The 72,089-nt window shown below is 34.7% G+C and overlaps 1 protein-coding gene across 1 annotated transcript; it reads left to right on the top strand.

Moving 5' to 3' along the window:
- The first annotated feature begins 13,280 nt into the window (after positions 1-13,280).
- On the top strand, positions 13,281-52,442 carry LOC118198653 (uncharacterized). Its single transcript, XM_035370390.2, has 8 exons — positions 13,281-13,299; positions 17,006-17,131; positions 21,649-21,853; positions 22,123-22,221; positions 31,702-31,781; positions 37,074-37,205; positions 47,483-47,588; positions 52,159-52,442. The coding sequence occupies exons 1-8, from the start codon at positions 13,297-13,299 to the stop codon at positions 52,251-52,253; spliced, it is 846 nt and encodes a 281-aa protein (XP_035226281.2). The 5' UTR covers positions 13,281-13,296; the 3' UTR covers positions 52,254-52,442.
- The last annotated feature ends 19,647 nt before the right edge of the window (positions 52,443-72,089 follow it).

Raw genomic sequence — 72,089 nt, 5'->3', positions numbered from 1 at the left:
CCACGTTTCGCCCTGCTTAAGAGAGTTATTGTCTTGCACATTGACATTCATGTTTTGTTGGGTCAGAATCTGACCAATTCCTACAATCCCATCAATTTCCTTTGAAGATTTAATATTTTTTAATCGCCGTTTACTGAACAGTTTGGCTACCATAACCTGAAACAATTTTTCAACTTCTGGATCAACTATTTTTTTACCACTATCAATAAGATTTTTTTGGATTTGCAAATAGGTAGATATAGCATCTAATTCCTCTTCTGAACCACTTTCAATAAGATTTTCAATAACATTTTTATCATTAATTAAGTTTAAGGTCTGAATGTACTCTAAATTTGGATTCATTGCAACAGTCCAAAAAAACCTACCGTCCCTAACGGAAAGGCAAGTCCATCATGAAAACACATGCAAAAATCAAAACGAAACTCAAAAACTACTTACGCGCACAATCGATCAGGAACACTTCACCAAGCGACAAGCTCGCAGTAACTGCGCAAAGATAAGCGGAACTTTGGAACTTTGCGGTTATACTGGCTTTCAGCAGGAAATTAAAATCCTGCTCTTGCCATTTCCTGATGTGATCCCATGTGGGGCCTGACAGAGTAGAAACCTGAAAGAAATCTTCTCTCGTGGAGGTAGAAGTGTGCTGGAGAGAGAGAAAGAGAAAAAGAAGCGCTTTGCTCCTGTACTGCTACATCTTGGATGGAATCCGCCAAGCAGGGGCCGGAGATAGAAACTTCGGATGACCTGTGTAGGATAGTCCGAATACTAACTGTTCATTCGTCGGAGCCAGTCACGTGGGAGGTCACCCTCCCAGAAACTGACCCCGATTGATGCTGCTTGAAAACCAGAAAACTGGAACTTAGAATTCTGAACTCAAGAGAACTCGACTATTTTCAAGTCGGAGTGGAGGGTCTTATTCCGAACATAGTAAGAAGCTTTTATGATGATTCTTAGCACCTTATTTTGAAGCACTTGGAGTTTGCTAATTTCACTTGCTTTGCAGTTTGCCCAGGCTGGGGAAGCATACGTGAGATTGGGTCGGATTACAGTTTCATAAATCCTCTTTTTCAGTCTGAGGGTGAGGTTTTCATTCTTTAGGAGAGGGAAAAGCCTGAAAATGATCCCGTGGGCTTTTCCGCTTACTCTAAGCATATGATCCTTCCAATTGTAGTTCTTGTTAAGGGTAACTCCCAGGTAATTAGCTTTATCAACTATAGGGATGATTTTGCCAAAAAGTTTAACCTCAGTTCTGACCCGTTTTCTCTGTCTGCGATTTCGAATGAGTAGAATCTTGGACTTTTCTGGGTGAATGGACGTTTTCCAGCGACTGCACCACCCCTCAATAGCAGGGATTTTGGCCTGAATTCTCGACAAGGCATACTCTGGGTTTAGAGACTTGGTGGCTATCGCTGTATCATCAGCGTAGCTGGCTGCGAGAACATTTGTATCCTCGGAAAAGCATGGGAAATTGTTGGTATAGATGATGTAAAAAAGCGGGCCTAAAATTGACCCTTGAGGAATACCTGCGTAAATATTTTTGACACATGAAGTTGCATTTCCAACTCTAACGGTGCAAGTTCTATTTTCAAGGAAGGACTTGATAATGAGTATCAGATTTCTGGGGAAACCGAGATGAATTAGCTTATAGATTAACCCTGGATGCCAGACGCGGTCAAAAGAAGATAAGCGGTTACAGAGGTCATATATATATATAACTTTACTACAGATCATGGTTTAACAAATTATAAACAAGACACAATAAATAACCAATCAAAAATAACATAAAGAATGGGATTAAGTTTCAGAATAACTCGGACCTGTCTGAAAGCTAATGAATGTATCGGACGTGACAGAAAGCTATACTCCCTTTTAACCAGTAAGAATGCGATTACAAATATCTCAACAACCTCGAGCAGCGCAAGTATTACGTTTGTGTTAAATTTGTTTTGTACTTCTAGAATTCTACAATTCATATTAATTGCTTGATTCATTACTACTATTATGCTCATTTTATCATTCTGAGTTTGTAGTAGCCAAGACGAAAATTCATCTTACTGGACTAGCTGCAATCTGGAGTTTAACCTTATGATGTAACTAGTTGTCAGTATTTTGGTGAAAAAATTACCGAATTTGCGATAGGTGAATGGCGGGAGTAGCTGAAATTATATACTCAAAACACAAGTTTTATTTCAAACGCCTCTTAAAAAATTTCCTATGATGTTTAGTGGTGATCCTGTAGCTCATTTAAATAAATTACTTCTGTTCCAAAAATATTCTTTTCTTTAACATTTACTTCAAATGCACTGTATGTTTGATTAAGGACAAATATATTGACGGGATACTGCAGAGAAGAGAACTTATTTATATAAAAAGAATTTTAACAAACTTATTTGAATAAGGAACTTAATTAAATAAATTTATTAACGAATAAACAAGAGGAAAGCAAATGATAACGAGTTTCTTTTTTCGAAAACAAATTCAAACCACCAGCGGCCGAGCGGTAAAGTCTCTTAACACTGGTATTTCGTTCCGTTCGAATTCCGCCAACGGGCTGGATGCACGGGCACTTTTGTGGTTTTTCCCATACGTAACGTGTATAGGAGCGAGCCTCCTTTAGAAAGTCCTCCACGAAGGCATCCTTCCCCTTTGGCGGATAGCCGTTGACGCTTTGCCGTAATGACATAAACCAAAGCAAATCTTACCTTGAAAACAAATTCTAACATTTATTTTTTATTCTGAATTTTTTTTTACTTTTGCCATTTAAGCAAAAAGAAAATTGCGACTCGAAGAGTTTGTCGGATCTAGTTTCAGTACTGCAAACTTTCATATATGCAAACGATATCGCCCCCCCCCTCCTTTCCAGTGATAGCGTTGTATCTCATAGTCTTTCATATATGCAGGAAATCTCACTCTTCGACCGGTTCTTGGCATTTTTAGCACTGTCTTTGGAAGGATCATTGTTATTAGGACGTAGTCGTAAAAATTTGGAGTTAACAGCTTTACATGTCTGGATATTTGTTGTTATTTCATCCTTGAGTCTGAAACATGGTTTCAGTCTATCTACCGATATTAAATTTTGCTTGAAACTATCATATGAAAAAATTTCTAAAAACGTTGTTTAACTAAATATGGTTCAAGATAGGTTGGATGAGGAGAAGATGAAATTTCGTTATTAAAGATGAATACATATGAACAGTTTGCTAAGTCCTTGTGTACGAAACTTCCCCCCCCCCCCGCGGCTGTTTATTGGATTTGGCTTTGGAGTTTGGATGTGGTTTTGCACTTTTTGTATAAAATCTAAAAGCTTAACAAAGGGGGATTTACTGAAAATTTCTCAAGGCCAACAGAACTTGTGTGTCATACACAAGTTCAGCAGAAGAACAACACACATCTTCTTTATTGGGAGAATCTAATGCCAAGAACTAAAGGTAGAACATCAGTCAAAGAATCTGACGTTTGAAGGTGGGATTTCAATTTCAGGCTGTTTTTCAACATTCGATGTTGGCATTTGATTAAACCATTAGCTTGTGGGTGATAAGCTGTGGTAGTGTTATCAGGTTCAGTGTTTCTCCTTACTTGCTTGGGGAACATTCCAGAACCTGACTCGGAACAGGGAGCTTACTAAAGCTATGTCCAATAAATGTGGGAAGTAGACAAGATACACAGGAAGGGTATACGAAACCCTTTATTTTTCACTCTTTACAATAATTTCCGTACTTCGGAATACAGTGACCAACTACTTGTGGTCTGAACGTAAGAATATAAAAATATTAGCTAAACTCTAACTTAACTTTGGAATAATAAACAAGGGCCTACGTGGAAGATTGGCCGTATATTAACAGGAAGCCGTATGTAGTACAGAGAACTGTTAACACTACAATACGTTTAAAATTATCAAGAGGATTAAACCTCTGGCCTGGAAGGCAACCAGCAACCGAGTGAAAACTGCTAAGGCAAGCGGCCTGCTTCGACTAACTCCTTCCTCTCTCTCGCTTGAAAGCCACAACTTAAGTACTTGGCGTTCGCAAGACAAATTTGCATAAATAAGTTAAAGCTTTTAATTCTGGCCGGAAGTAGAAAATAAGAAGTGATAATAATGATTTAAAATAAAATAAACGTTAGTAAAACTTAAGATCCTTACATACTTCCCGCCAGAGTTAATTAGTTTGAAACTGAGGTCTAAAACGACCTTGTTGAAAACTTTTAGCTCTAGAATCTAACGCGAGGCCAATCTTTTACAAACATTTCTCACTAGAAACTAGAAATTTAAAAAAAAAATTCGTTTTTTACATTATCAACTTCATGGACAATTACTTTTCATCTGTACTGCATCTAAACAGGAGCTTTTAGTTCAAATCTGGTTCCTTCCAGAGATCTGCAAGGAAAACTAGTTTAATGAAATGCTACACAATTAAATGGCAAGTAACATGCATACTTATATTTCTCTTAACATTCTTATTTCATTCATGACTTTATTTAATTCTCTCCCCGTGCTCTCTGACATGTGTTGTAAAAGAAAACACCAAACACGAATGTGTTAATGTATACGTGTTCAACAGTGCCGCCTACAATCAAAACACTAACGTGTTAAAATTGAACATAACAAGACCTCGTAACACACCCTATCTTCAACTCTAAACCCTGAGGTACTATTCTGAAAGTGGCTAACTCTGAAGTGTAGCGTCAGAGAGCCTAACTACATTCATTCAACCTTTAACACATGTTCTCAATACTTTTCTCTCTTTTTTTTTTTTTTTTTTTTTTTTTAATCACACGAATAAGTTTAAAATTTTTGGCATTACTTTCACTTTTACCTTATCACAGTATTTCTTAACATTTAAAAAACAGTTCACATTGTATATAAGAACATATTAACATGCCGTTAATTTTACGCATATTAAAACATACATTAGTAGTACATTGTTAACTTCTATTCTTTTCCAAGCAAGTGCCAATTCTTTTACATTGAAATACTACATTTCAAAAGTCTTTCAGACCAAAACTTCTTTCTTGCCAGAACATTTTAAATAAAATTTATACAATAACTTTTACAATATTTAAGTATTTACACATTCCTATTATACACCAACTTTAGTTTTACTCACGAGTAATTGAAAAACATAATACCAAAATAGGTAACAACTCATTTCTCCCCTTTTTCGTGATAAAGGTAGACCTCAAATGAGGTAAAACGTCTTGAAATCTGCCACTTGCAGTAAGAATGAAAGATTAACTTAAGTTTGCAAAGTAACATAAAATTTTACTTATCTTTGTGATATTCGGACATTCTTTTCTCAGCCCAGTCCTGGAAGGTAGCGAAGATTCTAGTTTGATTTATCCTCCTTCTTGTGCGGGCTCGCCCTTCAGTGCCTTCCTCTAGAAGCTTTCTTTTCCCTCCAGTTAGGTCACCCTTGAATACCTTCTTTTTCGCCTCTGCCTGTGGTCCTGGCCGTTTGATGGCCGCTGGTCTTGGCGAAACCGGCACACTTCTCTCTCGTTCCTGCTTGGACCTCGTTGCTGGCCGTTCAAATTTTCCTTGTATCTTTTCCTCCGCCGCTGGTGGCCCTTCCGCAGTTCGGCGACATTTGCTGCGGAGAGTCCTGTCCGATGAGTAGATCTTCCGTTTGGGAGCCGGGTTATAGTTGCCGTTATTTCTCCTGGCTCTCTTTGCATTCGTCGTACTTCTCCCTTCTTCATTTTGGGGGTGGTCGTGAGCTCTCTTTTCTGGACAGTGGAACGGCTTCTTTTTCTTGTTACCTTCAATTTTCCAACGGGGAAACTTTCTTTTCAATTGCTCCTGCCTCCTAATGGCTTGCCCTTGTACTTGTCGTTGTTCCACCTCTGGAGCTTGTGCCTGCCGTGCCGGATCCTGCAAAAGGTCTTTGAATATTTGCATTTTATTACGATCATAGTATGGTTTTATTTGATCAATGTTTGCGGAGCATGTTTCACCATTCCTGGCTTTAGCACCACTACAGCCTGAGTTATTTTTTCTATGACATATGGTCCTTCAAATCGTGGAAAAAATTTGGCGGTTTTATCTTGTGGTGCTGAAGAAAGTGAATGCTTAATTTTTAATACTTCATCCCCTACTTTATAAGTTACTCCCCGTCGTTTCAAATCGTAATAGAGTTTTTGTTTTCTTTGTGCTACTTCAGTGTTCTTTTTTGCTTCTTTAATTAATTTTTCTATATCACCCAATTTAAATTCTGGGGCTCTTTGTTGAACATAAAATAATTTATCTAACGGCGTTATAATCTTTCTGCCTAAAAATAACTCAGCAGGAGTTTTGCCCGTTGTATCATGTTTTGCGGTCCTAAGGGCGAAAGCAAATTCATTGACATAGTTATCCCAGCTTTTATGAAAATTTTTAATATAACTACGGATAATTTTCACTATATTTCTATTGACCCGTTCCGCTATATTTGATTGCGGCCGATACGGGACCATTTTTAAATGACGTATGCCCAGTTTTTGGCACATGTCTTCAAATATATTACTTACAAATTGAGGACCATTCTCCGATATAACTTTTAGGGGCGCCCCGTATTTTAAAATATATTTATTTAAAATAGAATCAGTAACTAATTTCGCGGAGGCTCGTTTTAAGGGAACAATTTCGGTCCACTTACTAAAATGATCAACCATAACAAGGAGATAGTGACTTTTCTTTAACTGACTTTTTGGGAAAGGGCCCAATAAATCGATGCCAATTATTTCATTTGGAAATTCGGATTTAATACTATTTAGAAACCCGGCCGGGCGGAAATTAATATAATTAACTGCTTGACATGTTGGGCAGGACTGGACATACGCCCTTGTTAACTTTTGCAGTTCAGGAAAATAGACTGCCTCGCGTACGCGTTGGATAGTTTTTCGAATACCAGCATGTGAAGCTAAAGGGCTGTCATGTAATTCCTGCAGGATATTTAATCTAAGACTAGCTGGGATAACAGGTCGAAATTCGTTGTTGGAATTTGTAGTTTTTGTATAAAATAATAGACCATCTATTAGTTCGTAATGGGCCGCCCTATTTCTTATCGCCACAATATCTTGGTGGCTAAAATTTTCAGGATCCTTTAAATACTCATAAATGCTTCCAAACTCAGGATCCTTACCCAGTTCGGTTATTACAGTTTCTCGGGAATTTATTGTACATGCTGTGAGCATTACCACCTTTACAGTATTACCTTCTTCATCTATTTTTATTCTGGATAGGGCATCTGCTACGATATTTTCCTTTCCGGGAGTATGCTTGATTACCAGATTATATTCTTGTAGCTTGAGTGCCCATCTTATTAACCTTGGGGATAAGTTTTTCCCTGAGTACAATCTAGTTACCGCCGCATGATCAGAATACACTGTTATTAGCACCTTTCGAAAATAGACTCGGAACTTTTGCACTGCTAACAATACTGCAAATGCCTCTCTCTCGATCGCGGAATAATTTCTTTGTGTTTGATTTAAAGTTCGACTAAAAAATGGCACGGGCTGCTGATTTTGCGAAAGTACCGCTCCTACCGCATAATCCGAAGCATCCGCTGAAATTTCTAAATTCTCATCCTTTTCAGGAAATTTCAACACAGGGGCTTGCGTTAATGCTTGCTTTAATTTTTCGAAAGCACTATTGGCTTCGGCCGTCCACGAGAATCTTGCCTTTTTCCTTTTTAATTTTAACAATGGTTCAGCAATAGCTGCAAAATCTTTTATAAAGGACCTATAATATGAACAAAGTCCTAGAAAAGAAGAGAGCTTCTTCGCCGTATTTGGCGGCGGATACTTTTGCACAGCGATTATTTTTGATTCGTCTGTCTCGATTCCATTCTGAGATATTTTGTAACCTAAGTATTTTAATTCAGGAGCTGCAAATTTGCACTTTTCGACATTAACTTTTAGACCGGCCTCATTTAATAATGAAAACACCTGTCTTAAATCCTGTACATGTTGGCCCAGAATATCACTAGTAATAATGATATCGTCTAAATAGATAATTGTGGACTTTCCCAGAACAGGCCTTAGCACAATGTCCATACATCGCTGAAATGTTGCCGGTGCCCCTGAAAGGCCAAACGGCATACGCAGGAATGCATGAGTGCCAGACTTGGTTATAAAAGCAGTCTTAGGCACGTCCTCCGGTCTAACCCCTATTTGAAAATAACCAGTCGTTAAGTCTAAAGTCGTCATATATTTGGTAGACGTTATGTTCCTTAGAATTTCTTCAATAATAGGTAACGGATATACCGGATATTTAGTTATGGAGTTTAATTTACGATAGTCAATCGCGAAACGCCACCTTTTTGGATGTGTTAATGGATAGTCATTATTTTTCTTATATAAAACCACCGGGCTAGCATAACTACTTGAGATGGGCGTTATGATCTTTTTACGTAGCATATCGCTAAAGTGCCATTCTATAATTTTTTCTTTATTCTTATCATACCGGTATGCTTTGTGGCGAACTGGCATTGAATCTCCGGTGTGGATACTATGGTTAGTAACTTGAGTAAATCCTGGAATATCACTAAATAACGAAGCAAATTCACTTACCACTTGTCGGATTTTTTGTTGCTCTTCCTTAGGCAGGTGATCAAGGTTTAACATTGGCGGTTCCGATTTTTTATCTCGAACTGGTTTGATCGTCAGCTTAAGGGATGCTTCATTAAAATCCAGCGTTGCTTCTGCCTCTGAAACAAAATCTATCCCTAAGATAATATGTGCTTGCAGATTCTTTACTATGAAAAACATAACCTTTACTTGTTCGTCCTTGATACGGACGTATAGCGGTAATTTACCTATGCACTTGCATCTTTCTCCTTGCGCAGCTAACACTGTCGTATTATCCGCATTATATATGCGGTATTTCCGAAAATACTTCCTAAAAAAATCTTCTGCCACACAGGAACACTGCGCGGCTGTATCCAGGAGTGCGGTGGCTGGGATGTTATTCACCAACACTTCAATCTTCGGAAGAGTCAAATTTTTCACCATTACTGTATTTAACTTGAAGGAAGAGGGGTTTTCTTGGCCTTCGGATTTCCGCACCCTCCCGTCAGCAGAAATCCGTTTTAGTTTAAATCCTTTTTTCTTTCCATGCTTTCCTTCTTTTTCCACTGGCCTTGAGACTTTTTTCCTGGATTGCTATTGAACTGTCGACGTTCGCCGGCTGTTTTTGGATGCTCGGGTTTCCTTGCCCACTGATTCGCTTTGCTTCCATAGCCGTGTGCTTGACTTTGCTGTGGTCTTGGCTCACCAAATTGGTTTTGTTGTTGATATTGGCGTCTTCTTTCAATGTCCGCCGTTCTTCTACTTTCAAACTGGATTGCTAGCTCAAATAACTTTTCCAGTGTAGTCGGATTCCTTAATTCAATAAAGTCTTTGTACTTGGGGAAGTAACCTCGGCAAAATCACTTGAATTATCTCAGGATCCGGACGGTTTCCATACAAGAGTTTGAAGACGTGAATTTTTCTTAAAATAAAGCTTGAGAAATTTTCAATTGGTTTCTGGTATATGCTGAAAAGTTCCGCTTCTAATTTCGCACGATCCTTTACGACAGGGAAGGCTTTTAGTAGGGCAGTCTTGAAATTTTCGTAAGTATAGGTGGGACTTCCTGCTTGACCCAAGAGACTTCTGCCTATACATTTGAACCAATTAAGCGCTTGGCCCCTCAAAGCGCTGGTAGCTAATGTGACTTTTTGGAACTCGTGCACGGGATACATCATGAAGTGGTCCTCCAATTTTTCCAAAAAACTGGTTACCGGTGAGTTTCCATTACATGTTGCTTCTGGTTTCATCGAAGCGCGCATGGTCTGGACGATGTAACCAAATCGTTCCAGGGCGGCAGCTGGCATTTCTGGATTCTGAGCCGCTTCTGCAGGCAGCACAGGTTCTTCTTGAAAATCGGCCATGGTTATTCTTCTTCGTTGGGCACCACTATCAGGTTCAGTGTTTCTCCTTACTTGCTTGGGGAACATTCCAGAACCTGACTCGGAACAAAGAGCTTACTAAAGCTATGTCCAATAAATGTGGGAAGTAGACAAGATACACAAGAAGGGTATACGAAACCCTTTATTTTTCACTCTTTACAATAATTTCCGTACTTCGGAATACAGTGACCAACTACTTGTGGTCTGAACGTAAGAATATAAAAATATTAACTAAACTCTAACTTAACTCTGGAATAGTAAACAAGGGTCTACGTGGAAGATTGGCCGTATATTAATAGGAAGCCTTATGTAGTACAGAGAACTGTTAACACTACAATACGTTTAAAATTATCAAGAGGATTAAACCTCTGGCCTGGAAGGCAACCAGCAACCGAGTGAAAACTGCTAAGGCAAGCGGCCTGCTTCGACTAACTCCTTCCTCTCTCTCGCTTGGCAAAAAGCCACAACTTAAGTACTTGGCGTTCGCCAGACAAATTTGCATAAATAAGTTAAAGCTTTTAATTCTGGCCGGAAGTAGAAAATAAGAAGTGATAGTAAAGATTTAAAATAAAATAAACGTTAGTAAAACTTAAGGTCCTTACAGTGTTAGCTTTGAAATCTAGGTATTTGCTGAAGGATTGGAAGAGTTGGCTTTCAGACCGTCTACCTTGGTAAGATGTCATCTTCTCTGGTGTTGCAAATTTGGAAATCCAAGTGGCGACAAGAACATTTGCAATAGAAGCTGGGGTTTGGTCTTCCAAAAGAATACCTTCGATCCACAGAGTGAATCTATCGATAATAGTAAAGCAGATACCTAAAAACCTTTGCTAGATGGTCAAGGGCCAACAATGTCAATGTTAAGGTGCTTGAAACGTTCATTTGGAACTCTGAATTCAGCTGCTGAGTTACGTGTATGTTTGTGAACTTTGGCTCGTTGGCATGTTAAGCATGCTCTAGTCCACAGATGACAGTCTTTGTTTATGCCAGACCAAATAAATCTTTTTACCACCATCTTCATTGTTGCACGAATTCCAAGATGGGATAAGTTATGTATGGAGAAAATTATCCTTTTGCGAAGTTCTTTATGGATGTATAGCCCGGTTAAAATTAGAGGAGGTACCATAGTAAATTTTCTCATTGCTATGCGTCATAGGCATTTGTACTATTTTGAAGCTGGAATTTAATTTAAGAATGTTGAGGTCTTCATCGGCTTGGCAATTTGCAATAACTGTATAATGAGTTGGAGCTTGAGTAGCGATAATTTCAATTCTCGTGTGTTTCGATTCTTGTGTCTAATACGATGTTTTCTTCTCCAGAAATGTACCGTATGTCTGTAGCTAATTCAGCTATGTAGTTCAATTACTGGACTTGTTTTGGAATGGATTTGTCTGAATTCTGTTGGATTGCAAAGGTCACTTGAGCAAAAAGAAAATCTAAACGCGAAGAGTTTGACAGATAGCGTTTCTATCAAACTCTTCGCGTTGTCGATGTCGCCTAATTTTTTTTTTCTTTTGGTAATAGAAAAATTTTATATTTTTGCGGTTTACAAGATGCTGTATTAATCCATTAGTACATTGCATAAATGCTTCTTGAAATTAGGCATTTGATTAATACATGCATTTAACATTTACATATTCCAATTAATCAAACGACTGTTGCAATTTATTTGTAATACCCTTCTGAGTTTCCTTAGCTTAAAAATGTGGGTTATTTTTCTGTACATTACTTCCCTTTTCGCATTTTACTTTTCCCTTCTCTTTTCATCAATTAGTTTTGCAAACTTTTTCTGATTTAAAGTCTCATTTTCGAAAATCGTGTCTAATCTCTTGTTGTGTAGAACTTTAACTTCTCCCATTCTCTACTATAATATTCTTCCAAAATTTGAATTTACAATTTTGCATTCCTTCTGTTAAAACTTATCGTATGTCTTAATTTTATTAATTTTACGAAAAATGTATTCTCATTTAATGTAAACTTTTGTAATTCTTTCCCAAAATTTAAACTTAAATATGGTCTTTTGGGGAAAAAACTAAAGCTTTTGCTTCGATATAAGTATACTCAAAGCATATTGTTCTTACTAAACTATTTAAGTCGCTGTTTACTGCTTATATGCTGCAGACGATGCAGGGTCGGAACTAGTTTTTTGACGCCCGATGCAATCTTTGTGGCTTTGCCGCTCAATGCATCCCTTAATTAAAATAAATAAATAAATAAATAAATAAAATAAAAAAATAAAAAATAAATAAAAAAAATAAAAAAAAATATGCGGCCTCCGATCTGGCGTTGGCCCTGAGACTATGTGCTTTTACAAAATGTTTCTACTTTTTGAGAGGTTCAGGCATAATTTCCTAATTGAATTATCACATGGTAAGAAAATTTGATTTTATTAAGCTTCAAACTTATACACACAAAACGAAATAGAAGAATATACCAGGCAAAACAAATCTCTGAAAATAAAGAAAGTGGATTTTTTAAACTGAGAAAGAATAATTGCTCGGGAACTTGAATATTTACTGTGTATATTCGGCCCACCAGCGGCCGAGCGGTAAAGTCGCTGAACACTGGTAGTTTGGTCCGAGGTTCGAATCACGCGAACGGGCTGGCTGCATGGGTGTTTTCGTGGTTTTCCCCATGTGTAACGTGTATACGAGCCAGTTTCCCTTAGAAAGTCCTCCACGAAGGCATCCCTCCCCTTAGGCAGATAGCCCTAGTGTGCTTTGCCATAATTAAATACACCAACACCATACTGTGTATATTCTGCTATTTAATCCTATAGGAAGTCGTAGAAAAGGACCATGTAAAATACGTTTTTGCAATAAAACCGAGTACTTTTGGTATTAAAGAGATTTCAAAATCTATTAGATGTTACCGATTTTTAACAAAAATTGAGTATTTACAGACAAAATTAATTTTACGCTATTAATTATTTTTTAATGATAGGTAAACAGCCATATTATAATAACTAAGATTTTATGCAAATTTAATTTTTTATGTTTTCACTGTTTAAGGCATTCCACGAAACAGTTAGCGGCCAGGCAAGTAATTAAAATAATTCACAATAATAATAAAAAGAGAATAATTTCCTCTCCCAGTTTTCTCCATAGCTTTTCAGCATTTATCCTAAGTTATTGACCAGACAGGTTTAAGTTAAATTTAGTTCTGTTTCTTCTGACTTGATACAAACGCTCATTTCAGAAGATTATATAAATTAGTTGGCGAGAAGAAGGTTGACGGGCAGATAGAAAAACAAAAGATTAACAGTATTTGAGATTGATATGACTCTGGAGTCGTCTGTCTGCGTTTATTCCAACTCGTTCGGTTTCCATATAGTTTGAGATTATTGGGATTACTGTTTTTGGTGAAGAAGATCCGATGGTAAGTGAATGCTTTTTAAACGATTAGTCTGCCAAAAGGTGTACAGTCATGTTTTAGGCTTTCACAATTAGGTAATTAGTTGATGAATAAGTTCCATTTAATTTGTTTTAAATATTCTGCAATTATTTTATGTTAACTTTCAAGTTATACTATAAGACGATGTTAAAGAATGGTTATATTTCATTTTTTAACGAGCAAATTGATTTGCGTTTATGATGACATTTAGTAACGGAGCCATACCATGCCAAGTCTGAAGTGTAGCCTCTCAAGTAAAGCTAAGTTGTTTGGGTCGGGTGAGGCTAGTTAAAATTCTTCATTATCCCACAAATATCAATATATCAATAGTTTTTTTATGTGTATTTTAAATGGGGTCTTTTGCTTGATTTCTAGCACCGATCAAATATTAAGGCAAATGCAAAGAGCTAATGAATTTAACTTTGGCATTACATTATCTAAGTTAAGAAATAAATGTTTAGAGAACAAAAAAAAAAAAAAAAAAGAAGCTAATTCTGAAGACTTGAATACGGAAGAACATATAAATATGATATGTGAATATAATGCTTAATATAGAACATATAAATAACACATTGTAATAATATTGTTACTTTTTTGTATTTATTTAGCTATTTTTAGTAGAATTTGTAATTAAAATTGTTTTATATTCCCGAGCAATGCAGCACGAGACTTATTTGAAGAGAAAGCTACGTCGAAAAAATTAAAATACAGGAGCACGCAAATTTAACATTTTAATAAATAGATATTTCGTAATTGTATTCTTTTGATATCCAGAAAAATCCGGAAAATACCAGAATATTCTCTTGCGTGATTAAAACGATTATCAAAGCTGGAGGAAAACATCTCAATTCAGTTGTTAAGAAAACTGTTGTTGTTTACTGTAGAGAATTCGGGGCGAGATCGTATTAGCTTTCTCTACGTTTCTCTGTTTTGAATTGTGTTCTGTAAAACGTTTTAGTAGTTTAAAATATAACTAATGCGAGATATTGAGATATTGTACGAATATCGCTGAAGAAATTTCAGCATTTTGTTTTAATTTCTTGGGATAAGAATAAATTTTATTCACTTAGCATCGAACTTGTGCATTCAGTTCATTACGAGCCCGTACGCATGCAAAAGTATGCTTAATACAAAATATAAATTTCATATAATATTATGCTTAATATAGAATATATAAATAACATGTAATAATGCTTTTAATACAGAATACATAAATAGCATATAATAATATGCTTCATATAGATGAGCGGTTCTCAAACCTTTTTCTAACGCTTCCTATCTAAAAAAAATTGAAAAGCTTAGTACCACTACTACATTTTACAATGATTATTTTTCAGTTTTCAATAATATATATATATATATATATATATATATATATATATATATATATATGATCATATAATTTGATAAAATATTAGATTAAAAATTGGTTACCATTTTAATTATCAAAATTTAAGTTATAATATTTTAATTCTAAAATTTAGTGTGAAATTTGGGCCTATTAAGGAGAGATCAATTTCTTTATCTCAGGTCTTATTTCACTAAAATTTAATCGTAATCTAGGATCCACTTTTAATTTTGTTCTGTATTTCTTTTTAAAATAAAACGTAGAAGAAAATTATTGTTCACACAAATATGTTCTGCAAAAAGGCAATAAAAATTTAATAGGTTTATGTAAAACGCCTTTAAAATCTTTCTTTGGGTTCAGCCCACCTATTTTTTTCTTGTGTACCACCGGTTGAGAGTCGCTGATATTTTATTATATAAATAATATGCTTAATATAAAATATATATAAATAATATATAATTATACGTTTAGTATAGAATATATAAATGATATACAATACTATGCTTAATATAGCAGCTATTTCGTCAAAATTCTATGTCCGTTGCATTAAACTGACGTCAGAGAGGACGTCGTATATAAAAATACTTTATACATTCAAGGTGTATGAATAAAAAAGGGTTACTCATTAAGCACCCTCGCCTAATATGTTTACTATTTTCAGTAAGTGACTTGACTGCCCTGGGAAGATATAAAATATTGTCATTTGAGGAAATTATTTATTACAAACCACATGTGCAAGCGATCCGCTGAAATAGAAGCACAGCTACGTCTTGAATAATTAAGTACTGTTTATTAAACATCGCATAAGTTACCACATCACAATAATTTATGATCACATAATATAATATATTTTTTATTGTATTATTTGATATTCCTATTTTTACCACCTCGATTTAAGAGTATGATTTAACACTCTGCATCTTGAATTCTTAGACGACTAATCCTTAAATTAGTAGGGCAGTGGTACATATTTAGCTTAACATTTTATTAGCATTAAACTAGAATAAACATATGAAAATTTTACTAAGCATTTAAAGGGTATAAAAGTCTTAAAACTTTCATATATTTAAAATTTTTTAATATTTTTTTAGAAACTTTTGAAATTTCAACGGTAAACTATTCGAAATATTGCACTATAATCTGAAACTTTCGGGTTGCAATTTAATACTCTTTTTTCATTACATTGTTCAGAGCTATTTAGAAAATTAATGCACTGGGGGGGGGGGAGTGGCAGTTAGCCAGCTTAACGACTTCGGACTATCGAGAAGCAGGATGATCTTTTCGAGATATTGTTCACTAAGCTCAGTAAGTGCTTTAACATCATCTGTGACTTCGGTCGGAGAAACATTCTCACCACGTAAACATGGTAGTTGTTAACACAGCTAAATGGAAGAATACTAAAAGACTGACACTGCAAAGCAGAAAGGTGAAAGTTACCTTAAATCTGAACATTTGTTACTTAAAATGTATATACAAGCATGTAGGAAATTTTCACATGGAATTAGGACCGAGGTTGCCATCCTGGAAAGCAGAACTGAACACTAGATATTTATACCAATTAATAAAATGATTTTCATCTCATTTTTTAAATAAGTCTCATTTCGTTAGTGTAAATATTTGCCTTATTAATAAAGGTACCAAAAAACGACGACGTACGGTTTTCGTAATCATGTAGAGACTGTTAAATTCTTGGAAAACAAAGCATGAAAAATAAGTTGCGCTCCGTCTGTAATTCGTGCCACAAATCTTGTATCGCTATTAGATTCGCTAATCACATACACTTCATTTACACTACAGTAATAGGCATGAGGAAAATTGATAATTCCTTATATTCTGTCTCATTTAAACAGCGACTGGAGAGAGGTACGAGACTTAGTCGACCAAATCTATGTGAGAACAAGTTATCATCCACCATACTTTAGTTCGTTTGCCAGTATAGAGACTACTAGACATTTTTTGGAGGAAGAAACATGAAAAATCAAGTTTTTCTCCAGCATTCTAACCAGATTTGCTCTAACTGCAGCTGGATATGTTAACCACTTACACCACAAGAGAAAACATGTGGCATGCCATAATTTCAATCAAATTTCGTAACCATGACTTTACGCCTTCATTACATTTCTAAATTCTCTCAATGAGTCCGATAAATAGCAAGAAGAATTAAAAAGGAGATTTAATAATTATTTTTATAACATGAATCATTTTAATCCATAAAAGCGTGGTCAAAATATATAAGTCTCTAGTATACGGTAGTTACCGTCAAACGTTGTATATTAGTTTGAATAGAGAAAGGTGATAAATCATGCAGATATGCTAATTTAGTGTGTCGACCTTTATTTTCAGGATATTATTAACTTCACTCTTTGTTTCTTCATTTTATCGGTTTGGTTCAAGGCTAAAGCTGAAACTATACCCACAGACATCACCTTTACAGATACCATGATGACAGAAACAGCTGAAGTGGTAACAGTAAGTTATTTACTTTTAATCTATCATTTTATTGTCAACTAATAAGCTCTTTAATGTTCATTGGAAATAAATTTAAGAAAGTATCCTATAATTAAATTGAAATTTGTAAGAAATATTATATATAATATTACTATAAATAACGAATAAATACATTGAACGTATGTTTCGTGGCGGTTCTGAAAGCGTTTCTCATAACATAAATGAACACAGGTATTGAAAAGCAGCTACGTGAGACGATCATCTTCACTAAAGACCAAAATAACCTGGGTGGTGGTCATAGAGAAAAAGTTCACTGTATAAACCAAATCTATACTAACACTAACACTACCGGAAACAACTAGCGACCCTGGTATAGTTCGACCGTCTCAAGCGCAATCCTGGTTGGCATTCTGCCAAAAGACATAAACTCGTCCAAAAGGGGTGGTATTACTTGCTGCGACGTGTAAGAAGGTCTTCTCTTCTCCGGAAAGAGCTATGCTGGAGGGAAAGAAAGTCCCCATCCTTCCACCCTATTTTGAGAATAATTCGGTCTGAATGGCGTATGCGTGTTTGCGCTCATGGTCGCGGATGAGGCGGTCGAACTATACTTGGTCAGTGATATGGTATTTAAATATGGTTTGAGAAAAAGCCAAGAACTATCTATAAAACTCAGTCAAGATTTACGCCTGCAGTCAAACGGCAATCTAAACTCCCTCAAATACCTTTTATTTCAGATTCCTATATTGTTAAATAACCCTGTAGTCGCAAAGTAATGCTCCGATTGGTATAAGATTCTTTTCTGAAGGGAAGAAATAGTTAATTTAAAAATTCAAATTTTAAACATGTTAAAGTCTACAATCTTCTGAAGGGGGTACTGAAAGCGCCTGTTGCTTGTTCAGTTCAATCTGGTCTCTTCTGTATGTTCAGTTTCTGTTCCGTTCAGTCTCTGTACAAAGTCCATAAAACGGTAAGAATACAAAAATACAAATATAGGATAATAGAATCATGAACGTCTCATTTCATGAACAATTTATCTAAACATGAAACGCTTCGGATGACGAACGATATCTCGAGTTATAAACGATCAAGTCGACAACATATGATCTTCAATGATGCTGTATAAAACCTATACCACAAAATTAACACTAAGAAACTTCTGGAAGCATCATTTTAACATTTTTCATTGCTTAACAAAGCCTGGCTGAAAGTGAATTCGGACTGGAGGAACTTACGGCCCGATTGTTTTGCAGCCAAGAACTTGAAGCGCTTTGAGATTTAGAACATTTATTTGTCATCTATGATAGTGTGCCTTCAGACAAAAACCATGAGTTAGGAAGTTAACAGTGAAGATGTGGAGAAGTTACTAGAGGATCACAAAACTGAGCTCAGCAAGAAACAGCCGCAACAGTTTCAGAAAGATGATTCAGTAACAAAAGACGATTGTAAGGATCTCTTCAGAAGAAGAAAGGAAAATTATTCTAATTCTTTAATCCTTGAAATTCGCAAGAAATTGAGTAATATGGAAAAGTTTCACGTAATGATATCATCCTGATAAAGCAGTAGCAAGCTACAGCATAAGGATATTCAATGACAATACCATGTATTTCTATTTACAACTTTGTCTCCCCTTCTTAAAATAGTACATCTCGAGCTGCATTATCTCGAAGACTAGGAGAACTGATCTTCATTATCATAATAAGCAAATAGTCTATGTACAGTTTGGCTAGAAAGTCCCTTTTCAGCTTAACTAAATGCGCGTACCAGTGTAAGATGATAAGATATTTAAGATTTGAACATCCAATTTTGACCACTGATATGGAAACAGTACTCCTGATGTGAATTCCAACATGATTGCTTCGTAACTGCCACCTGAATGCCCAGGGAAGAGAATAAAGTTTGTGCATTGACCAATTCATTATCCCGCCTTTCTGTGCTTTGTGAAGAACAATGGTTGATACCAGCGACTTCACTCTGGAGGAGCGCTTAGTGGCAAGTGCGTTGGTCCCACGAACGGAAGCACAACAGCGAGAATATAACACTGATAGATAGGTTTCGTGAACTGTTTAGTTTGGAGTCACGAAGTCATCAAACTTTGATCAATCATGCGGAAGAAGAAAGTTTTTCGCTTGAGAAAATGTTTTGGATGACCCCGCTCTGGCCGTCTATCAACGTGCTGAAGTCAGTGATGCATTCATCTTGCATGTCGACCAGAAAGCGTGTTGTAGAACTTGAAATTAAAAGAAGTACAATGCGAATTCACATGGAAAGGGACTTACGCCTACAAGCATTCCGGCCAATGGCCATCAATGAACTAATGGATGATGACTTAAACCGCCAGCTGAAAGTATGCAGGATCTTGTTAGAGGCTTTCCACACCATTCCTGCTCTGAAGTGCCTTCTTTTCTCTGATAGCTACTCTATTTATCGGAGTTCGCAGGATAAGAACACCTTCATATGGGCAAAGGAAAACACACATTTTTACCAAGAAACTGAAAACAATCCTCCGCACCTCATGCTTTGGGAGAGGATGACTTACGAACAACACATCTTTAGGATTTTCAGGATTCCGTGACCCATGTTACTCTTCTTGAGATGTCAAATGACTGCTTTCTTCCACAGCTGCAGAATGCGGGCATAAACGACACGATTGTTTACCAAAACGATGGAACCCCTGCCCACTTTGCGCTTACTGTTTGTGAACGCCTGAATGAACTATTCCGTAGCCGGTGGATAAGACGTAGGTCCCCAAATTCACCAACTTCTTCCTTGTACTAGTATGTGTAGTATTATTCTTCCTTGAACTCCTTATCCGTCGAGTTGGCCTCGTACCTTATCTTCACCTTCACAGTTGCTACATTATTATTATTTTTTAATCGTGAACTGGAGACTATGCTTACGTGTGCGTATAGATCTTCGAAGTATTGCCCGCTGAAGAAAGTACATTCAGCGGTATAACAAATAAAATTACTCTCAGCTTTGTTTTAACTATTTAGGAATTCTTTAATGTAAGCAATATTTAGTTGTAATATTATTATAAGGGGAACACAGGACAAGACAGGAGCAAGTACAGGAGGCACCATATCATCTCTAAGAGCAAAAATGGTATTGCCCGGTGAAACCTCTCCGTATTTATTGAGAATTAAACAAGGTGATATGCAATCATACAGATGTTATACACTTGGATATTCAGAGCTGCATATTGTTGCATTTGGTGATGGTAATGTTTATAGGTAGGTGAGGTACAATAAAGTTCGTAACAATAAATAGATAGTTGAAGATGTAGTGCTCTGGGTCCCCGTTGCTTCCGCAAATACATCTGTCAGAGGAGGCTTTGTGTCTGTTGTAGAGGTAGAGTGGAAATAGGCCGTGGCCCGAGATGTACCAAGAAAGGAAGTAGGATGAAAAAGTGACATTTTCATCTACTTTAGGGAGGAATTCATATGTTAGTCTTCCTTGTTGTCAGTGATCCCATTGATGTTGCTATTGTGCGGTTGCAAGTTTTTTCATCTTGCATTTCAATGCTGACTTTGGCCACGGGATAGAGTACCTATTTGGTGGATAACTGCGTCTTTAATGGAAACACAGTTCAAACGATTCATCTCATTGCTTTGTTCCCTGGTCGCAGATGCCACCGAAGTAAAAGTTAAGATTGGATTGAATTATTTAATGGTCAAGGTCTGTTTACCTACAAAACTGGATGGATAATTAAGGCAAAATACGCCAGGCCCTTCTAAGAAGAAAGAATTTTTTGTGGACGACGTTTTAAAAGAAACCGGCTTGTATTTACGTTAAAGTTGGGAAACGAAAAAAAAATCTTTCCTTTGCAGGTTGGAATCCTTAATTGGCCGAGTGAACATTACATATTATAGAAACAGTATACAAGAAGTTCATTCAGGCGTCGGAAACTGTGAAAATTCCAAAATAGATATTAACTACAAATTTTTTCAGTGGACAACACTCCTATATTATTGCAAGTGATATATAATTCGAAATTTCAGTTGCAGTTTGTGCTGTTAGATTTAAAAGCCAATTGTCTGGTGCAAGATGGAGATAATTTTTCCCCAAATAGGACAGATTTTTATGACGGATTACTTCGCAACGCATTCTTACGGGAAAGTTGTTGGAGCATTTAAAAGAGACCTTTGCCTGTGTTCAGGAACTTAACAAGGTAATGATTTTCCCCACCGTAAACTGATTTTGAAAAACTGAAAGTGTTCACCATAAGAAACGAAGTAGCTGCCCGCCTGTTTTAAAGCTCGTTAGGAAAATGGACGAAGTCAGGAATAAAAGTTGCAATCAGGAGCAAAGAGTGTGCGAAAAATGTCATTGCAATTAAATTAATGCTTTGCGAATTAATACTCAATCACAAATAATCGCTCTGCCTGGAGAAAATTCATCTCTGTTTTGCACCAAGAATATTCTTTTTAAAGCTAATAAAGTATATAAATCCTAATAATGAAATTACTTTCGGTCGAATAAATGTAGCATTTTATTAATTATGCTGTAGATGACGATTTTTCTTGTTAATTATATTTTAGATCCCTTTATGCGATGCCAATGAGACTTGTCAGCCTGTTACACCAGATTTTGCGGCAGGCGCCTTCAGTGCCTTTAGTGTAATTATAGTGTCTGAATTCGGTGACAAGACTTTTTTCATAGCTGTCGTTTTAGCCCTGTCTCACTCCGTAATCTCGGTGTTTGGTGGAGCAATGCTTGCTTTAATCCTCATGACAGCACTTTCGGGTAAGTAAAAATGATAAAAAAAAAGTTCTTAAATGGCACCTTTTATTTTGTGCAATAGAAATGGCAATTCATGAACAATTTGCTTGCAACAAGTTGTGTGTAACATTTCTGTTTTCGATATTACGCAAAACGAATTTTCTTCTTTAATAAGCTATACAGTTATCAAATGCAATGAATATGATAGTTCTAATAATGACGTAATCAATTAATAAAGTATAAAACTCGGATTAGAATTTTAAATAAATGAGTATATTTTTCTCATTTTGTAGCTGGACTCGGGCTTGTATCTTCTCTGATTCCAGTAATATGGATGCATTATTTATCAGCACTTTTATTCTTTCTTTTTGGGATTAAAATGCTTAGGGAAGGTATGTAGCTGTATTAATTCCATTGAAATTGTTTTAGTTAAAATATCGATAAATTATGAAATACGTTTATTAATCACATATACTTACTGATACCTTGCTAGTTTTCTTCTAGTTTCTTGAAGCATTGAAGCAGCTGTATTAGACTTAAAGGAATTTTATGTGTCTTCCTGTTGTTGTGATTACCTAATTCTGTTATTTAATATAGGCATCTTTTCAGCCTTCATCATTTATATTTTTGATAGTTTTAGTTTAAGAATATAAAAATTACTTTTATTCAAATTTTTATATCTATCAACATTTTCTATACTTTTAGCTGTTTAAATTATAAAAAATGTGTTAAAAATAATCTAAATAAATGTATATGTATTTTCTGAGTTTTGGAAAACAGAAGGAAGAAGTGATCTTTTAACAATGGTGAAAGGGGTTTATAGAGCAAAAAGTTTAAGAACTCCCTGCCCCTGATCTAGAACTTAATAGCCTCCATATTCTGTCACCGATACAATAGCACCGGCTTTATCCATTACCAGTACCTCCTTAAACTGTTTAAGGAAATGTTGCCAGTACCCCTAAATGGGGATGCTGCTCAGGGCGGACAGTTTTGCTTTCCTCGTTTATGCAAACTTGTTAAGTCCCAAACACATTATGTTTCGGCCAAGAGGGACTGGACGTCGAAAGGGACAATTCTCAAAACCCGCATATTTCCAGGAAACCCAAGTAGCTAGGTTAGCATTTTCACTTACTACAAAGACTTGAAAGCCAAACAGTAATAGATTGTCGCTTAGATTGGGATCACGTGATCATTCAGCCGGTAAATCGTTTTCGTAGCTAGGCGGGACTTCGCTTCAAGCGGTACTCTTTTTTTCTAGGAATCCTCCCGTTTAAACCAGTGCTACCAGAAATCTCGGTTCACAGAAAAGTCCCGTCTAGCAGGGACCTTAGCTAGATGTGATAACCTCTTTTACAGTTAACACTGCGAGGGAATTCCCCAGCGACTCGGCACGTTGAAGAACCTCGCGCGTTCATTATGCCAGCAGTCTCAAGTTAAATGCAGGCCGAATACACGATCTGAAAAGAGCTGAGGAGCCATTTGTCTTAGCCCACAAGGGTTATTAATTTCGCTTTGGTATTTTGCGTCGAAAACTTTACAAGTCCGAATCACTTTTCAAATTGTTGTCACCAAATATTATCGCTCTGTATTATATTTCAAGAAATTAAATAGTGAAGAATCTGCATAAATGAATGTATGTCTCTCGCATTGTGATAAAACAATGGTACTTAGAGCCATCCAATTTTGAATAACGTACGTCTCCACCCGAATATGGGCATCTATCTGGAAGCCGAAATTTAGAATTTGTTTTATTACCTATTTCATATTTTTTAAAGCATTTATGAGTTTTTGATTAAGAAACTCAACGATTTCAAAGCGAACAATGGCAACACTGTACGGGGGGGGTGGAAGATAAAAATCTGAAAGGTTTCAGATTTTAAATTACGTCCAAAGAGACGTTTTTTAACATTTTGTCTGTTACCTTTATTTATTAAACCTGTTATGTCTGTTACATTTATTTATTCCTTTGCACTTAAAACCATAAAATTCAGTTCAAGAGCAACATCGCAAAACAGTTTTAAATTGAGCATATCATTTAGAATTCCCAATACGCAGTCTCATGCGCAAAAATTTTTTTTTTCTGTACAACGTTGCCATGGCTCGCTTTGAAATCCTTGAGTCTGTTAATCAAAAATCCATTAAAGATTTACAAAATATGAAATCGATAATAAAACAAGTTTCAAGTTTCAAATTTGGTTTTCCACATGCCCATATTTGCAGGAGGTTTACGTCATTCAAAATTCGATGGCTCTATGTACCGTTGTTTTATCACAATGCGAGAAACATACATTTTATGCAGATTTTTTCATTATTTAATTTCTTCAAATATAATGCAGGAGTCTAACATTTGGTGGCAGCACTTTGAAAAGTGAAACGGACATTTATAGTGAACCAACGCAAAATCGCAAAACGAAAACAATAGTCCTTCAGCGACAAAGCCCCTTTGGACTTAAAAAAAAAAAAAAAAAAAAAAAAAAAAAAACCTCCTTTTTATCTCCAGCGCGCGGAAATGTGCATCGGAAACAGCACTTGTCAATAAAACTTTTCTGTTAATTATGGTATGCTATATTGTTCATTTTGTGTATTTTTTCCTGCCTACGGAGGAGCCGTGGTCTTAAGTTAACTATGGAGAGACGTTGGCCAATATTAATCCAGATAATCGGAACTTTACTTTTTCTTTAAACGATATTTATTATGAAAAATAATATTTTCTACTGCAGGCAATGTGTAAACAGATAGCTTATCATTATAAATAACTTTAAGCAAATAGTCAGTTATTGCATTTGAGTTAGATTTGTATTTTAAGAGAATAAGGCTATATTTAATGATAATTGAACATCCTCATCATTAAAGGTTATGAATATAAGTTAATTTTTTTCTGTATAATGTTACAATGGGGTCTCGTTGGTTGTTAAACTGTTAACGCACTTGGACAAACGCCAGCGAAGTCTTTGAATAAGATAAAAGATGTAGTAAACAAAGTTCTACAAAATCTTTTCGCTCGCTCAACCGAGCACTTGATTATTTGCGTCTTAGATCTTTAGTACTACGCCCCATATCACTATTTCTACACTGCTGGCCACCGTAAATGCAACATCCTGAAGGATGCATGCAAATAACATGAAATTTATAACATGCATTAGCGGAGGTGAGATATGCAAATAATTAGAATTTCAGCGCAGACGCACATCACGCGCGCTTGTGGCGCCACTTCTAAACGCTATTTAAGGCTTGGAGTTTTCGACGATTTCAAGTTCGGAAATTGTGTTTTTCTTGTGGTTTTAGAAAAAACAACAACAACAACAACAACCAAAAAAAAAAAAAAAAAGATCAATTATGCTTCGTTGTAAACAGCGATCATCGTTTGATCAAGTATCCGAGTTCGAAAGAGGAAGGATAGTGGCCTATCGAAAGTGTGGATTACCTTTCAGGGAAATCGGTAGTCGTGTTGGACGAAACCAAACAACTGTAATGCGGATATGTGACCGTTGCATGCAGGAGGGTACGACAGATCGACGTGTTCGATCGCATCCACCTCAGTGCACCACTTCAAGTAATGACAGGAAAATTGTGCGCATGGCAGTGACGGATCGCTCAGTTACATCACGAACCGTAGCACAGCACATTCAGTCTGTAACGCATCATCCAGTGTCTGCGCGTACCATTCGACGCCGTTTACAGCAGAGTGGTCTGTCCGCAAGACATCCATTGCTTCGTCTATCCTTGACGCAGAACCACAGACGTCTCCGCCGCCAATGGTGCAATGAAAGAAGGATGTGGACAGCAGAATGAAATGAAATTGTCTTTACTAACGAGTCACGCTTCTGTCTGCAACACCTCAATGGTCGGATTCGAGTCTGGAGACACCGTGGAGAGAGGATGCTGAACAGTTGCGTTATGCACCGCCACACTGGTCCTGCACCGGGTATTATGGTATGGGGCGGTATTGGATATCACTCTCGCACTCCTCAAATTTGCATTGCCGGTACTTTAAACAGCCAGCACTACATCTCCGAGGTGTTGGAGCCAGTTGTCCTTCCTTACCTTCAGGGCTTGCCCACAGCCTTCAACAGTATAATGCGTGACCATACGTGGTACGCATTGTCCAAGGGTTCTTTGTCAATCACCAAATTGAATTGTTTCCTTGGCCAGCTCGATGGCCGGATCTTTCGCCGATAGAAACATGTGGTCCATGGTTGCTGAACGATTGACCCAGATTACATCCCAAGCTGCCACACCAGATCAACTTTAGCAACGTGTGGAAGCTGCTTGGTCTGCTGTACCCCAAGAACACATCCAAAGTCTCTTCGAATGAATGCCAAGGCGTGTGGCAGCGGTGATCTCCAACAATGGCGGCTACACTAACTACTGATTCTGGAAGGAACCACACTTGACAGAAGTCCATAAATTTAATCATTTGATACTTGGTTAACATGCTATCTACTAAATAAATTTTGCTGTGATATCTCTTGTCTTTCTTGGTGTTGCAAGTTGGGTGTCCAGTCAGTGTATATTTATTTACCCCACTCAGCTCTCTCTCATTCAGTTTACTCCGTCTTCAAGCATAACGAGAAAAGATCTCTTTCGCGAGTGTTTGATTACTAAAATTATGGCATCGGATAGTTCTTTTAAGGCAAGTTCAAGGTTATTAGTTTTCTTAAATGAAACAGTAAATGAGCTAACTATATGAAAAAAGATACTATAATTACCGGACTGTTGGAAAAAAATGACTAATAACTACCGGCATTTTTTATGACCTTTCTGTTTGTCTTTCTGAAAATACAAGTTTAATGTCGAAAGGAAATTTCTAACATTTGGTTGCTTAGTCGAAATTCCCGATTGCTAACCGGACGTGCTTTTCAGTTACATCAAGAAGGCACGTGGTAATGAAAAAGAAAATACCTTACAAGCTGTTCAAAATTTTGTTTGATTAAAAGCATTTTCATTAGCCATTTTATGTATTTTTTTCTCTTTTTTTTTGTCTTCTTTGGAATTCGATGATTCACTGTTAGCTAATCCTGCCCTGATGGAATTTCATTATTTTCGGTCATCTGCCCGCACTGAAAGTATCTAAAATTACAGATATTTATACTTTTTTGATGAGAGAAAAAATACCGGGTATTTATTTTCCCTTGTAACTATAGATTATGAGATTTTGTTTCGGTTTCATAAGAGAACAGAGAGTTAATTATTTAATAATTTCAGGTCGGAATGTTTACCTACATTTTGTAAATTCAAGCTGCGGTTTAACATTGAAGTAAACAGTACTCTCCATTTAAGAAGATTTTTGAACTTAGCAGCAAAATCATTTCATGTCAAGACCTAGAGAGTATTTGTTTGTGATAATTTCGCATAAAACTGAATCTCATGGAACAATTTGTTAAGGGCATAGACAAAAAATGGTTACAAGTTTAAATAGCTGTGTGAAAAATTCTGTTTCCTATAAAATACCAAGCTGATGGAAACTGTCACGTTTGTCCAACCGGACATTAGAATATTAATATTAGATGAAAACCTTCAATCTTATCATGAATGAAGATGAAGAGGAAGATTGGACCATCCCCAAAATAAAACTCTATACTAAGGTTTCAGGATAATAATAAAAATCCGGACTATGCAGCCATAAGTGAAGGTATGCTGCCTAAAAGAAAATACCACAAACAGATCTCTATTAAGCAAAGAATAAAATAGTGCATGTTCTTTGACCAAAAATTTCTCTTTTATAAACAACTGTATTTTGAAAAAACCTATGAAACGCTTTATACCGAAATATTTACTTCTGAAGTACAATATTTCATTTCCCATATGTCATGAAAATTTAGAGTTCTAGCGATTGAAGAGGGTAATGTTAGATTTAGTGCATAAAGATAAAGGTGAAATTATGCCCGGTTGATACAGCTGTTTATTTACTGCAGAACTTGGTTGAAGTATACACATGTATAGCTTAATTATTGGAAAAGGCGAGTGCATTATTCAATGATTAAAAACGTTGTTTCAGATTTTTACAAAACGACGGTAAAGAAAGAAATGACAAATTGCATCTTTGCAGAACAAAGGCAGAGAGAAAAGGGAAGCTTGTATTCGTGGTGTGAGCTGAAGCTGCATACTTTTCACTCAAATAAATTGACGTTGTATTGCTTTATTACTATTTGTTTGATCTAAGTTTCAATTAGATTATATTTGGATAAAAGATTTTGCTTTCACTTTAGCCGTCATATGAATATTTTAAGTACTTTAGTTGTATGCGTCATTAACTTTATATAAGAATCATATGACATATTAACTTTGGAATATTGCACTTCAAAAGGATTTGCTACAAGTGTTTTAATATTTTCTGGTAGAGAAGGGAAATACACAAATAAAAAAGATCTGAGAGTCTGTTACAAATTTAAATTAGAATTTTAACTCATAGTTATACGTATTTATTTTTCTATCTCTTTATATATATATATTGGGCCATATAAAAAGTATCCGCGGTTTTTTGGTACATTTCATCAATTTTAATCAAGTGCATATTGACCATTATTATCTATGACTTTTTGACTTTTTTCGAGCAGCTTCTTAATTCCATCGGTGTAGAACTTCTGTGGTTTATCGTCGTAAAACTTGGCCAAATGATGTTCAGCGGAGCTTCGGTCGGCCAATTTTTTACCATCAACAGAATTTTGCAGAGACCGAAACAAACGGTGGATGCATCAAAACTTCCTTACCAAATTCCGTCAATTTGTTCCGAATAATCAAAGATGTGCGTTGCCGCGCATTGTCGTGATAAAAAACAACTCCCTTTTTTAAGACACAATAACACGCTGAACAAATACTAATTCAGAAGTCAAACAACAAAAATCAGCGTAATATGGCATGAAAATATTACGCTGATTTTTGTTGTTTGACTTCTGAATTAGTAACTCCCTTTTTGTTGGTCAATTCTGGTCGAGCTTTGTGGATTGCTTCGTTCAAACGGTCGAGTTGTGCACAATACAGGTCGAATTAATGGTTTCACCGGGTTTATCAATCAAATTTCTTTGCGATAATTCATATGGCACACAAGCATCGAGCTTCTTTTTATAGCCTGCTCTTTTCAAATGATTTCAAACTGTCATGTGGCTGATGTTTAGTGCCTGTGCTATTTCCTGACAGCTTGCGTAGCGATCTTGTTCCACCAGTTGCAAAATTCATCGACTTTTTCATTGATTGGCCGACCAGAGCGATGTGCATCTTTGACATCGAAATTTCCGAAACAGAATCAAGCAAACCACTCCTGGGTCTTTCGTTCACTCACAGCATTCTCACCGTACACTTCACAAATTTTTCGGCATGTTTTTGCAGCATCTTTACCTTTTTTATAGTAAAAAAACATCACATAGCGTATTTCTTTAGATAGTTCACTCATTTTCAAATCAATATAACTTTTACACGAGCAACGAATTAGAAAACCATCTTCACAAACAATGGAAGCTGAATGTCACCTTTTAAGCATACGTTCGTCTGAAACAATTGGGTGAGTGTTACCGGATATAGGTATCAGTACCATCTAGTGGTAAAAAATCGCGAAAGCATTTTATATGACCCAGTATAAAAGATAGAGAAGCAAATACACTGCTCGACATTGAAAATGCAACACCAAGAAGGAGTGGTCAGAAAGTGATGAAATTTGGAAAAGAAACAGAGACAGCAAGCAGCAATAAGTGATCTTTATTTCAAAATGATTAGTCAAAATACAGAGCGAGAACGGTGTCCTCTCAGTAGGATGTAGGACCACCGCGAACGGCGACGCGCGAAGAAACACTTCTAGGCATAGAGTCAATAAGAGTGCGGATGGTGTCCTGAGGGATGGCTCTCCATTCCCTTTCAACCATTTGCCACAGTTCGTCTTCTGAGCGAGGCAGGGGCAGAGTCTGCAAACGGCGTCCAATCACATCCCACACATGTTCGATTGGTGACAGGTCAGGAGAGTGGCCAGGGAAGCATCTGTATACCTTGCAGAGCATGTTGGCACATGCGAGCACTGTGTGGTCGGGCGTTATCCTGCTGAAAAATTGCATTAGGCAGCCCCTGAAGGTAGGAGATTGCCAGAGGCCCAGTATATTATCCAAGTATCGTTGGGCCGTTATAGTGCCCTGAATACGAACTAGAGGTGACCTGGAATCGTAGGCAATAGCGCCCCAAACCATTATGCCACGTTGTCGCGGGGTGGGGCGTTCCACAGTTACTGCCGGATTAGATCTGTCTCCACGTGACGCCACACACGTATGCAGCGACTGTCACTGGATAAACAGATGCGTGACTCATCTGAGAACACGACGTTTCTCCATTCTGTCATTCACATAGCTCCAGTCCGGCACCATTCTAAACGTTGGCGTCTATGCTGTGGGGTCAAAGGCAGTCTTCTTAACGGACGCCGTGAGTGCAGGCATGTTCAACCAATCGACGAGAAATGGTTCTGGTCGACACGGAAACATCCAGAGTATCATGCACATGCTGCAGAATCGTGGTACAAGTGACTTGCAGGACCACCACAGCTTGTCGGCGGATGCGTCGATCCACGCGTGCTGACGTCACTCTGGCTGCACCCCTCCTTCTTCCCACATTTCCTTGTTCCAACCACGTTCGCCATAGCCGATGCACCGTGCTCGTAACCATGTGGGTATCAGCTGCAATTTGACGTAAGGACCAACTCGCCCTTCTCAGTTCGAGTGATGATTATTCGTGAATTAAATCGCTCGGCTGCTCATTTTAACGACCATACCCTTCGTAAAGTCGTCTATCTGCTGGAAGTGCCTTTGTTGACGGCGGCCTGGCATTCTCTCCTATTACACGTATCCTCTGGGACAAAAACCAATTTTCTTGGATAATTCGTCTGGCAGAAATAACGAGACGAATTTGCCCATTCTGCAAGTTCCTTCCCTTATATCTTACTTCAAGTGCGTCGGAGAGCTGCGCATTTCACATCATTCGCAAAACTCAGTGACGTGCGTCTACTCTAAAATTTGCATAAATTTCTGACCACTCCTTCTTGCTGTTGCATTTTCAATGTTGAGAAGTGTATTTTCTAACAAAGCCAGTTTCTTTGATTGATTCTTCGCTGTCCAGTTCGACATTCTATAAAATTTTATTTAGCACTTAGGAAAGGCTTAAATCGCAATGAAACTGTGTATGACATCGAAAATAAAATTTAAACGTATTTTTAGACTCAGAATCTCGTTAAAACTACTAGTTATGCACACACACACACACATATATATATAAAATTCGTAAACATAATTTTGAATTTTCGTATAGCCTCCAGCAGGCTTATTTCTCTAAACATAATTCATTTCTATTCGATAATTTTCAATTAGAATTAAACTCATCTGGGGCGTTTTCTTTTATGTAAACTATCTTTTCGGAGATTTTAACAAAATCCAATGCAGGAGTTATATTAAATTATGGTTAAAATTAAGCAAGAAACGCAGTAGTTCATGCAATAACTAGTCAATTAAATATTGCAGCGATTCTTATTTAAATAAGCTGTGTGTATATTTTTCCATTTATTTCAGTACCAGAATTTAAAATCATATTATTTTTTCCTTTAGCAGTGCCTGATTTCTATATCTATTTACATTAAAGTAAATTGCATTACATGTCTCATTGCACTGAATTTAATACTATAATTAGACAAGAAACAAAAGCTACAGCTTTATTTTGATATTAATATAGTAATATGTCATTCTTAAAATCATAAAACAGCTAGGAATAGTTTTCAAGGATGACTAAAATAAGATTTAACATCTTCATGCAGAGTTGGGTCTTAGACGCTGTGAAAAAATTATATTTTTATACTGTTGTTCAATTAAGGAAATCGTAAAATGAAAAAGTATTATTTCTTTTGTTAGGTTATTTAATGAGTAGCACTGCCGGTAAAGAAGAATTTGAAGGTGTTCAAAGAGATCTGGATACCAAGATGGCTGCTAAGGTAATTATTATTTTCTGTATAAGCTTAAATACAATGTATTGAATATATTTATGTAATAGAAATTATCTGGAGGGAAAGCCCATGAGCTTTATTTTAAGCATGTCAACAGTATATAGTTGTAAATTTCTATAAATATTTAAATCTTTTTTTGATTTCATTACTGTTTTTGTGTGTTTTGATATTGTTTTATTTATTTATTTAACTTTTGCATTTAGGTAAAAATGTTAGAATTTATTTTGCATGTAACTGAATTTGTGGCTATATGTTTTGTATTTAAGTTTTTTTTTTAATACTGGATCATAGAGTTTTCAATTCTGGATTGGACAATACTTAGATTACTAAAATACACTATGGTTATCATAAATTAAGGAAACATCGCAAAAATCACGATTACTGAAAAAGTTACATGTAGAATTTAATGAATCTTACCCACAATATACAACACATAGTAAGGTATCAAATAACATAAAAAGAAATTACCAGACAATTAGAGTAGTATAGAAATTAGCACATGTACGAAATGAACAAATCGAAGGTGTCAGTTTGCTATAGGAAAAGTACCTTCAATATGGAATATAATCGCCTCTAGAAGCAATACAGCACATACAGCGATGGGTGATGCTTTCAATTATGCGGTCTATCAGTTCCATAGGAAGCGAGAGCCATTGCTCTTGCAAAGCAGTTGCAAGCGCGACAAGGGTCTGAGGGGGCGGATTGAGAGCAGCTAGACGTCTCCATAAAGTATCCCACTCGTGCTCAATAGGATTCAAGTCGGGGGATCGAGCTGGCCACTCCATGCACATAATTGTTTCCTGTTGAAGATAATCATCTACGATGCGAGCCCTGTGTGGTTTTGCGTTGTCGTCCTGTAACAGGAAAACATCACCTATTGCCCCGGCATATGAGCGCACATAAACATCAAGGATGTCATCTCTATAAATCTGAGTATTCTCGGTTCCCCTTGGAAAGACATGGAGGTCTGTGCGTCCACCCGAAAGATGCCGCCCCTTCTGTATGCATCTCTTTCACGGATGTTTGACGGATGATAACGGGTTCTAGGTTCTCTCCATATCAAATAACGCTTTCTAGACTAAACCTGGACTCATACGTAAAGAGAACCGCCCTCCATTGATCAGACGTCCAGTGGACATGTTGTCGTGCCCACTGAAAACGGTCCCTCCTATGGCGTGACGTGAGCGGCACACAAATGGCTGGTCGCCTCGCATGCAGACCACCTTCGTGAAGCCTTCTACGCACAGTTGACGTTGACACGAACCTTCCGGTGGCTGCAGCAAGGGAGGATCTAAGAAGAATCGGAGTAGCGGTTCTATTCCTGCGTGCACATAATGTCAAATATCGGTCATCGGCGCTCGTTATAGCAGTTGGCCGTCCTTGGCTGAACCTCCTAGATACCAAATCTGTTGTTTGAAATTGCTTTCAAAGTCTATGAACCACAGAAGGACTCACATTTAGCCATCTGGCCACTTCTGTTTGACTTTGTCCTGCCTCTAGTCTCCCAATGGCTCTCCATCGCAATTCTGCAGGCAAATGATGCCTGTAGGTCATTGTTACGAATTAGCTATCTCAGATTTCTGATGTCACTGTCACTTTGAAATGTGAAATATTTGGGTTTGCTCTCAAACATGGACTTTTATGCTCCTCGCAGATGACGTATTCTGAAAGCAGAGCCACTATTTTGCATATCACAGTTTTACTCAACCACTCTTACTTGGCAGCATATTCAAATTTTACACGGTTTGGCTTATTTTTGAGGGAGTTATTGCTATTTTTGTGATTTTTCCTTATTTTATGATAACCAGTGTAACTCAACTAAAGTACGAGATGTATGCAAACACGCTCCTGACAAGCTTTGGCGACAAAAGTTTCGGTAAGTTAGGAACTTTCATGAAAACGCTTTTTCAAAGACCTAGGACCGATTTTTCCAGAAGCTTTCTGAAATCAGTGCAATACTATATAAGTATGAAGTCCAAAGACTACTGACTGTCAGGAGGAATAGTGTATGACTAACCTATAACTACTGTCTGCCAGGAGGAAATAGTTGCTACTCAGCTTTGAGAGAATGCGATTCAAAGAGAGTTAGTAGAATCATGCTGTAGAGAGACTTTACCCTGCGAGTGATAGCTTGAATTTGTGACATCGTTGTATTTTTTCCAATAAATTATCAGTTCCTTTCTGCTCAGCTGCAGTGATTGTGTAAAGAGACACCACTGAGCCAGTAGCTAGTAACAATATTTACCATATTTTAATTTACTATGTTATTGACTATTTTTCTGTATATGTTAGTAAGAGATAATTTATTATGATAACAGATTTTGAAGTATTTGCTTTAAATGCAGTTCAGCAAAGCGTATTTATAGAGATGAATCCTTTGTTTAAATTTTGAAAGTTGACTGGCTAAGAGCTAATTGCACTGCAACGTTAAAGAATGGCATAATGCAGATTAATTTTCAGATATTATGCATTTTAGATTCCATGAAGGGAAGTAGTCAAACTGAAATGAGGAATTGAAAGCAATATTGATAAAATATAGCAATTTTCTTTCAGATTTTATATCTTACATATGAGATAAAAGTACGTAAATCAAAATTATAGCTTAAATTAGCAAAACGTCTTAATTTCTCATTTTAATTTGAATATTCCCCCTCTCTATGCCAAAAATAGCAATAACATTTTCTGGACTGCGTAATTTCTATATTAATCCATCACATTTGTTTTATATAACGATGATAACGTAATTAATTCGGAACTCACTATTTCGGGAATTAAAACCTTTTTCTTAATACGCTTTCATATTGGATAACTACACACTTGCTTTTTGTACCTCGGCGTAGACAGACTGCTTGCTGCTTCCCTTCTTTTGCAAAGTTATCGAAAACGTAAATATTTTGAAATAGCACGATTAAGGTGAATTATGGCGGCAAATGTTAATTGAAATAACAATGAATATTTAATCTGCCTTGGCTGTAAAGTTTGCTTTTCGTTATGGATCAACATTGGAACATCTACGCTGTTTACTGGGCGTTAATCAAATGGCGCCGAAATACGAAAGATTGTGTTGTTTTTGAAAAAACGTTTTGAGTTCAACTATTTGTAATTTATACATATCACAAAACGTAAACGTACGTTAATTAAATATTCATACATAAATATTTAATAATAATCCGATAACATAGTTCAATTCAAAATAAGTATTAAAACAGTTATAAGACAGCTACATTCTAACGACCGAATTCTATGGACGACAACTTGAAAGTGTGTGTTGCCACTGCAGGGCGATGAATAGATGTAGATTTATTATGAGAGGCTTAAAAGTAAACGTACACGACCTCACAATCCACGTCTAGTGTTCTGAATAAGTTCAAGAACTCATTGTACGAGCAGGTAGATGTGTATCTGAAATAGAAGTCAAAGTATCACTCGCAATAAAATGAGATGAGGTTAAGCCATTTAATGCAGTCAGTATAACAATCGCTCATGTAAGTAAGTATTATTATATTTAACTGAAATTTCATTAGTGATTCACAATATTATATTTTAGAGAAGAAACGAATAGAACTTTGAAATAATAGTTTTACGATACACATTTGTACATAAAATTAATGCATTTCTGTACATGCTGAAGTGGTAGCAGATCCAGCTAGCAACTGGAAGATCCGTAACTCGAATCTTGGCCACAGTGTAAGTAACTTTCCATGTTTCTAGCTATAAAAAACATAATGTCTCTACACAAAAAATATTCCTGTCTGTAAAACCGTTTCAAATTTAAGTAAAAGTTGGAATATTTTATGAAGCAATTATAATTTAATCCTCCATCAAAACACCAAATTTTCAAATAAAATCAGTAATTTAAATCTCTTCTTATAGATCAGTTTTAAGTAGATTATGCATTGAAGCAAATAATGTTATGTTGTAAAGTATCGTATTTATCTGAAGGTGAAATATTTATAAAAATGCATCTAAATACTTTAAAATAATACTTAATTCTTTCTCTATATAACTTTTTTAACTTAATTTTTTCCCCGGTCATGTTTGTTATGGAATTATTCTAAGTGTTTTCTTTTATTTTGTCTTTTAAGAATCCTGGCTTCCTTTTTGGTTTTCTCTATCGCTACTTTATAAATGCGAGTTTTATCAAATGTTTAAAGCCCTTTACGCATGCCATCGTCTGGATTGTTTCAGTATTTGAGACCGACATTAAAGCATTTCAGCCCAACCCTAAAGTATTTCAGATTGACAAAATACAGCTTCATTAAAATACATAATTGTACCCATTGATTCCGTTTTTGAATATATTTTAACGAACAAATGTATATTTAAGGGTTCTGAAATCATCTATATATGAACACAATTTAAATATTATTTTATATGCATTTTAAATGGAACACATTTGCGGTACATTGCTTCACCTAAATCAATCATACTTGAGTTAAACGTTAATTCAAAGTGGTCGTTTCATATTTCTTCCTTTAAAGAGGCATGCCTGTATTAGTTTGCATTTGTTACTTTAAAATTTACAAGTGTGTGGTACTTAAGCATACTATATTATTTTTTTTAAACTGGAAAAAACTGTTTTTACTTTTTTAAAATTAAAATTGAGAAATCAGTGTTTAAAAGAAGTCTTGCAAGGTTATTTGGTAATCGACAATAATTTAATCTTCTTAGACCTGCCAGACGAATTATCGTCCCATCTTTACCATTAAACCTAGAATGCTAAAGTAATATTAATAAAATAAAAATAAAAATAAATTATTTAACTGCCAGTTCCGCTCCCAATTACAGGATGCTAATGTGTTAACAAAATTAACTGCCCCTTCTTGCGGACTGGTCAGACAGCAATCGTTTAAATAATTCTCAAGTTTAAAATTAAAGCCTGACAACGTGCCTCTGTTGCGACGCGAATACTAACGTAATTTCAATCGAAGACACGACAACTTCTACGGCTCGCAACACAGAGCTAAAGCCGGGCAGCAGAATTTCAGCACGGCGGACTGAAGCTGCTAATTCTCTCTCATCGTCTTAAAACCTCATTCTTACTCGTTATTTAAACTCACTTCATTTGCATATTCTGGTGGAGTAGACAAAACAGGAGAAGTGCAGGAAAGATTCGACATAAGAAATAACGTGTTAAATGGAATAACTCTAATAGTCTTACTCCCTTTAAATTAATACATCGTAGTTAACAGTATTATCAATAGCATGTAGCAAACTTCTATATTCTTTCCCAGCTATTCTTTTTGCACATTTTTAATTCATAATAATGGGTATTTATAGGCAAAAGATCTAGAAGCAGGGAGTCCTAAAAGTGTCATTCGATGGATATTCTTGGAAGCGTTCGTGATGACTTTTCTTGCCGAATGGGGTGACAGATCTCAGATAACCACGGTGATCTTAGCAGCTAAACATGTAAGTATTACACGTTTCCGGATATCTTAAATGTACCTATTGGGAGTAAAAGTAAGTACTGACTTACAAAGAGGAAATATTTGTCGCAGAAAAGAATTTTTAATTATTGTATTGCTAAACTACCAATTTGTATTACAGAAAATTAAACTAAATTACATCCATTTAATTTTTGCCCAGAAAATATAATACTTTACTGCATATTATACTTCATGATGCGTAAGTCTTGATAATAAAATCTACTCTTTTAATTCCATTTTTTAAAGAATTTAAAAACAGGGCAATATGCTATTGAAAATTTATCTAAATTTATCTATATAAGTGAGCACTAACTGAGTCATAATTGCTTCATTAAACTCAATAATTATTCAAAAAATTCAAAATTAAATGTCCGCTGAAGAACTACTTCCACGTAAAAAAACATTAAAAATCATAAGTAATAAAAACAAGTCGCACTGCAGTTATATTTCTTTAATCCGCCCACTAGTGCCCGAGTGGACAGATGAACCCTGGTAGTTCAATACTGGTTCAAACCCCAGCGAATTGATTAGCTGCATGAGCATTTTCAAGGATTTTCTCATGCTTAACGCGTATATGTGTTAATTTCACTTAAAAAATCCTCAAAATACGACATCGTTAGGCCCTCGCGTGCTTTACGATAATCAAATAACGAAACCAAACCGATATCTTTAATCCGAAGCTGTGTGTTTTGACAGCTCCTAAAATTCAGCATATTTTGAATTTGCTGTCATTAGTTTGTGAACATCACAGACGCGCTGTTGGTAGTTTCAGCGTTCCGATGGATATTTTGGTTTCACAATCCTGTTAGTTATAAACGAGTTTGTATTATAACCCTTTAAGAATATCAAGCAAGAAATCAAGAAGTGAAAACTGGTGTTAGTAGTAATAAACTAAAGCATAAATCCTTAGTTACGTTTGAAATAATAGAATTAATAAAAATATTAGATAAAGGAACATTTCCAAAGACACCGTGTGAAAACCATTTTATTGTATCATCAGTTGTATGTGATTTAAAGAAAAGGGTAAGTTCTTTTTTAGCCTTCGAATTGAAAATAAAAGTCAGCAAAGTTAAAAGTTCCGGGATCTTGTTTAGAACCATTAATAAAACCATTCGTTCTTGATCTTTGTTTATACTAATTGGCTGAAAATAACGATAACTATCGCGATTTTAATTGAGACATCTGCGGAAAGATACTTGAGTGTCCTACACTTTTCTTTTCCTTGCACTAGTTGTATTCCACAGAGAATTTAAACCCAGGTGCAAACTAAAACACCATTTGATGATGATAGTGAATTAGATTTTCTCGCTAGTCACGACATCACTGAATGATTCATTAAATTTTGAAAGAATATTCGTAATTGTTTTATGTGTAAAAGAAATGGTAAAGTACTGAAAAATCCCTGCATAACTGCTTGCCTTGCATAGAATTGGCCAAAATTTTATTAGTCGCAATGTGAAATGAGTAAAAGGAATGAAAAGCAAATGAAAATCGCATCGTAAAAGGAATTAAACAAACAAACGTGCAATTTCTTTGAGTAACAGATACTCAAAATAAACAATCAACTATAGGTGCAAAATACTCTAACCTTTTTTTATTTAGCTGCGAATATGACTAACATACTTGAAAATTGGTAAGTGTTTATCTACAGTGTATTAGAGGTGTAATATTCCCAGTGCTTCATCCGTGAAGTTTAAAACATATGTTCGAGTTGAAATATCATTACGCTTGTCACTAATAGTAACCGAAGCGTAACAAACTTCATCAAGCGAATGAGATTTCTGCTCACTAGGTTACTTAGCGGAGCATAACACACAATAATTATATTTCATTTTGTTTAATATTTGATTTTCAATCTTATATTGCAAAATTTTCAAACATAGAGTTCTCACTTCCGATGAAACGATTACTTCAGCTGAAACTACAGTAATTCAGTTTTCAGTACAAGTTAGGAACTCTTGGTTAAGGAAATCCGATGTGTACGCCACATGACTTCTTATATGGAATATTAAATTATACGCAATTTTCCTGCATGTCATTTAAACATATTGAATTGACAGTTAACGAATTTTGAAGTAAATCTACTTACTTCAAAATTAGCAAACTTACTTCAAAATGTCGACAGCGCATAAACCACAATAGAATAATGCACTCTTTAAAGTTCACTATATTTATCTATACCATAGCGATACTTCGGCGCTTGGTTCACTTAACAGAATCTCATTCGTTTTATAACTCATTTATAAAATGAGTTATAAATTCAATTAATATATCATTTTAAATCCGTTACATCTAATTCATTTTATAACTCAAAGTGCACAAAAATTGTATCAACTGAAGAATTACCACAAGTTCTGTTAAAATACTATAATAAATCTAAAACGATGTGTAAAAGAAATTAAACGAATAAAAAAGAAACAGTTTTTCACAGACCATTCAGCGCCCTTACCTAATGCGCATGCGCTGCTAATTCAGTTCTCACTTCGCGGCAAGGAAAAAATACATAAAAATTCAAAATATTTACATTAAAAATTGAAAGATATAGAAAAATTCAAAATATTTACATTAAAAATTGAAAGATATAGAAAAATATAAAACATCTAGTACAGTTAAAAGAATTAAAAAATAATTTTTACAATTAAAATTAAAGTTTCTACTCAAGAACCGGCTAATAAGTTAAAGAATAATTCCAAAATGAATTAAACATAATTTAATTCGCAATAATAAAAGAAGACGTTACTTTGTTGTAGCGAAGCTTAGTTTCTCTAGATCGGCAACAAAACCATTATCCTGCTAAGTTTCAAATGTAAACAAATATGGCTGCTATGGTAGAAAAATTAGGCTTAGCCGAACCTAAACAACTTTTAAATTGTTGATAATTCTACAACTATAACATGAAGGTTAAAGGCATAAAAATTCTATGTTATACATTCAATTTGCAACCAATACCAACGCATTATCTTGATTGAATAATTAAATATGGCAGCATATGTCAGAATTATCTGCCTACTCGTAAGGATACGAAATATTTCCGAGAGAAAACTTATGTTTTAGGTTTATCTGTATTTTACAATTTTTAATGAAGATGTTTTGAGTTTTTATGGTTTTTACGTATTTTTTTGCCTTTCCTCGAACTAAGAACTAAATTTTTTGAATGAGAAATACATCTCTAATGAATTTCGAGGAAATGTAGCAAAAATTATGTATAGCTTAATAAACCGTACAAGGAAGTCATGTGGCGTACACATCAGTTTTTTTTTTTTTTTTTTTAATGTGAAAGGCAGAAATATTAGCAGTAAAAACTCTTAAAAAAAAGATTTTGATGCATCAAATCTTTGACCAACAATTATTGAGACGCTTCGGAAATTGTTGCCAATTTATGCAGCGTAAAAATTTTTATGGTATTTCTGTAATTAGTTGATGAGAAAGACATTTTCAGCAGCTATTGTAGCATCATAATCGTTTATCACAGTTATGCATCAAATTGACGTAATAGTGTGGTAAACAAAATTTATCCCTATCAGCTATCAACAGTTGCTAATTCGGGGTCCACATCTAACATACGTCACAGTTTTTGGCCGGTCAGGAGCCCAAATAATGATTTGTCCGTTTGCAGCTTTTGTTTGTCTTAACCCTATCATGTACGATAAGAGAAGAAGCATCGCTGATGGAAATACTAGCATATAAAAAAAAAAAAAGCGAGATAAGTCGCAAGCTTAAATGCTAAAGTGAAGGTCACTGCGAAAAGAGTATCGGTAAAACAACCAAAGAAAGAAACTGTTGCGTTCAGCTGTTTTAACAATTATAGAAGGTTAGTCAAGTCTAATGAAGGCAATTAAAAGGGCTTTTTTTTTTTTTTTTTTAACGTTGTGTTACCTTGTAGGGAATCCTCCATTTTGTCTATTGACTAAGTGTGGAGGAATTTAGTGAACTACTAAGCGAATAATCGCTTAAGTCCAGAAACAGAAACGTAAAACTCATGAAGGGTTAATTACCCTTTATTGCTCACGCTAAAGGCGTACATACGGTCCCTTTCTCAGAACGTATAACAAAGCCTCCACGTGGGCTTAAAGTCAAAAGTAATAAGAACGTAACACTAACAACTAATTAAAAAGGTTTAGCCGAAGCTAACACAGTTCTAGTCCAGTTCTAAGTAGTTGGCCCCTAAATATCGAATTGGGTAGCGAAGCTACTATCAAGGGCACGTAATGCGGCGGAGCGTAGTAACAGCTTTAGAGTGACGTAGCCAAAAGGCAAACGCGTGATATTCAGGAAATTGAATTCTCTCTACCGAAGTCAGTGGAACTTCGACTTAAATACTACTTTTTTTTTTCAATGGCAGTTTGTGAACAATTACAAATGTAACCCAGTCCATTAATCTATGCAAGGCTAGATGTGGTGGTCTCTTTATTGTGGAGGCACCTAATAGGTGCACCATCATCGCCTTTTCCTATGAAGGGACGGACAGTTACAACCATGCCTTCTCCGGGATTCGAACACCCACACACATACACATAAACAACAATAACAAAACAAAAACAAAAACAAAAACAAAAAAAGAGAGAGAGAGAGAAACCTCGCCCATAAAATATCCCTAATTGAAGATGCACGCGATGTTACCGGAATGCTTTGAAATCTTTGAGTTTTCTAATCAAAAATTCGTTTAAGTTTACCAAAATATGAAATAGATAATAAAACATATTCCAAATTTGGGCTTTCAGATGCCCATATTCGAGTGGAGTACTAGGTTATGAAAAATTTGACGTCTCTAGGTACCGTTGTCTTTTCACAATGAGAGAAACATACATATAGTCAAGCGGATTCTTCATTATTTAATTTCTTTAAATATAATGTAGGGCTCTAATATTTGGCGGCAACAATTTTAAAAGTGACTCTGTAGTGAACCAACGCAAAATGCCAAAACGAAATGAATAGCGCTTCTGAGCAAATTCCCCTTTGGACTAAAAAGAAAAAGGAAGAAAAAGAAAAAGGGCAAAAAGGTTAGTTTATAAAAGGAAAAATGTTTTAATGGATAAGGATATATGATAAAATCTACAACAGTATTTTACTTAGTTTGTTAAGAATTCAAATGGAAGCATGAAATCCGTTTGGAAGTTTAAGAAAGAGACAAGAAGATAAGTACAGAAGAAACTTGTAGTTAGTTCTCATTTTGAAGTTGCTGAAAATTTCAAGAAAAATCTGAAAAAAAGCATAAGCTATTTGCAGACTTTTCATGTTAAATAAACCGGGGTATTCTGGAAATTCATGTTAAAATGAACTTATATTCACAGAGACGCTGCATCGATAAATAGTTTTAAGGTATTTAGAGATACAATTAAACTTTTCTTTGGAGGAATTGCTGTTGATTTTAAATTAAAATCGTGTTTTGTTTTTTGTTTATAAAAAAACCAGCACAACAAAAGAAGGCAGATGTTATTGCAAAATTTGTAAAAGGAGGGGGGACCAACAAACAAGAATAACCAATTTTCTAATTAAAAAACTATTCTCATTTAGGAGAAATAGCTATATTCAAATGAATGTTAATTAGCTATTGTTTTTAATTAAAGGCCCTATTAACAAGCTCTTTGCCAGCTTTATGTTAACTAATATTTAAAGAAATTTCGGATAAAGCAAGGACATTTTTATATACATATATATAGTTTCCTATAATTATTCTTTGTTAATTTTACAAGTGTACATTCATATATTAATAATGTCTTTATTAATATTTATGTAAATTTATTCATCTTAACAGTTTTAAATTAAATAAAATCCAAATTTACCATAATACTTTAACAGAAACATGCATCAAGAAAAGCATGCATCCTCGAATTTCGCCGTAAGTCACATTTGATAACGTATGACTTACGACAGAGACCTTGGAACAGAGTCCCATCTTAGAACTACTAGCACATATTGCAATGCATATGAGAGGATTTTCTTATTTTGCATATCCTGTGTTTACTCTCATAAAAGATTGCACATTTAAAAAGAATAAAATATTTCATTTAAACAAAATGCAAAATATAAACCTTTCTGAAAAACTTAACAAAGAAATTATTTTTTATTTGCCAAGCATCAATATACTATAACAAAAGCATATAATATTTCCTTCGGGAATAAAGAAAATTTGCTAAGAAAACAATTTTTCATATAATCGAAATGTTAATAGGAAGTGACCTGCTGCAAAGCATAAAATAAAATCACATATTCCTAGTCCGAAGGAAAAGCAGACGTACATTTTAGAAATATTTAGAATACACATAAATTTTAGGAAAGAAACATTATTTTGAAAACATAAATTTTAGGAAGGAAGCATTTATTAATACGAAATTTATGGAATAAACAAAGAAATGCAATCCTATACGCTCATAATAAAACATATTCGTAGTTTGCTTTTCCGTTAATATCTATAATCTATTTACATGCAGAGTATATGTAAAAAGAGCTATAATGAAATTATGTTTTCTGAGAAAAATTAATGGAAATATAGAAAAAGACATTATATTCTGCTGTTAGTTAACGGCAGTAACATGTTTTACAATGCAAAATGCACAGTATGAGAACATTTGAATTCGATCATTTTTTGCAGTAGTTTTTCAGAGAAAATTGATAGACGTGTTTAAGATTTCATTTGTAATGGTCAGCTGAAGATTGATGGGAAGCTATTGATTGTTATTTATAATAGTTCTAACAATGATGGTGTTAATTTCAGTCCGTACTGAAGGCAGTCTTCGATTTGTAGCATCATGGATACTGTGCCGATAGCTCCTAATTCGTGAAGGAAGCCGAGAAAACTTCTCTTAAAAGCAAAATTCTTTTCAGAATGTTCCTTGCAGCAGATTTCTTGAACATTTTGAAGCTTTCTACCTGACAGGTAATAGCTCCGAACTAAAAATATGTGTTCTTTTCTTTCGATCCTATAAATTATTATTATTATTTCGAGCCATTCTTTTGACATTCCATTCTCTTCCATTCTTTCCGATGAAACCCTAGTAAAATTCTATTGTGGTTAATTATTAGTCAGAAGCCTGTAGTATTTCGATCAAACTGAAAATCATAATAAAAACTGAATAAAATGAATGTGTCTGAATATTTTATAGCTCGTTCTATATGGCCCTAAAATACCGAATAATGCATAGAAATAAATTAATTTAAATTTGTAACCACTTTCAAATTTATTATTATCCAATCGGCAGAATTTTTTTATATATATATATTTAAAAATATGTTGACAAACTTCTCTCACTTGAGAAACTTCTTTGACTCACGCTGTATCTGTCAAATGATTCATGTGATGTATTATTAATGTTTGATGAATTACAGAGTTATTTAATTAAATGAGAACATACATCAATTAATTATATAATTAAATGAGATAAAAATGTTTACAATGAACTTATTGGCTAATAATATTTTTTATCCTAAGTCAATAAACATATTTTAAAGTTTTTAAAGTTTAAACTTTTTCAAGTTTAAACTTTATAGTAAGTCAATAAACATATTTTAAACTTTCAGTTTAAACTTTTTAAAAATATTTATTATTTTAATCTTATTATTTAAATTATTAAATTTATATTTTTGTGTTATTTGAATGAACAAAAGCGATAAACATCTTAAAACTTTCACAGTAAGCTTAATTTTAGTTGACCTTGAGAAAGATCATGCTATTAAGATTTTTGCAGGTCTATTGTTCTTTTCTAATCTTTTTAAAACCTTTTTTTCGAAAGCCTAAAAAGAATTCAAATCTTTGCTAAGCGTGATCTTATAAAATAGTACGTAAAATAAAATAAGTCTAAAATGCAATAAAATTAAAGAATAGTTTGAAATTTCATTACACAGATGCTATAAAATACACTTGTGTGCAAAACTTCAGCAACATATTCATTTTTCAACATACTACCACAAAATTGTTGAAAAGGGCTTTTCGCGATCAGTACAATGAAAAATTCAGCTCAATAGAAAGATGATGTATTTGCAAATATCAGCATCATGATATCAGAGGGTACGTTAGGATACACAAAACCCGAGGAGTCAGAGCGCCAGTGCAAGATAACATAAAATGAAGAAAAGAAGGCACATTTCCAGGCATTCTTCTGCAAATGAGATTGTACGTGCAACATGGCTACATGAAAAAATCAGGATGCCTACATGACAGAATGATGGGCAAGCTTGAGAAGGGGCATAGTTTGACGTCTGTCACCCCGGAGTTTGGAAATTATATAAGTGTTGCTTCACAAGTTCGGGAAACCTTCCAGACGAAAGATACAGTTGTGAGAAAGGTCGGCAATGCTCGTCCACGGAAAACAACGGTGATTGATGACAGATGTATCAAAAAGCAGACCAAAAGAGATCGAGACCAGACAGACAGCAACATTACTCAGCATTTGCGCATGGCAATTGAACGACAGATGTCTTTGTTTACTGTGTCCGAATGACTTTTTAAAGGTGGTCTCTTCGTCCGCCGTCCTCAGCGCTGCATACCATTAACTGCAGCAAATCGGTGGCACCGTTTACAGTGGTGTAGAGAACACAAAGACTCACAAAGACTGGTCACCTTACAATGGAGTCCCTTTCTCTTTACCGATGAAAGACACACTTTTATCCCACTAACATCAGGAAAAGAGACTTTTGGGTGGTCCTGTCGTCCTTGTATGGGGAGGCATTTTGATGAATGGACGGACAAAGCTTCACATTTTCCACAGAGGTTCACTTAACGGGGATCGTTATTGTGATGAAGTATCCTCCTCCAAGGGCGTATTTTTCGGACCGACACCAATGCTGACTTTGTTTTTATAGTTGACAATGCACGACCATCCAAGACTCGTGCTGCTGAGGAGCTCCTAGAGAGTGAAGATATCCACAGAAGGGTTTAGCCAGCGTTGTTCCTCTGATTTAAAGCTTGCACTGAACATGTGTGGGATACTTTAGGGAGACGCCTAGCCGCACGATCTAACTCTCCGGAGAACACCGGATAACTGAAACATTTGCTCTTTGAAGAATGGGAACTCTTACTCCAAGAACTGTTAGATAACCTGGTGTTGAGTATCAACAGATGGTGAAACGCAACCACTGTAGTTACGAGAAGTTATTCTTTACTAAGGTTCTTTGGATTTTTGGTTTTCCTCTTAGCCAGACAGTTTCGGTTTTTTTTTTTTTTTTTTTTTTTTTTTTTTTTTTTTTTTTTTTTTGCTACTATACTTTTCTCATCATTTAAATACTACATTGTGCCCCCGTAGTAGGAATTTGATGTCTCTCCCACTTGATTTTTTGCGAAATAATGGCCAAATCAGAAAAGTTGTTGAAGATTTGTTCACTGACGTATTCTAAGCCCTTTTATTCATTTTTATTAACTTTATTTCAAGTAATTAATTCACGAATTAATTTTTACCAGGTATTTTATTAATTTGGAATTGGAAATAATTGGAAGTAGAGTAACGCAGAATTGGAAGTGGTATGTGGCGAAGATTAGAAGGCGTGCTTAGAAGAATTAAAACAATCTGATTGGAAGATTTCAAAACGGCAAACTGTCTTTAAAGGCATTTTGTAGAGTTAACGAGAATCAAAGATCATTTTGTGAAAGAATATTGGATCAGTTTTTCGATTTGGTTTAAATTTTGGATATTTCGATTTCTACGAAGTAAAATTATCATTCAGTAAACGTTTTGTGCGGAATGTGAGAAGTATTGGCATCATGTGCTCTATACTGTTAATTTTTCAGTTACAATAAGAAAACAGAGGATCATATTTTATAAAATCACATATAATCCATCCGATAATGCACTCAATGCATTAAAATATGTTCGAGATTGTTAGGTAAGACGGACTTGTCAAAAAGGTAACCTGAATATGGCTTTTAAAAATTAAAAGCTTATGATACGTGATTTCAGTATGAACATATTTGACCATTCAGCTTGGATATATGTATGTGCTACGTAAGTATGACGGACAGTTTTTTTAAACCAGTTTTTTTATATTAAAGAACCAGTTTTTTTAAAAAGATCACTAAAATTTAATTGAAAAATTTTATAGAAGACTTATATAAAAGTAGCATTTTTGATAAAAGGTTTTCCATAAATAAATACAGTAGTTTAAGAGCATACTTTTTTAAATTCATTTTTTAAAAACTGGAGCCATATGTCTTCGAACAGTTGTTAAAAAAATAATGTGCGCGTGTGATAGGAACATAGAAATTCTTACGTTTTTCATTTTTTTTGTGTGTATATAGGAATAAATATTATTTTTTTATGATATCTACAGAGTGTGGTAGGTGTTGTTTTGGGAGCCGTTCTTGGACATGCAGTTTGCACGCTAGTTGCTGTAATGGGAGGCAAAATAGTTGCTGATCGAATCTCTCTCCGTGTGGGTGAGTCGTTTTCTTTAATTAATATAACAAGGTTCTTAGCATATATTTTGAAAATATTACATTAAAAAAACTGAAAGCTTTCAGATTTTATATTGCGCTCAAAAGCGCTGTTTTTAATATTTTGTGTGTTACCTTTATTTATTAAATATCATGTTCTTTGCACTTAAACTACAAAAAATTCAATTCAACAGTAATATCACAAACTATTAAAAAAAAGCAAAACAGGGTATCTTTAGAATTTCCGATACATATTCTCGCGCGCTGGAGATAAAAATGTTTTCTTCCGTGCAGTGCTGACATTGCTCGATTTGAAATCGTTGAGTTTACTAATGAAAAATTCGTTAAAGTTTGACAAAATTGGAGAAATATTGTAATTGGAATAACAAATTCGAAATTAAAAATTCGGGCTTCTAAAGGCCGATGTTCGGTTGGAGGATTATGTTATTCAAAATTTGATAGCTGTAGGTGCCGTTGTTTTTTCACAATGGGAGAAACATTCACGCAGATTCTTCATTACTTAGTTTCTTCAAATATAATATGTAATATTTGGTGGCAACAGTTTGAAAAGCGAATCAACGCAGAAAGTGAAACGGCTCAAGATGCCGTTTTGAGATTAATAGCCCTTTGGGTCTAACGTCCCGTTGGGCTAAAAATTAAATTTTATGAATTTCCTTTTGATTTTATGATGATGGAAATTATATGAGGAAATTCGTGCGTAGGAAAGGGGGGGAAAGAAGTATAGAAATATATTTCAAACTGATTAACATCAGTCTGAAAGTTTATATGAATGTAAATGTGGCAAAAATTAGAAATAAGAATGTTTGTGTTTTTGATGCTAACAAATAAATTCGTAAGCGAGTAAAAAATTAAAACAAAGAATGCATGAAGTTACTTCCAGGTTTCGATGTATGCCGCTGTTAGCTAGTGTAATAAACTAGCTTTTTTCCAGCTCAGTTGAAATAAAATTAACTTAGAAGTAGAACACATAGTCTAAAAACATAAAAGTTATAAAAATGAAAGAAAAGGTCCAAAACATGACTGGCTTAATATGAAACAGTCGTGAAAAGTGTGAAAAACAGTGGATTAGAGGTGGCGCCATCTCGTGAGGTCAGGTGCAGTTGTTCACAGTCATCATACGGTAGAAGTAAAAGAGAATTAAATATTGAATTCTTCAATAAGTCCAAGAAACTGCAGGGCAAGCTGTAGTTTTTCTTTCTGCGAGTTCGCATCTTTAATAATCCTGGCGAATTGTAAAATTTTCCCGAAGAATTCAGTAAATGTATCTAATAAACTAACAACTTGTGTGTCAGTCTTTAAAGTTATGCCTGAAGTCATTAATTTAGCTTTTAAAGTATTCGAAGCAGCAGCAACACCAAGAGTAGTATTTTTAACTTTCTTTTTAAATTCTTTGGGCGGCTCGGGAGCAGTACTGTCATCTGTTATAGTGAAGCTTCTTACTTGCTCTTGGTTTTTATATACAAGACATGAATATAAGAAAGACAGAATGCCTCCCAAGTGGGATAGTGGTTAATGCCGTACCGAAGGACGCGGATTGGAATCCTGGGGAAGGAATGGATGTTAGTGTCTTTGCGGCATGGGGGGGCGAGACGAAAAGTCCTGTCGTGTTGATTGGTGGTAGGGGAAGAGGGGTGGGGAAACCTCGGAACTTTCCCCAAAATTGGAGTGGGACTGAGCAAAATCATGCTATCACCAATATGGCGCCCGAGGCTCTTGCGAACGACAGGCATAGTCTTGTACTTCCGCGATGAATTTCGGGGGCTTGTTTTGATGTTAGATTAGTCACAACAACAGAAAGACGGAATAAATGTTAGTAATGTAATTTTAAAGGAGTTGGTATGGAGGCATTATGTTATCACAGCGACAGCAAATACATATACTTGTCTAAACCTAATTTTCTTAAATTGGGAAACAAGTAAACTGACATTCAGGCCATAGAAGAGAGTTAAATAAAGCTACGAAGCTTATGGAGCTCTAGACCAGGAGTCAGCAAAGGTTTTTCTTGGAAAGGACCAGATGCTGAAAGTTTTAGGCTCAGCAGAAGAAGTGATATTTTTATATAATATGTGCTTTTACATAATGCGTATTTTTACATAAATGTTTATATGTGTTAATTACACATATAAACATTTTGCAAATCTTTATCAAAATATTTAAATTTATTAATAAACGTATTATAGAACAAGTTAAATTTTATGATCTGATGCAAAGAAAATAATTGTTTTTTTCTTGTGATAATATTTCATCATAGGTAAGTAATCTCAGATATAAATCCCCATACATATAATTTTAATTGGTAGTATTTATCTACCGAAAGACATTAAATCCGGCATCGCCTTCTTTTGTCAATAAATAAAATTCAAAGACAAAAATTAAGATAAACTTCTATTAATTTTATTGATAATTAGATGTATTAATCAATTGATTATTTTCTACACTAACAAAAATTTTCCAACTTAATATATATTTAATATTTAGAAAAATTGAATTATTTTCCATTTACTATATTAATATATTTTAATCTTTTTATTGCATTAATATATTAAGATTAATTATTTTATGTCAAGTATTTCAGTATATATTTTTGCTTAAAAATTACGAAATTTCATCTTCTGTTTTCAAGCTATGTTACGTTTTTAAATTTTTATGAAATATAAGAATTTAATGTGAAAACGCAGACTAAATTATTATAATTGCATATGTCATGTTCCGTAAGTCGTATCCAACATCTTTGCACAATGACCTGCGATCATAATATTTTTCATCCATTTTTATTTGTTTTTGAATAACATTGTAGAAATGTGCAGTGCGCCCCCCAAAAAAAAGAAAGAAAGAAAGAGGACAGTTCTGTATCTCCGGTTCTAGTGGGCTCATTGATGAAATTCAACTTGCGTTTTTCATGTCTCCAAAGCGTGCGTTAGGATATGTATTATATATATCATTGTTGTAATACAGGTATTTTGACATAAAATCGGACTTTTTCTGAAATAACCTGCCAAATTTTATTCCATATTTTGATTCTACAACTCAAATTATGACAAACTGCCACGTTTCGTAAAAATCGCACGAGTAGTTTTTAAAAAATTAGCTCTCCAAATTTTAGCTCCTCTCAATATTAATTGAATATGATATATTTTTATTAATATCTCTTTTCTTTTTATTAAACTTATTTGATTCTTCCTTTCATATTTCGAAATTTAGGTTCATTCCAAATAAAATTAGCCTATTTTTTTTATTTATTTTTAAAGTTTGTATTTTTAAATAATTTTTATAAATTTTTCGAAACGAATTTTGAATTATAACCTATAAAGGTTTTGCCATCATTAAAGTAGATGTATTTCTAAACATACCTGCAAAAAATTAGAGTTTATTATTCAAAATTTCCTAAGATATATGTGAATTTACATTTTGTCGCATTTTGAAATTTGGTGCATTTTTTATAAGCGATAATAAAGAAAATGTGGGTTATGCACTTTGTTAAAGTTATTTGAAACAATGAACGATGACTTTTTTTCCGCTTGTGGAGAACGAAGAAAAAGGAAAGGAAAATAAGTTGCCATAAATTAACAAGTCCGTCAAGTGAATCATTCTTAGCTCAAAGAGAAAAAATTCGCCAAGATAAATTTTTAAATTTCTCCATAAATTTCTCACCAAAAATTACGAAATTTATATCTAGGCATAATTTGAGTGGTGGAATCGAAATATGAAAAAAAAAAAAAAAAAGATATATTATTTCAGAAAAAGTCCGATTTTATGTCAAAATACCTATGTTAGAACAAAGCTCTATCTAAATCTAATATATATCCCAATCGAGTTTTCGAGACACGGAAAATACAATTTGAATTTCGTTTCGGCCCAGTAAAACGGAAAATATAGAACTTTTTTTTTTTTCGCAGTGTACATGTAAAAAATGAATCGAGGTAAAATAACTTGAGGTAAAAGTTATTCACTTAAAATATTCTTTGAGAAGTTTTGTGCCTAAATGATGTGTTAGTCTTTAGATGCTGTCTGTCAGTAATACAGAGCTCTAGTTCATAATTTCTCTTTCTTGGCAGATAGCCCTAGTGTGCTTTGCCGTAATTAAATACACCACCACACCATAATTTCTCTTTCATAAGAAATGTTTCTGAATCTGAAAAGAGCTGTGACTATAATAACTGAGCAGAGCAACGACTAAAACTTTTCTTTTACGAAGTAAAGAGAAAAGTGTAAATACATTTTATGGTAAATTGTGTAATCTACAATTTCATCAAGGAAGGCATTGATTTTGATTTCAGATAAAAATACAGTAATACTTGGATTTGTGATTGATTTCTGTAGTTAATAAATAAAATTTAATGTATAATGTAAGTGAATTGTAAAGTTAATTATTTGTTATGAAATGTTGATTATAGAATAATTAATGAAAATTTAATTATATTACAAAGTAATTATCTATTCTGGAATCTATATTTTCTAAAAAAATAAAGCAATTATTTTCTAAAGTTTAAGTTTCATGAATTTGATTTCATATGCTTCATTTTTTTAATTCAAATTTAACGTATGATTTCAGTGACAATAGTTGGAGGAATATTATTTCTTGCATTTGCTGTATACTCACTTCTGGGGATTGCAGATAACTCCTCGCCACCTCTGAGTTCTTCATAAGATTCTCCAAATGTTTGAGTTCATTTTAACTGTTTAAGCAGATTCTCATCATTGTGAATAACAGTATTTATTTTCAACGAATATTTGCGTGCGTATAAAACATTTCATTGAAATTAATTACGGATAATTTTGTTCAACATTATATTTAATTACTTGTATATGTAATAAATCATTTTTTTCAGATGTTTATATCTTCTGATATTTTATCACAAACAAATTTAACATAACGATACACAATTCGTAAAACATATGCCCTTGGTTCAAAAACACATTATACACAACATTAACCTTTTATTTGGCATCTTAAGCATTTTGTTAGCGATTTATTTAAACTAATATACAATCAAGCCCCACTTTAACAAACTTGAAGGATCGGAAGTTTATTTCACTAAAACAAGTTGTTCGCCTTAACCAATCTTATAAGACAAATGGAAATATCTCATAAGAGATGTTATATGTGACTGATGAATTAAAAAAAATCTCATTAGCATTATTACGAGTACAAAGCCAAAAACAGCGAAAAATAACTACATATTTTTTTTAAAAAATTATCATATTGTTATTAACTGTCCAGACGCGGTGGGATAGTTTCCCCGCAAAGCAGGTTTAGGGTTGCCAGAAAATGGCAAGGGAAGGCAGGCTTGTCACATTTGGCGACAAAATTAGCGATATGCCATAGACAGATGGAGAACCTTTTTGGAATGAATTTTTACCGGTTTAACGCAGAATGTTCTCGAACACAAGCCAAAAGCTATATAAACCCTGCTGGTACGCGGACAGTCAGTCAGTGTCTTGTCTAGCGAAATGATAGTCAGAGTCAGTCAGTGCGTGTTTCGCAGTCTAGTGCCGAGTTGGTCGTCGAGTGCATCGAGAGAGTCTTTTAGTGTATCCCGAGTTAGTGCATCGTCGAGTTTCATCTTAGTGTGCTGAGTTCCGGGAACGACTAAACCAAGTCAGGAGCTGTACTCTAGTCTATCGTCGAGTGCATCGTGAGTTTTAGCGTAGAGAGTCTCGAGAGTACGTAAGATTCCGAGAACGACCGAGCAGAGTCGTGACTCTGGGGCTTTGCCGTGAAGCTTTTTTCACCGTTTTAGCCTGATAGTCTGAGGGGTGTGTCGCTGATTGTTCCAGCGTGTTTATAGTAGTTTTTCGACGACTGTAAACGTGTTATTGGAGTTGCCTTGAATAATACTGGCCAATAAAATGTGTTTTGATACTTCGTCAAGTGTCATCGTTATTCACTCCAATTCCAAGAACCCGTACGAACGTACGTAAAGGAAGAAAAAAGCGTAACAATACTAAGTATTAATTACAATTATTATTAGTTGCAATTATTCAATCCGTTTTACTTTCAATTCGGTTTCACCATATGTTAATAATTTTGCACTGTAAGTTAGTTTGTACAAAACTACTGGTTCAGATCCTTATCTCGAAATACATAGCTTCTTTAAAATACACGCTTATAATTAAGAAAGAATAATCATTTTTGTGGCACGGTGTGATCTCTTAAGATATGCTTATTGTCTGTCCAGGTTTTCAAGAATTTAATTAATTATTAAAAAGTTTCAAAAATACAGGAATTAAGTATTCGAGCTGATTCTCACGCAGCCATTCTATTAATTAGCTCTGTTGAACACCCATTAACATCTGAAATTTTGCAATGCCAAGAACTCCTAAGAATTCTCACTTTAAAGGGGAAACAAATCGTTCTGCAATAAGTGACTGGCCATTGTAGCCTTTGAGGCAATGAACAAGCGGACCCTTCCTTGCAAAAAGAGGTGTCAGTTTACTACAGCATCCTAACACAGCCATTTCTTATTGGAAGGATAAACTGTTTTTTAAAAAAATTATTTACATCTAATATCTTACGAGATTTTCAGACTCGTACAGCTTTAAAAAGTTGGAGAATGTTAAGTCCTTCTCTTATTTCCGATAGTCCAAGACACAAAGGCTTTTCGTTTATCTACAGAACATGATTGCCTTGCCGCCCATCTGCACTGCATAGGCATTTCAAGCGATCCTATTTGTCCCCTTTGTGAATCTGGAGAAGAAAGGACAGGGATCACCAGCTCCGATGTGGGGCTCATCGTGGTTTTTCAGAAGAGTCGAGATACTGGGAGGCAAGAACGCTCTTTAGGCAATGACTTCGATCTTTTTCCAGATCTTTTTCTAATTTCTAAATTCTTTTCTAATTTTATTGTTGGTAACTTCTATTTATAAGATTTTAGTTTTTGTCCCTTTTTGCCTAGTCATTGGAAATAATAAAAAAAAAAAAAGTATTACACCTGCCTCGAATAACCTTATTCTAACTTAGAACACAGAGAAAGAGGGAGGCAAAAATAGCTATGAAAAGGTATTTTTCGATGTCCTTAATAGCTTAAACATGGATGATGTTAAGCCTAGTAATTTTTTAGTTAAAACCTCTATAAATTTAAAAAAAAAAAAAAAAATTCAGAAACCGTTTCAGCCGAAGATATGCCTAAGATCGTTATATTCGATTTTCATAGGTTTGGAGGTTAGGATTCGATTTTCATAGGTCTGTTGTTATGAGGGTTCGTGATACCCGTATTGATTAACATAAGTATAGAACAGAGTTTCTTAAACTGTGAGTCGCGACTCCTATGGGGTCGCGGAACCTGCAGCAGGGGGAAGCCAAAAGTTTTGGCAGTTTTGATATTTCTTTAACTTATAATATTTTTACGACTACCAAATATTTTTACACAATGTATCTGAAAATAGATAAACATAAGACAATACAGACAAAGAAAAAACGAAAACATTTCGACGCATTCTTTTTATGATGTAAAGGTTCATTTTACTTGTTTGCACGTGATGCTGTCATTTCGTCTGTTACTTATTTCAAATTTTCCCGTTGTTCTATGTCTTAAAATTAGAAATTAAAGTTAATGACCTAAAACTGCAGTAGTACTCGTATATTACAGAATAAGGGGGAAAATTGGCAGTTTCACTCACGCTTGTGTCGGATTTGCGCAATGCTTATAGAGAGTCCCCCAAAATTTTCGTAAATATTATGGGGGTTCTGGGGTCTCGAAAAAAATCTCAATAATAAAAAGGGGTCGTGACTGAAAAAGGTTTAAGAAGCCCTGGTATAGAGGAAACTGGTTCATTTGTTATCTGAGAGTTCGTTGTAAACCAGATTCGTTATAGCGAGCTTTGACTGTAGCAAAATATTAGAATTTTAATGATATTTATTTACAAACTAAATATACTTTTAAAGTGCATATTGCTTTGAAATAAATAATTCCTTAAATAAATTTCATAGATTTTACATCTGACCTTTTATAACAGCTGTAAAATATCGAGAAAAACTCCAAAATACATGCCATAGAAATTAGCAAAAAATAAAAACTCACCAATTTGCCGTGGGGCTAATACGTCAATTTTTTTAACCTTTTGCTATTACCGACTTTTCTTCCCAAACACATATTTATTTTAGATTATCCTATTCTTCTCTAAATATGTACATCTTTTGTATAATCTTTTTCTTTTTAGATATAAGTACGTTTAAAAATGTTTACTGTTAGGTGTGTGTGTGATTATGGCAAAGCCTCAAGGGCTATCTGCCTAAGGAGAGGGATGCCTTCGTGGAGGACTTTCTAAGGGAAACTGGCTCGTATACACGTTACACATGGGGAAAACCACGAAAACGCCCATGCAGCCAGCCCGTTCGCGGTATTCGAACCTCTGACTGAACTACCAGTGTTCAGCGACTTTACCGCTCGGCTGTTGGTGTGCTGTTTATTGTTAGGATTCTGTTGAGATGATATAGGTTTTAGTCTCAATTGCAATGTTTGCTTTGCAATAAATTATTTCCCAGTTAAATCAAACACATCAAACTACAATTTAGTACTTTGGGTAATTTATAGAGAAATTTTCCTTTCTTTTCAGAGATACTACCATTATTTCGTAATAAATATTTACTATTTCGGTTTCTTTTCATTCGTTCTCTTAGGTACTGAATGTTATGTCATACTAGTGGTGATATAAGAATTTCTGGAGTCCAGAATGAATAGAATTAAGTTATAGAGGTGCCTTGTGTAACTAGAGTAATCCATACCAACCCGGCATTCGCTGTACCAGAACTCTCTGTCTGAGTTAATATGGAAAGAGTTAATATATGACTGTAATTTTAATTCATTTCCAAGTTTGTTTAAAATTGCGAAGTGTTGTGAACAATTCTGAGACTGTTAAAAGCACAAGCGTTGGAAATACCAGGAATTAATTAAATTATATGTTATAAAAATAATAATCTGCACTAAGTTCGTGTGCAATATCTCCGCTTTTAAGCTCATTTGAGTTTAGTTTAGTATGAATAGTTCTAGTTTTCAATTAAAAGTAGAAGACTCAACTGTCTTTAATCAACTTGCACATCTGCTTTTGGTTTTTAGGAGGTTCAGGTTCCAAATTGTTTAGATTGTAAGCCTTCATTTTAAATAACCCAATTATCTTATTGTTTTGCTTTTATAAGATGCCTACATCCACCAGCTTTCACCAGAATACAAATTAGTATATCTATAAATAAGCTTCTAGTTGCAAAACTGAAAGAGCGGCTAGCCGTCACTCTTTTAGATTTTCAGCTGTTGCGCTTTAGCTTGCTCCCAAAAGTTCCTACTAGCCGCGACGTTTTTCAAGAGTATATCAGGGGTGCGTGAGGGTTTAGATTAGGCTTCTTAATTTGTACAAATTACATACATTCTATTGAATTTGAAAGCGCATTTGTTTAGACGGAAATTAGTGGAGTTTTTTTTTTTTTTTTTTTTTTTTTTTCTTGTTAAATTTTCAGTTTGTGTAACTGTCAGGTTCATTATGTTAACAACTATTTTTGTTAGCTGTGATACATGTATCTAAAATGTTTACAGGATTAAAAAGTCATCTGATAGGCTCTTGCGTTATTTTGGTGATCTGGTAGTTCAAAGTTACCATTGCAATCGTATAAAAAAACATTCGTTCTTTTCCTTTTGATGATGCTGGAATAGTACATGGGATTATCCCTGATCTGTTATACCCTCAGCTTCGTTGGAATGCTCACAGCTTAGATATGCTCTGGATTTCTTATAGCTTTTTCAGAAAATCCTTGATGGTTGTAGTAGGCATGGACACTTTGTGTTCTCCTTCGCCTGACAATAAGAAAGTTCTCTCCGGGTTTCTTCATGGTCGTTCGCATTACGCATTGTGTTATTTGCCCACTTCTCTGCTCATTTTGGTTGTGTGACGTATTTTATAATATTACATGCTCTCTAAACATGATGTAGAATAAATGTAGCACTCCGTTTGAGGATAGGCAACGATATTCGCATGCGGTTACGATTATGCATCTGAGTTGGTTATGATGGAAATTTTTAGCATTTAATGTGCGGGCTCATTACAACATTACAATTCATCGTGTTCAATCAGCTCAATGTGCTGATGGGTAGAGTAGACTTTAAGGTACCCCTTGTATTATGGCGAAGTTGTTTGATTTATCTCCAAGTTGTTCTTTCATTTATGGTAGCCTGAGTAGTTGAATGTTATGGAAAGCCTATTGTGACGTAATCGGGTGCATGATTCTGGGAAAATTTGAATCATGGGATGTTTCGTAAGCGTTTTTGTGTTGTGTGTCGGTATGATTTTTTAGACGGTAGAATCGCCGAATGTAGTAAGATTACTTTGAAGCTTCTGTACGATCTGGAGCGAAAGGGGAAAAGAGCTTTAATTGACTGGTGTGTAAATGAAGGTTTACTTAGTTGCCGTTATAAGTGCCCTGTATGTAAGAACGATATGCGTCTAGTCGAATGTAAAAACCGTTTAGATGGATTTGAATGGGTTTGTAGGAAGAAAGGTTCAGATGGTCACTATGTGAAGCGTTCGATCAGAAAGAGCACCTGGTTTGAAAAAAGTCATTTGAGTATGATTGATATTTTGATTTCTACGTGGTTCTGGGTGTACGAAGCGAACTCAAAAATCATGGTAAGTGAATAACATTTTATTGTTTGGTTTAAAATGTATTTTATTGAGATTATGTATTTTTTGTTTGCCTATATTGTAGAATTGGGTGCTCTTTTGACTTTTTAAGTGAAAATATATCAATGTGTACATGGACAAAGTAAAGGGAGCGCACAATGCAAGTTTGTGCAATTCTGGGATTTCTTTTTAAGTGAAAATAGGGCAACGTGTACATGGATAAAGTTAAAGAGTGCGCAATGTCAGTTTTGAGCAATTCGGGGATTTTTTTTTAAAGTGAAAATAGGTCGACGTGTACATGGATAAAGTCAAAGAAGTGCACAGTGCCGTTTTTGTGCAATTCGGGGATTTTAAGTCGGGGATTATTCGGGGATTTGTGCAATTCGGGGATTTAAGTGAAAATAAGCCGATGTGTACATGGATACCGAGTTTGTGCAATTGTTTGTCTTGTTATTTTGGCTTTGTGTAGCGGCGATTTTTGGCTCAAAAATTGCCGCTTCGCAAGCCAAAATAACGAGTCAAAGAATTGCACAAAATCGGTATCCATGTACCGCCAAAAAACGCCAAGTTTCGCCAAGGGGTACCCTAAACTATACTTTTACCGTGCTGATTTTACGAGTGTTCTTTATACGAGGTACTGTTTTATTTATCCCATTTATAATCTATCCTGTTATGTAGAAGTTTCGACACCAAGGTTAAATAGCTTTACTTCAAGGTACCATGTTAAATAAGAAACTCCTATATGTTAAATGTTAAATATGAACCTACTTGCCGTGAAAAGTTTCTACTTCCTCTTAGGGAGGAAACTAAACTCTTAAGAATTTGCCAACTACCAAACTTTTAGTGATCGTATAGTGAAACGTTAAAGCATTTTACGTTGTGAAAAAATGCATCCCGGGACCGCGCCGTGAGAGGATCGAAAACATAAGAAAAACATATACAAGATATATAGGAAAAACATATTAAATATATAAAGAAAACATACTGTAATAGGTTTCCAGATTAAATATCAGTTTATTCAATTACATCACAATGAAAAAAATCTTAACCTCATCTGAGAGTCTAAGGAGAAGTCATCAATTTGTCATTTACCCTTTTTTTTTTTTTCATTTAAATTCATATAAAAAAAAACTTAAGGTTTGTCTGGTAATTTAAAAAGGGGAAAGGGAAAACAATTGATAGCCTGAGAATTAATTTTAAGATTCGACGTTGTTTTTACTTCTAAGGACGTTTTTGAAAAACTTGCTTAAAGTTCAAACACAAAAAAATAAAACATAACTTGGTTGGACATCTTGAAGTGGAGGACTCGTATCTTAATAAGCGTTGACGTCGGCCGGGCTCATCTTTACACTGGTTCTCATAATGTCGACGCCACTTCACCACTATAGAACAGAAACAGGAGCACTGCTGCCCAGGACGGCTATCCGCTTGGTCCTGAAAGTCCTAAGTCAACACGCAGGTAACTCGTTCAAATTTCGCCTCTTTACCAGAACGCGGCAAGGGAGCGTGTTTGCAGCTTTCGGCCAGAAACGTTTTTCTAGGCAATTACGGCTCGCCTGTTCTTACTCATCCCAAGAGCAAGCTTCACGAGTAACGTCCCAAGTAAGTTCCACCCGCCAGTCAGTAAGTGAGTGCCTCTTAACCAAAACGCGGCCGGGGAGCATATTTGCCGCTCCCCGCCGGAAAACATCTCTCTTCGTAATTACATCTGGTCTCTCGCTTTCCAGCAAGTTTCAAGAGTAACGTCCACAAGTCCAGCAAGCCCGTAAAGTAAGTGAGTCTATCCAACTCGAATTTCCTTCCTCCTTCACAAAACGCGGGCTCCCACTATGGCTTCACTTATCGCCCCCTTAATTTTGGCAAATTTTGCGTTTTCAACCCCTGAATGCGGAAATAAGGGTGAACGCGCATGCGCGCCCTTCTTCACTTAGCCAACAACCGGACCCTCAATCGCCAAAAACCTGAATGACTTACATTGAAAGACAAGTAACAACCTTTGACCTTTTTTGTCACGTACTTCCTCTCTTAAGGTCAACTCCACAATGAAAAATCCTTCTAGAACATTCTAAAAGACAAAGCGCGCGAAATCATGACTTGGCAAAAATTGCTTTCCTTTCCCTGCTTCTTTCACAATGAATCAAAGCTTGTACAAAATTTGCAAATAAAAGAAAATAAATAATATTCTTTTAAACTAAATAATATTTCCAGAAGCATCTGTTTTTCCCCAAAATTAAAGCCTTAAAATAAATAATTCATAATCAAATAAAAATTAAGATTTCCATAAATCAGAAAATCATTCACCTAGTTTTTATACCGCTATCAGACAAATTCTCTACACAACATTTCCTTTCCCCTAAGGAATTAAATTTTGGTTTACCAAAATTTAGCAGACAGACACTTCTTGAAATACCATGACTCATACTGTGCAATAAGGCTAAAGGATAACATAATGTAACAAACAATATTTCACACGACTCCTTGGTAACAGTGACGTTACTGACACATTAAATTTCAAGTCCAAAATGTGCAAGTAAAACAACAAGATTAATCAAAGCAATTACTAATTAAAATACTCAAGGAAGATCATCAAAAACAATTAATCAAAAACATCAATTAAATCACTTAATTAGTTAAACCTAGAAATACTCAGAACACATACAAAAATAAAAATAAAAAATAAGGCGTTAATCACAAACAAAATATGTCTAAGATCAAGCATTCAATAATTTTATGACAAAAAGAATTTCTCCTTTTTTTTTTCAGTTAATTACATTACACTAGTGTTGCAGTCTCTGTGTGGCCACATTTCTGAACATTTATTTATCTATTCATTCTCTTTTTTTCCTCTCTCTTTCAGTCCCTTAATATAAACAATTTCACCTGAGGTCGAACACATTCTACTATTGTTGACAATTTCCACTGAGCACAATCATGGAGTACATTAAATGAGTACGGAGTTGTCAATGCAAGCCAGGGAAAACCCTGTAGTTAGAAATCATTGTGTTACAACTCCCCCCTGCAACCTTCAACGCGAGAAAGTGAAAGCAACCACCCTGTAATGTGAACTCAGCACAACAATAGCTTTAGTAGAGAACTTGACCTTAAAAGAAACCAGATTTCATCTTCCTACGTCTCACCTTCGACCAAGGAAGAACAATCACTCTTTCAAAGTTGAAGAAGACTTTATCTGTCAATTTTTCCTTTACGATAGATAAGCCACTGAATGTGTTCGGATACTCACACCCGAAGAAAGAAATAATCTAATCCAATTGTTCACACCAAAAAAATAAAATAAATAAAAATAAGATAATTAACGCGCCGCAGATACATAAAATACATTCCTGAGAAAATAAACACACTAATAATTCAAACAATTCCAAATAAAATATGTCACATGAACGTATTCAAACAAAGAGTAAAGACTTCCCTAAGTACTACGAAATTGAATAACTTCCAGAAATGAATCCCAAACAATCACGTCTAAGAACAAGAAGCGGCCTGATCAGAGCCAAGCATTAGAAAAGAAAAGAACGTTACAACACAAGGAACCTCGGAACCAGCCGAAAATACCCCACACAAAAAAATCAGAAAGAAAGAAAACGTGATTGTCCAAAAATTCAATCCAACCAAAATCAATTCCGAGAATTAACATAACGAATACGCTGTACAAATACCAATTAGAATTTTATCCAAGACACACACAAAATAATAATAATAATACAACCTAATGCATGTACAAAATAACGTTTGGCCAAAAATTTACAAATACTACCAAGATACACATAAAATGAAAATACAATTAAACTGTAAAAATTTCGTACATAATTCAAATGAGCAAAGAGATCAGTGACACTTAAAAAAAATTTAAACTGCAATACCTAAACAAATACACACATAATCATTATGTTAAACCATATCAAGTCAAAAATATTTCACTGTAATTCAAATCAAGCCAAAAAATCAACCAGCAAGAGTGAAGTGTCGCTAAAAAAATTTTCAAACCTTAAAGTAAACACTAGTGAGTAACAACACCAAACTTAAGTCCCCTTAGTAAGACAACACCAAAAAAATTCAGTAATTCTAAAAATCCATTAGGTCCACAAAAAAAAAAAAAAAAAAAAAAAAAATTCAACTAGTCAAAGAAATCAATCAAAGCTGGACTGAAGCACGTTACTAGAACACTAAATAAAATATCACAAATCAAGAAAGTGTTCAAAACAAACCCCCCAATTTTAGGCAAAAACTGAGATCTATTCTGCATCAGACTCTTCCAAAACGTTGTATAGTAACCTAAGTAGCAGCCTTCAGCAACACCTCCACCCAAACAAAAGAAACAAAGTAACTCTTTACCGCGTCCATGTAAGCTGAGAAAAGCGCTGTATTATGAATGACAGACCCAGACTTTACGTATCAAGCAAACCTCCAGACACGTTGAAAGAGAACATAAGATCTCTTATCTCGGAATGAAAAGTGCGCTGACTGAAACGTTACAATTCTGAACCAACACAATGAAAAAGATACAACAATAGTTTACTCAGATAACAAGTTCCTGTTTCCTCCGATGTAAGAGGTCAAGTGCCACCATGAAGTGCAAGTATTTACAAGAAAACCAGCTTTCAGGACATTACAACTTCACGCAAGACCTAACTGCGAGCAACAAACGCAAAGTTCTCAAAAGTGCTAAACTAAAAAAAAAAAATACTCATAACTCATAATTCAAAATCCCTAAAACTCACACAAATGAAATCCATAACTCAAATTCTACTATTTTCCTATGACCACAGAAATCTCAATTCTTCCACAGAAACTAAACATCAGAGAACTTACATTTTACGGACCTTGGCAGAAACCACCAAAACAAAACAAAAACCTGATACAACTATCTTGATACTACCAATTCAAATACAAAACTTAAGCCAAAACAAGAATTGACCCCAAATTCAGCAACAAGTCCAACCAAGAAAGAAAATTCAATAACTCAAATCAAATCTATTACGATTCACTAGCAAATTCAAGACAAACTACTTGTAATCAACAGAAAATTCCCACACATGAGTACAGAGCAAAAGTAACTAATCTTCTCAAACTTATTTCAAACATTTTCACAAAACAAATTCCCGTTGTCACAAAATTCTCATTAAAATTCACTTTCTACAATTCACAAGACTAACTCAATTTCTACTGTTTAAACAATTCTCACATGACAACTCTTCAGAAACTTAAAACTCAGAAGATAACTCATCTCAATTACTCTGACTCATTAAACTAATTAGGACTTCACTCAAGCTGAAGAATTCAATCCAAAAACAAAATTAAATATGCAAACATCACTATTGCTGATCTCAGGCAAAAATTCAAATCTAACCATGTTAACCTTAAAACAGAATTTGGCAATTGAAAAACAATCTACAATTTTTACTCATTCATTTGTATCATTATGCCTTAACTTATAAAATTCAATGCTCAATACTAAATTAAATTTTCTAACACTTCACGCCATATACTGGAATCATAACAAAACATTGAAACTCAAAAAGCAATAATATACTACGCTAGAGAATCATGAAAACATTACTTACATTTCAAAAATATTATTCAATTAAGTCAAAAAAATCAAAATTTCTCTAACGTTACCCCTCACAATTACACATTTCACAAGATTCTGGGTTAAATAATTAGCAAAAACACACACAAAAAAAAAAAAAAAAAAAAAAAAAAAAAAAAAAAAAAAAATTCTAGCTACGCATAGCTATGGCTTGTCTCATTCAGTAAAATAATTAGAGTCTTTAATCTCTTTCTCTTAGAAGTGCTCATAAAATGAGTCCAGTTTTTTAAAGACAAGCACTCGAAACTTTATACAAGGATACACAAATAGCATAGGATTATCGTGAAATAATTCATTTTCCATCTTGTATAAGAAATCAGAAATTAAAAATATACATCCAGAAAACACTCAAGGATTTGCCACAGTAAAAATGTACAGTACCTATTCTGCTACATTCTATATATATATTTTTCCTAATTTTAAAGTTCAATTCTGTTTGCCTAACGTTAAAGTCCAAAATTCCTGAAATTTACACACATTTTCAAAATTTATCACTCTCGTATTAACAAATAAGCAAACACAAATCAAAAACTCTAATTAATCCTAGCACATAGACTTAACTCCTTCATTAAAACAGTAAGATATACAAAATAAATAGATTCAAAAAATCAGTTACCAATTCGATCCTTCACTAAGCAGAGGTCACGGCACCAAATGTTATATAGATGCTTACTACACGTGAGAGGATCGAATAAACACAAAAAAAATAACTTATCTATTAAAGACATCTTGAAGTTGAGGACTCGTATCTTAATAAGCGTTGACGTCGGCCGGGCTCATCTTTACACTGGTTCTCATAACGTCGACGCCACTTCACCACTATAGAACAGAAACAGGAGCACTGCTGCCCAGGACGGCTATCCGCTTGGTCCTGAAAGTCCTAAGTCAACACGCAGGTAACTCGTTCAAATTTCGCCTCTTTACCAGAACGCGGCAAAGGAGCGTGTTTGCAGCTTCCGGCCAGAAACGTTTTTCTAGGCAATTACGGCTCGCCTGTTCTTACTCATCCCAAGAGCAAGCTTCACGAGTAACGTCCCAAGTAAGTTCCACCCGCCAGTCAGTAAGTGAGTGCCTCTTAACCAAAACGCGGCCGGGGAGCATATTTGCCGCTCCCCGCCGGAAAACATCTCTCTTCGTAATTACATCTGGTCTCTCGCTTTCCAGCAAGTTTCAAGAGTAACGTCCACAAGTCCAGCAAGCCCGTAAAGTAAGTGAGTCTATCCAACTCGAATTTCCTTCCTCCTTCACAAAACGCGGGCTCCCACTATGGCTTCACTTATCGCCCCCTTAATTTTGGCAAATTTTGCGTTTTCAACCCCTGAATGCGGAAATAAGGGTGAACGCGCATGCGCGCCCTTCTTCACTTAGCCAACAACCGGACCCTCAATCGCCAAAAACCTGAATGACTTACATTGAAAGACAAGTAACAACCTTTGACCTTTTTTGTCACGTACTTCCTCTCTTAAGGTCAACTCCACAATGAAAAATCCTTCTAGAACATTCTAAAAGACAAAGCGCGCGAAATCATGACTTGGCAAAAATTGCTTTCCTTTCCCTGCTTCTTTCACAATGAATCAAAGCTTGTACAAAATTTGCAAATAAAAGAAAATAAATAATATTCTTTTAAACTAAATAATATTTCCAGAAGCATCTGTTTTTCCCCAAAATTAAAGCCTTAAAATAAATAATTCATAATCAAATAAAAATTAAGATTTCCATAAATCAGAAAATCATTCACCTAGTTTTTATACCGCTATCAGACAAATTCTCTACACAACAATCCTATCTAAGGTTCTCTTGCCAACAAAGGTACAGTATTTAAATTTGCTATTTCTTTAAAAATATTAATGCATTGTTAATAATGCAGTAAATAATTTTTTTTTCTAAGGAATTCGCAAAAAACAACTCCCCAAAATGACAGGTAGGGGTATTTATATAAATATGCATTCCTTTTTGCTACATAAAGATCCGATTTTAAATAATCATTTAAAAATTTTTTTGAATGTGTTAATATTTGTTTGTTGGTTGTTCTCTGTTTTCACAATATTAATTTGTATTTTTCTTCGCTGGTGAAATTTCTCTTCATTTCTTAGTTAAAAAGAAATTGTTTTCTTCTCTTCGTAATATAAAATATTTATGGTACCTACGTATTATCGCAAATACCTTAGTAGAAGTCGCTAAACTCTGGCAATCATGCGCATAACAATCCTTCAGTCAGTGTTGAAATTTTTATATTCGTGTCTTTTGTTGCATTCCAAGTTCAGATGACTTTTGTAGATAAATCGTGATTTGTTTTTCTTTAAACTCAGCTTTAAAATATTTCTTGTGATGTTCCCAGCAATGAAGAATCTGCCGACAAAAATCGCAATCCCCCCTTGCGTCCAGTAACTAGTGTTTACCTTTTCATGTGTTACCCGCCAAATTGCGCTAAAGTATTTGAATTAACATGTAAATACCATATGCATTTTCGTTTACCCTTGAAAGTCTCCGAGATTTTTTAATCGAGAAATATTGGAAAAAAAAAATTATTTACCTTCATAGTTACAGAATTCGGTGCTTTTCTGTTAATGGGGGGGGGCAGTCGCCAAGTGTGCGCCAAAGCACCAAATGTAGTAGCCTGTTTATATATTGCTTCACGAGTAGCCATATCTAATGTGTGCAATATCAAGTCTGTGCGAAAATAGATCGATGTATAATAAATGGGGTGAACAAATTCCCGGTATGTACAGTGATCTGTTTTGCTTAAAAGTATAAGAGAATTGCATAAATTCGGCACTGCACGCTTTAAACATTGTACATATATATGCTATTTGATATATTAAAGTTATTACAAGTTCAGTTTTGTGTAAACTTAATGTATCGTAGAACTGCCGCGCTCTAATTAGATTTTGCGCCAACGTTTATGTGCGGCAATACTGGTGCCCCGTTTAACAGAAAAGTACCTCAACATCTCCGTCGGAACAAAACTTCGAACCATATTAATCATCTACAACACATATATAGCGAAGAAGACAGCTACGAATGCTTTTATTGTAAAATAATACCTATCTGCCAATCGCATCAGAGGAAATTTAGGACATAGTGTGATACGGAACAGTGAGTATGTTTCTGTTAACTTGTTTTGAAAGTAGTTTGTTATTTAAAAACTGGATTCAAATAAATACTGGCTATGAAAATGTTAGTAAATATTAGCAGTTGAATTGTAACAGAAGTGGTTGACGATTTCATTAATTTTTAAATAAAAAAATAGTCATAATTTGCAGATGAAAAATAAGATATGTGAACACATGCAGGTATTTATTTCAGAACTTTAATTTTTCTTTCCTGACTGAAAACATTTTCCGGTTGATTACGAATTTTTCAAGGCCAACTAGAAAATAATTATGATTTTAAGAAACGCCACGATTATGAATGTACGTAAGCATTAGTGAATACAAAATCAATCTAATATTCAGCATATAATTTCTTACGAATTTTATGTTTTCAAACGGATGAACAGTCTGTTGAATTTTTATAATAAATCAGTTTAAAATAAGAGGAAATCAATTTAAATTTGAAATTTTAAAACTTAGAATATCTTTCCTTTCAGGTATTATTTTGAAGTGTGTAACGAGCAATATTCATTTTAACCCAGCGCCGCAAAATCTTCCTCAAATTCTATCACATATGCTCTCTCTCTCTGTATAAAGTACTTTGCTTAAAATAGTTATGACAGTATTTCAGGTCACCCCCCCCCCCAAAAAAAAATTATATATTTAAACGAAGCACAGAAGTTGGTGAATTATTGCTAACTAAGAGAGATCTAGAATGAGTCTTCCAAACTGTAACAGTATGTATCTATAAAGACGTGAAATAACATGTTTCTTAAGGGGACAAGGGACGTTCAGATTCGTAAATTTCCTTCAAAAATGCGAAATTTCATTTTTTGTTTCTAAAAATAAAGAATAATGTAAGTGATGTTTACAAAAAAGAATTTTTAAGTTGCGATGAAAATTAAACATTTTATAAGGAAATCTCGTTTTTGACATGGACATTTAAATGCGTTTAAAGGGCTGCCATATTTGTTTATCAGACTTTGCACTCGCAGACAAGCCACTAACTCATTTTATTTCGAACTGTAGGAACTACGACATGCATATTATTCTTTCCGTGAATGGCAACAGAAACTACTTCGAGTTTTGTTTACATTTAGCGGCACGGCGAAGTTCGTTTCCTTATATTTGTGATTTGTCTTTATAAATCGAAAGTATGCATGCAGTGAGTTCCAGATGGCGAAAACCTGTGTCCCGTTCTTAAAAAAAAAAAAAAAAAAAAAAAAAAAAAAAAAAAGGAAACTTGCAAGCGATAAAGCAAATAAAAAATGGAATAAATGCAAAAGTGAAACTGTTGAATGTTTTGATACTGGTTTGCACAAATTATGCAATTAAAATGCTGATGTAGATGTGTTACTACATTCTGATTGTGCTGACACGCAGAGTATAATTTTAAACAATAGTATAATGTCCAGGACTGAACAGAAGTTGTGTTTCTTCAGTAACGCTGGAAATAATGATGATTTAGTGGAAAATAATGCTTCTACTTACACTGTTATGTGTGATAATATGTGGATTCATTTACTGAAAGAACTCTACCAATATTTAGAAAGAGTTTGACACACTTTTGTTTCAAATTGCTATTGTGCAATCAATCAAAGACTTGAATAGATTAAATCCATTTCATTTATATAATATTGTATTTTCAATGCTATGCAGACTAACTAAAGACATTTTCAGACAATAATATTTGAAATATAGGTAAAAGTATGTTAGCAAGTAAATACAAGTCTACGTGATGTACCGTGTGTTATGCAGAAAACGGAGCAAAACAGAGACTACGGAGCAAGTCTGCAGTCTCTGTTTAAACCAAATGAACAAAATTGAGCTGAGAAAGAACTAATAAATGAAGTAGTAATATAATAGAATGCAGAAGCATTTATAAGTCATTTTCTGGTATGTAAGTAAAAGTAAATCTTTATATTGTGTTTTCACGGATTTCAGATTTTTGAAAATTTTGAGTACTGAATTTATCTCCTGCGTTTTAATTGCTATCGAATTATTTTCATACTTGATTTATATCATTCCAATACTATTCATAAGAGAACTGTGCATCCATTTTTCTATTGATGAACTTTTCTAGGAATTGTTAGGCTTTTCGAAAAATAACGACCCATAAAAATTCAAAAAATTGTGAAAAATTTAATAAATAATTTATTTTTCAATGATGTTTCATCGTATTTTAAAATGCATGCCCAATTTTATTTATCATTTGATATAGATTCATTAGGAAAATTATTGTAGGTTTCTGATTAATTTTTATGCGCAAGGGGCTATATGAATATAAGTATAAAAACGTAAAAATACATAAAATTATTTTACGTGTTTTTGAAAAATTTTACCTCTATCATTATAAAATTGTATATTTAGGTAAATACATGCACAATACACATTACTGAAAAATATTATAAAGTTTGAACAAAAAGTAAGAATTTTTCATTTAAACGTCCCGTGTCCCTTTAATTTAGCACATCTGAATGAACAAAATGTTTCATAAAATATTGCTCTTTGAGGAGTGGCTTTAACGTAGTTGTTTTATGGTTATTTATAAATATTAGTAGTTTTATTTCCAAAGTAAATTTGTATAAAAATTAAGGAAAGGAATAAAATCGTAATTCATATCATAAAAAGCCATGGGCACTGAAGATGGCTAAGCCCCATAGTAACGAAAAAGAGGGTGAATCTTTACATTATGGTAACTTGGCGATTTTTTGGCGACCACCCTGCTGCAGCAAACCTGCTAGTTTTGTTTTTGATGCCATTTTGTTGTCCCGAAGTAAAGGCATGGTTTTTTTTTTTTTTTTTTTTTTTCTCAAAATTTTTTTCCAACAATCTGCCAACCGAATTACGCTTATACTCGAACTTTTATGGAACAAAAATGCTTAATCATGACGAAGATTAGGTGCGAAATTGGGAGAAAGTGCAGAATCGCAAACTGCTTGCCGCGTTTTCAAGAATTCCACATACACGATATCCATGTACACGTTGACCTATTTTCACTTAAAAAAAACATCCCAGAATTGCACAAAAATGGCATTGCGCACACTCTTGACTTTATCTATGTACACATCGACCTATTTTCACTTGAAACGTCAAAGAAAATTGACAAAAATCCAATTCTTCTTACTCTTGTAAAAAGCGCCAAATAAGTGGACGATTCTGCACTTTAGCAGCGAAATTGTTTCTAAGTGCTTATTAGTTAAAATCACGATCGGAAAATGTCACATTACATGACTCGTGATCTCTCATTTCTCTGAGACAAAGTAATCTGTGATTCGAACTGTGTACATCTCAGATTATTGCTAAAGTCCTAGCTAGTAACAACCTTTATGGCCTTACCAAAATGTTGCCAAGCTACCTGTAACCATATTCTAAAGATAAGCCGAAAAGAGAAATATATTGATAATAAATCTATTGATTCAGAAGTCAAACAACAAAAATCAGCGTTAATTCACAAAATTTTCACAGGACTAGTTTCGATGGTTTTACCGAACCATCATCTTCAGCTGCAAAACCGCAAATGAACAAGATAGGAAATAATGTTTAGATAAGATAAGAAAGCCTGGACAAGAATAAGCAAGTGGCGCCATCTGTTGGCGAAACCAGAACTAAAACATAATTTCTCTAAAAGCCGAAGGCAAATTTGGATTGGAATTAGGATCGTTAACTAGAACAGAAAGATTTTTATGAATGTGAAATGCCTCTAGAAAATCCAGTTCTCCAATGGAAGATGTTTTTTGAATAATTTTGGCAGCAGAAAAATTGAAAGTGTGATTTTCGGACCAACAATGTTGAGCAACAGAAGACTTCTGTGTTTCCTTTTTTCTAACATATGCCTCATGTTCTTTGACGCGAAATTTTAAGGCTCTCTTAGTTTGGCCAATGTAAATTAAACCGCACTGGCAAGGAATCCTATAAATACCCCAGGAATTCATATCCGGAATGGGGTCCTTGAGTATAGAAGTTGGAATTTTATTGATGGGAGAGTAAACAACCCGAAAGTTAAATTTCTGCAAAATATGTGCAACTTTATAGCTAATTGATGGAAAGAAGGGAATGACAACAGAATTTTTATAATCTCCTAAAATAAGAGTGTGGCTTTTAGTGTGTTGAGATGAGAATTTTTTTTTAACTGCTTGATTAATAATGTTGGGTGAAAAGCCCCTGTCAATAGCTATTGCTTTTAAATAATTTAGTTCTTCATCAAGGGCTAGTTTGGAGGAGCAAACTTGAAGAGCACGGAAAACATAGGAATAAAATGAAGCTAACTTTTGTTTAGTCGGATGACATGATTTAAAGTGTGGTGGAAGGCAAACCGATGAAGGTTTACGGTAAACTGTAGTACTGAAGTTGGATGTGTTACGTGTGACCAGAATGTCGAGAAACGGAAGAGAATTGCAAGTCTTAAGTTCAAAAGTGAACTGAATAGCAGGATCAATAGAATTCATTGTTGAAAGAACTCTATTTAAATCATCTTTATTACCTTCAAACAGGGTAAAAGTATCGTCTACGTAGCGGAACCATGCCGGGAAGTTTAAAGTTTCAAACAATTTTGATTCATAATAATGCATGTAGATATCAGCCAGGATGGGACTGAGGGGGCTTCCCATGGCTAATCCCTCAGTTTGCTTGTAATATTTATTTTGGAAAACAAAATGTGTTTGTTTCAAACAGAGTTGAGTGAGAGAAATTAGCTCATCAATTTCGATGCAAGAGAAATGAAATTCGCGAAGTCTGGTTTCTAGACATCTTAATGCACCCTCCACTGGGACATTGGTGAATAATGATTTTACATCAAAAGAAACCATGAGTAAATTACGAGGAGAAATGTTTTTAACCTTTTTTACAAACTCTATTGAATTTTTTATGGTGTAAATGTTATTGTCTAATAGAGTGGAAAATCTAGAAACTAAATATTTAGCTAATGGATACGAGGCAGTACCTAAATTTGATACAATAGGGCGGAAAGGGATACCACTTTTATGAATTTTGGGAAGAGCATATAATCTGGCACAATTCGCAACAGATGGAATAAGCGAATGTTTTAAGTTGCTTGAAATGATTTGCGAAGATTTGATCGCAATTTTTATTTTAGATAAGTCCGAAGGTGAAGGATCTTTAGGGATCGGATTATATGGTCCTTCGTTTAAGAGTTTAGTGACACCATCGATGTAAGTG

Source organism: Stegodyphus dumicola, chromosome 2 (genome assembly GCF_044657685.1).
Source record: "Stegodyphus dumicola isolate Sdum_Otavi_A_Nest chromosome 2, ASM4465768v1".
Classification (NCBI taxonomy): domain Eukaryota; kingdom Metazoa; phylum Arthropoda; class Arachnida; order Araneae; family Eresidae; genus Stegodyphus; species Stegodyphus dumicola.
Note: the sequence above shows the minus strand (reverse complement) of the source record. Positions and strands in the feature narration are given on the sequence as shown.

Coding starts and splice junctions, on each gene's coding strand:
- LOC118198653 (XM_035370390.2), top strand. Junction 17,132..21,648: donor AAACAGCTGAAGTGGTAACA/GTAAGTTATTTA, acceptor ATTATATTTTAG/ATCCCTTTATGCGATGCCAA. Junction 31,782..37,073: donor ATACCAAGATGGCTGCTAAG/GTAATTATTATT, acceptor GGGTATTTATAG/GCAAAAGATCTAGAAGCAGG.